We start from the raw sequence: 70,405 nt of genomic DNA, 5'->3' as shown, positions 1-70,405 counted from the left end.
CACTATAAAACCATATATACAGAGCTTCAGATACAGAAATACATCAATGCTTTACAACATCCACATCGCACCTTATGTCCTCTCCTCTAACACACCTGAGTGAGAATCCACCATTCACTGCCTCCACTGATCATGTGGACGCTGGTCATAAACCTTCCATCTGCATGAGGACAACGAGAAACCATGGCTTTGAAGAATGATGGTGACATGAAGTAAAAGTGACATCGCGGACTGTAAACCACTTTGTGTCTGGACTCGGCCTCACCTGTCCCTTTGCTCACCTGGCACAGCTCTTTTATTGAGTTCACCAAGGAATGAATCTGCCAGCTTAGATTTCAACAGATTTGAATAAAGCTTGCACTGAAATACAAGTGCAGCTCAATGGGTTTTTATGGGTGGACGGCTGACACCTTTCACCTAAATATTAGCCGCATTGTTTGGTGGAGCACGTCACAGTCGGCTGCTCGTCCATCCCTTTCAGGCTCGTAAAAAAAGCTCTGGTGTTTCTCAAGCTATCGCTGGCAGTGATGGGCAGCGGTCCCGCCTTTCGTTTGAAGGCAGGGAAACCTCAGCAAACACGATGCTGAGTGCTCCAACTTGATTGATGACTTGTTCTTATTGATACAATGCCTCACATGTGGTTTGGCCATTGTAGCACATGTGGTTAACCAATAAAGGACAGATAGAGCTTGGATGCGAAGAGGACATGCAGATTACAGGCTTTGGTTCCTGTTCTAATTCAGCTCACTACATTGTCATTGGCTGGTAAACTGACTCCAATGGGCATGTCATATTTTTCAACCTGTCATTATTCTACCTCAGAGGTTTTTAAATAGGATTTCAGTCACGCTTCTTGTTCTCAATAGCGGGAGCTAACTGTGTTTTCTCATGGAGTAATTCAAGTGCACAAAAGCAAGAACGTCTTATTTCTTCTGTACTTATGTACTTTGGTGGGTTATCCTCGCTGATGGTAATGACTGACAAAATGCTAAAATACGACTCAAGTTACTATAAATTGGCGAAAATTGAACTCATAGGAGACAGAAAAGCAAAAGTTAAACACAAACTGGATGCTGTTTTTGTCACTGGTAATTAAAACATTCAGGGTTTCTTACAGATGTGTACAAAATGGAATTCCACTAATTAGCGGCGGCTAATCTCGCTCTGTCACATCTGATGGCCAAACAGTTGTACTCAACTGACATCTTGACCACTTGTATGTGAATCCATCATCAATCTAACTGGAACTGAAAACTTAGAGTCTCCATTCATGTTTGGCTCCATCTACACGCTAAATCAGAAGCAGGAGGTTTCTCCACCTGTGACAGGAGGATTAATGATGACATAACAGCAGTTTTAGGGGAGGCTGAATCCAGAGATCTGTCCTTGTTTGAAGGATTCTGTTTTTCCAACTCTGCTACAGGACCTGACTCAAGACTGCTGCTGCTTGTCTAAAGGCAGTTAATTTAGTGGGTGCAGCCAAATAAAGATCTTTCATACATGTCTGTCCCTGTTATGATGAAACAATTACCTGCTGCTAAGTTCAGCAGGTGAAAACGCAGGACTTTTAGCCAGGAGGCTGCTGTTCATGTCCTTTGTGAAACCAAAAGACTTATTTTAATTTGCCTAACGAACTTGTTACATAAACCCAAACCGTGAGCAGCTTTTCTGCCGAAACCTAAACAAATTACAGCCTTTTAACAGCGTTAAGCACGTGACACACGAAGGTGCAGAATGATGAAAGTCTGTCTGTCAGTCATTTTCAGTCCATGCCAAAGCTGCAGCGTTATTCATTGAGAGCGGTTGATGTAACAGCAGAACTGGCTGCTGGCTGCCATTTCCAATGTTAAAAGCCATTAAATGCAAAAGGTCACATGTTTGGAATTTTCTATCTGCTGATGAAGAATGAGGGAAAAGTCTCTGAATCCACAAATCCTCTGCAGTCGTGACTAACCGCTGCAGCGCTGTTGCTTTGGTCTATCACTGACTCATCATTGATACAAGCTCTCTATTCTAAATAATTTGGAACGGTTGTCTGGATGAGTGATGATTTTAAACATGCTCAGTCACAGTTAGGAGACGAATAGGCAGACTTTTAAAGGCTGATGATACGTTACTGAATGGCAAAAAATTAAAATGGTTTGAAGAGATATTTGTTTAGCTCCCAGAAATCAGTGCAGCAACTAGTTTTTATTTCTTTGTAACTGAGCATCAACAGTATAAACTATGCATTTGCAAAGAAAAAGGTGGAAGGCACTCACTTATTTTTAACCCCCATTCTCCACTTCCTGTCCAGCCTCGACCTCTGGTAACAAACAACACAGAACAAAACAAAAACAAAATTAAAAAACACCAAAAAAACCTCGTCATCTGAATATCTGCAGCGTTCTACAAACGTTTGTGCAGGACCTCCTTCATCCTTCCCTCTGATTTACTGAACCAACGTTAAGTGTCTGATTGATTTATTGACGAAACGTTAAATGCAGGCCAATGTGTCAACAAGACGATGTTGTGGGTAACAACCCTGATAATTAACGTGCTCTGACTGGGAAACACCCTGAACGGAGGTGAGCGTGTTGTCATATCTGCTCTTCTTTTTGTTAACAATGTCTTGATTATCTGCCAAACGGTCCGGTCGGGAGCCAGGTGCTTGTTTCTTGCGGTTGTCAGGACAAGGATGGGTGGCAACCATGTCAGCTGTGTGTGTGTGTGTGTGTGTGTGTGTGTGTGTATGTGTGCATGTATGCATGTGTTTGAACCTGATGCATTACTGACAGGAGCGGGCCCTGGTGCAGCAGTGAGCCATTGTTTTCCTTGGCAGAGATTAGCGGCCCCCAGGGGCCCGTGCTACAAAGAGAGCTCTGTTACCCACTAGAGTGCTTTATTGTGCCCCGAATTACCCCCGTGGAGAGGGGAAAAAACAGCATGGCAAATATCGAGCATGCATAATGTCAATGAGCAAAATGACAGCTGCTCAGGCAGAACTTACGTGCTGCAGGCTTCTCAAACGCTCGTCTTCTCGCGGCAATCGGTGCCGGAGGAGATGCACGGACTCTCCATGGTGAAAACTACTCCAGGCTGTGTGCAAAAACTCATTAATCTAGAAAATGTAGTCCAAATGTGCTCACAGACTTTTTTCTTTTAGGTCTTCATCACACTTGTGAAAGAAGTGTGTGACATTTGTGCCGCGTTTCCGCTTTGATTCTCGTGTTTAGAGCCCCTCAGTTTATCACATCAGAAAAGAGAAACCACGTTGTTTTGTGCGGCTTTGCTCCCTCTTAAGAGCTTGTTCTTTTTCATCTGAAACATGGGTAGAACTTTATATCCCCAAATTCCTCTAAGACGGCTCAAACCTCTCGAAAAGACGAATGGGGTCATGTCTACAAAGAGCAATAATCTTCTTTTCTCCGCGGCCTACAAACAGGCCTGTCAATTGGCTTCATTGTCAACATCCTAGGGGACTGCTATTTAAAAGTGTCAAGATCAAAAGGCTTGACTGACAAAGCACGCTTTTTATTATTGCAGTGGCAACCCATAAGCTTTTAATGTTGGAAATTACAGTCATTAAGTACAAGCTGTACAAGCCTTGGATCTCGACGGAGGCTTTGAGGAGTTAACCACAAATCAAAAAAACAAGCCCATAGCTGAGATAAAGAGGCTTGTATGTAAATATGAGCCCTTTGTACTGGTGAGCAGTGCAAAGAGCTTGTCTGCGGTGTCTCTTATCGTTCCAAGCAGCATGGGATTGATGAAATTTAAAGAGATGGTGCCTTTGGTTTGGAGTGGGGGGGGGGGGGGGTCCTGAAGAGAAAGAAAATGATAATGAAGGAGGAAGTGGGAGAGAGATTTTAATAAACAATGACAGTGGGAAAATTAAAAGTAAGAGCAAAAAACACTTGAAAAAGCTGCGAACGAGGGCGTGATAGTGATCTTTTTGGAACAGCCTGAATGACTTCCATCCACGCTCTCATTTCAGTATAAATAAACAGTTTGAGACGTTCAGAGCGCTGATCTGCAATCATGTAAAGGCCACATGTACAACATGCAAGTTCTCCCAAAGTGTTTGCCCCCCCAGCTCACTCCTCTGAACGGCTTCCCTTTCAAAGAGCGGGCTGGGATTGGGTGGACTTTGAAGATGAAATTATGGATGTTTGACCACACAGAGCACAAAACATCTGACAATACACAGCAAATTCAGTTCAACTTGGCAACCTTTTGAGTCCCTTTAACAACTTTATTTAAACTATTGAACACTAATTCTCATTGTTTGCTCAGGAAACTCTTGTTTTTACCTTAAACTGTTAAACTTGATTATAAGATTAGTTGGTAAAAATGTTTCTGATCTGTTGAACAGATGCTGTTATTTGGTAGAAACACACTTTGTTTGTGTGACTCACATCCTTTGTAACACCGCGACCTTATGTTCTGTCAAACAATGTGACAGTAAATACTAAGATACTACGCAGCAAATAAGTCAGATTATGTCAGTGTTGTAATATCGAATTGCTTGAAATGTCTCAGTTTTGGTCTCCACCGGCTCCAGAGAAAAGCTGTCTTCACTAGCTAGCGGCTAGCTTTGTGCGCTGCTGCATGTCGGACTTGTTGGGCTGTAAAAGGCTCAGCTGTGCAGTAAGCTTTGAGTCATAAAACTACAACAATGAGCTAAAAGGTAATAAAACACCTTGTGCTGCTGAGGTGGTTGGTTGCTCACAGCTCAGACTCAGTTCAGTCTGTGTAAATGTCAAACATATAGATGAATTAATGCGGGTTTAGCAGGTTTCTTCCCAGTGTGACAAAGGTTGCAGCTTTCACTGAGGATATGCATTGTTGCTTGGAGTGAGAAAGACAGAGAGACAGCTCTGTCCCGGCTAACTTGCAGTGCAGTGTAGTGCTGGTAGTTGCCCTTTGAGTGGCCACTGCGGTGAAAGGCTGGTGGGCAGGGGTGACTCGGCCCTCTCCTCATTGTTCCCGGAGCTTGGTATTCCTCTCATAGCATGCCCCGGGCTCTAGAGGATATGCTTTTAAAGATCTCAGGCCCTCCTAATGGCCCCACTCACCTCCCCAACTCACACATTTTAACAAACACACCCCTCGAACTTCATTTCTTTAATTCTCCACCTCAGAGCAGAAGGTGAGTTCACTCACAGAAACAACGTGAGAGCAAAGATAAAAGTCCTGACAGATTATTTGTGCATTTGTTTTAATCACAACCCCACCTTCTCCATATATCCTCCCTTTCATCCCTCCTCTCTCAGGCCTCTCTCTGTCTGTTTTGCTGAGTGTCCCGCTCAGCTGGCCAGCACCTTTTCACTCTTTGCCTGGGGAATTTTCCCCTGCATGTCAAGTGTAGCCATTAGAAGGAAGGGTTTGGATGAGAGGTGCTTGTCACGTCCCCGTCCCCCTCACCTTTGAATGGAGACAATAGAGCTGTTCTTTATGTCCAGATGACCACACACAAATACACACACATAAACACGCTGCCAGGAAACTGAAGTGTCCTGCAGCAGTCAGGGCCCGTACGCTAAACTCACATTTCAAAGAAAGGGTATATTACATAACAAAGCCGTGATTGCTGCATTTACCACCGCTGTGGTCAGGACGACATTACTTGAGGACAAGTTAATTTCAAGACAAGGTCGACAGTGCAGAGTCAGGACAGAGCGGATATGTCGCCAAGCCACAGCCAAACCGAAGCAGAAAGGGCTATCTGTGGAGAGCCTCAGAGGACGGGGGACAGAAGAGTGGAAGAGTCGTGCAAGTAGTTTCTTTTAAAAACCCCAAACCACAGTCTTTCCCTGAAACCAAGATGATCCTCGCCGTAAAGCTGCATTGACTGAAGTCCATTTTGGCCTCCACCAGCTCCTGAGGGGAAAATCTGGCTCTTCAGCCACCAGCTAGCAGGCTAGTTAGCATGTGGTGCTGGTCAGGAAGTGTATAACAGGGCCATCAGACCTTTTTTCTGAAGCTGTTAAGAGTGGATATTAGCAGCCACAAAACCAAAACAATGAGCTAAAAGATGCTAAAACGCTCTGTAGGGCTGAGGGGAACTAATGCTCTATGAGCAACAGCAGTCGTGCCCCTACTGCTCGGGCATGGACAGTAATGGCTTTGAAGCAAGCTTACCAGTGAAGCTTGTAGCATGACCAGTGAGCTCACAGTGAAACTGAGGCGTTTGGTTTGATTCGGTTTGATTAGATCGGAGAGAAACCAGCAGATTTGTGGCATTTAAATGTCTGCCTCACAGGTTGTAAACCTCACCTGGTGGGCAAGAGATAAAAATAAAAAAGAGCTTACTCATTTCTGCATGGACCTGTGCCTATTAGGTATCTACTGGATGCTGTTTTTTCAGGTAGATTAAAAAAACTGCAGTGTCTTCATGTCTTTGTGCAGCAGTGTTTGTTTATTTGGCATCATGGCCTGAGGCTGGAGCTGCTTTGTGTCAGCAGGAGCCCAGCCTTGACACAACAGGTCCCAGTCCACCGACTTTCACTGGCTGGCTTCTCCTGATGACAGCAGCCACGCCAAAGATTACCAGAGATGACTTTAATTGTTTCACTTTCTTTGTGGCAGCCAGTCTTGCTCAGGCCACATGGCTTTGGATTTGTCTGTCTGGGCTTATTCCAGGAGAGTCACACGTTGAGCTTCAGGCCTTTCTCAGCTATATGAGGGAGCCATGAATCAAATTTGTTGATTGTCAGAGTCCAGGAGATCCAGTTGTAAGGAGAGCTGAGGTAAATTAGCCTGCTGGAAGTGATAAGTGCTGGGACGAATCATTTTAAGTTAGTTAAGTTGGTAAAAATCAGGTCCTTCTGTTCAAGGACTGAATTTCCTTTTGATGTCACTTCATTATTAACAAAAACAAAAACAACTCTGCACAAATGGCCATCAAATCCTTCAGTTCATGTTAAAAATCTTGCAGTTATATGGTTTTTAGGTGTTACAGCATAGCATCGTGTGTCACAGCCTCCATGACATGCCAGTATGAAAGGGCAACAGGATCCAGGCCAGACATTGTGCTTTGCAATCTTGAGGCCAGGAACTATGAGGAAGCTGCCAGGAAACGTAAAGCACACTCTCTGTAAGGGCGCAACGCAAACTTGGCATTCAGCACGCTCTCCGGCAGCTCCCTTAAGGCCACGGGTGTCAGGACATGTTACTCCCCCTGCTACCTTTTTACACGATGTGGCGCTGCACTTTTCCGAGGAGCGGACCCTGACAACCTTATCTAAAGGCCTCTTAAGTGGCTGGCTTTAGAGAGTGACTTACACAAAGTTTAGAAAACACACATTAAAACAAGCTGCAGAGGAATCAGAGAACGGAAAGGGGTCATTGTAAGCCTTACAGCGGCATTGCCATTCCCACCACCACGGGTTTGTCTAAGCCCCTTACCGATAATGCGCTGTACAGTCTGGCCCCCATACTTGCCTCCTTGACTGACAAAGTCAATCATAGCAGCGGATTAGCAGATTGCACGGGGGCCCTCCACCTCTACGTGGCAGAGGTTGTGTGTAATGTGCCCATGATGGACGTGCTGCGACATGTAGCAGCTGGTTCCAGCGCTCCGTCACCCTCCACCTCTCTGTCCCTTTCATGCCTGCTACCATCCCTCCCTCCATCCATTCTTTACCTCCTCCCTCCTCCCGACTGGGTTGCTACATCTGAGTTGAGACGCATGAATCAGGTGGGAGGCCTGTCCTTTGCCTGCAGCAACAAGAATGTCAAGATAATCTTCAGGTGGCTGGTACACACACCGGCTTAGTCCCAGGGCTGATTGCTGACCTCTCCTGCTAATACGTAGTAGGTTAGGAAAACACAGCTCCTGAGGAAACATAATGCTACCCTTCAAATACTCACAGGCTTTATAACGCACCCCACAGCGAAGGCACAAACAAGCCCTGCTGCTTACAGGCATTCCAGCTGCATATAAACACAGACCTTAGGCTTCGCCCAGCTAACCCTTCTCCTAGTTTTCCAGAGCCAGCTTGGGTTTGAGTGAACTGAAGCTAGCAGGGGTACGGGATTAATCGTTACGCACTTGTGAGCTGCGTAATGTGCCGTAAGAGGTCATCACCAGTAAACGCTCAGAGTGAGCAAAGCTAGCTTTTTTCATCATGTATTGGATCACTTTTGCTTTCATTTTGCATTGCTGCTCTGCTTTTTGTTCTTTCTCCTGAGCTGTCCATTGAGGGTTTTGTGCAGCCGTCGCTGCTTAGTTTTAGCTGAAAATGCCAAATTTGGAGGGAGGGGATACGAGGCTAGATTGTCACTTCAGGGGGCAAAGTTTTAAACTGAGCGATATTTACAAGATTACTTAGAGAGACTCGACAGTTTCCACCATGAGCCAGCCTGTGACAGCAGTGGCAAGGAAAGACCCCCCTTTAACAGGCAGATGCCTTGAGGAGAACCAGGTTCTGGACCGGTGGCCGTCTGCCTTGATCACACTGAGCAGTCAAACAGCCTGTTATGCTTTATTTGAGTTTGTAGACAGCAAATCAGAGCTAAAAAGAGTGCGAATATTAGCGTTATTCACCATGAAGACATCCCAAATAAATGCGTATGTTGCTACGCTGGATGTGAAAATAGGCTTGTTTGCTAACGCGTTAGTGATAGTCATGCTCGGTGCATCTTTATCTAAAAATATGAAAAATTAGGTTTCAAACCCATTAAAAGAAAACTGTAGATTGACTCTAATGGCACAAAATGCTGAGTGTACTGTATGAATGAAAGCTGTCCCATGCAGCTCTGAATAAGAACGTAAAGCTGAACATTTTTCTTCATCCTTTCCTCCCTCAGGTTGAAGCATCAGGAGATGGTGGGCGGTGAATCCTGGTCCCCGGGTGAAGACTGGTGCCTCTAACCTCACCTCGCCTCACCCTCTGCTTGTCAGTTCATAATTTATCTGTAAGGTAAGGATAATCATTTTATTGCAAAAGGGGTTTAAGTTCTCTGCTTTGCCCACAGTGGCAAGAGATGTGCTCACTCTGACCAATCAAAGTTTCCACCTCTCACGGAAAATTACATCAGTGTGTTATTACAGTTAGTGAAATCAACTCGCATGCAGGGGCAGCAGACAGTCACCTCAATGGAAATCCATTGATGAGGCTGTTACTGCGCTGCAGGTGTGATTTAGCCACAGCTGTCTGGGGTAAGAACAATGCTAATGTCAAGCGGGGCATACCTGCGTCTTGTGTCAGGCGTGTGTCAGTCCTGTTTGTGGTGCTTAGTATAACCTTATAAGGGCTGCTTCCCTCCAGGCCTCGGCATTATGAGCCACGAGGTCCAGCCGACCTCCTGCGCGTATGAGTTATGAAATGACTGTCTGTGAGTTGTCAGCATGGGTTTAATTGTTTCAAACCCCTCCCTTTCCCCTCTGCTTGCTTTTTGCTCAAGTAAGTAAGTAGTTTCCACATTGCAACCTCATCCGCTGTGTGTGTGGGTGTGTGTGTGCAGCCAGACAAACGTCTGGGGCCTTGCCTCAGCCAGCTGCTCCCAGAGTTGAGGTGGAGCACCTGTACGCTGACTTACTCATTCACAAACACAAGGCCTTACACATATATACACACATTCGAGATTGTCTGGCATTGGGATTACAACCGGCTGACTTCTTCCAAACATGTGAGTCACACCGTGTGTTCGAGACATTCATAATAATCCAAATAATTTAATCACTTTTGCATTCGGTTGGAGGCAAGCTGAAATTTACTGCACCCACTCTCTGTCAGCCTGCATTCTTTAGCTCACTTGTCACTTGTGAATTCATCCTGGTCAAATCTGGGAACAATGAAAAAGAACAAAACAATGACAGGCAGGCCTCCAATCTACCATTGTCTTAAAGGACTTGGCCTCAGCTTTATTCCAATCACTGTTAAACCAGCTCTGACACCCGGAAGACTTGCGTCACGACTTGAGACTTAGACTTAATTTTGCCCTCAGAGACTGAGTACTTGACATGATTGATGACTGGAGACTAGACTTGGATGACTCGTAACTCCAGCGACCACAGACTAGCACAACCTCTAGGCACAAACTCTAACGACTTGGATGAGTGGAGGTGACTTGGACTTGTCCTGAGGGACTTCAGATTTGTCCTGAGACATGGCCGGACAGGAATGACTTGAAATAGATTTGGTGACTTGTGACACAGATGACTTGAGACTTGGACGGAGGAGTGGGAGCGTTCCCCGGAGTCGGCAGCAGGACACTGGATCGACTACGGGTTGTAACTCCGGAGATGTTGGAGAATCTCCAAGCTTGTCTGTCAGACACAAGAGGATATTTATTTGATATTTGTTGGCAAACTGTTGTTCTGACTTCCACACTGAGTGTCTTCATTTGCTTCCTGATGGGACCTCTGTTGATCAGGACTCATTCATAGGTGGCTGAACTGAGGGTTTGTGTTGAGCTCTGGCTGCCTCCTTGGTGGAGGTCTAGCAGCACTAAATATCTACTCATCATTATGGATTTTCCATGTCTTTCCACACTAATATAGTCTCATAAAAATACAAATTTTATAAGACATTGAAAACAGGAAACAATAACAGGCTCAGAAAAAGTCTGGCTCTTGGACAAAAGTGGAGGAACAACATTGCAGCCGTAGGGAGAATGGGACACACCCAAAGTTTGGCGTCCACGTGTCGATTAAATGCCCATAATAACGCACAAGTAGGGGTTACAAGCAAACATTTAAGTGCTCGGGACTCACAGGAAACCTTCGGTACCAATGCGGCACACTCTGAGCAGGTCCACTGTGTGATTTGCAAGGCAGAGGGTGTTAACTTACTGCTGCTGCTTAATATGTTGATGATACCCCTTATGTGGATTTCTGTTAAATCCTCATGGCTTTACTACTGCTTGGTTAGACTTAAACACAACCCTTCCCTGTTATTGCAAGGGATTCTCCATAAAGCCAACCCAGATAGAGCTACAGTTACCACTGATCCCGCTGGTGTTGGGAAAGCATGCAAAGCATCTGGGTCTGTCCCGGCGAGAGCCCTATTACTCATGGTTGATAATCCTGCTGGTCCTATAAGGAACATTCAGATGAAACACACCCAGAAAACAGAAGGAAGGAAGTGAGACAAAAAAGAGGGGACAGGACAGGAAAGGACACTGGAGGACGTAAGGAGGGATGTGGAGAGGTAAGGGTGAAAGGTGAGGGAAAAGGGGATGACAGACAGAAGGGATGAGCAAAAGTAAAAGGAAAGGAGGCGAGCTCTGATAAGATGTGCTCGGCCTTCTGTGAGTTTCGTTCTGTGATTTCTGAGCCAACGCTCGAGGAGAAGGTTTGCTTTGTGTTATTTTAACTTTGAGAGGAACAAACCACGATGGGGTGAGGAGAAGACACACGCTGCTCAACAGAAAAATTAGACATGCAACATTAGCTGAAAGCAGTAACAGGACACTTCACGCTGCTTGTCTCAGCCTTTGCAGTCTTACAAAAGGCCTTCGAGATAACGGCCAAATGAGCGTATTCTTATTAAAATAGACTGTTGACTCTACATGTGATCCACTTTACGGCCTGTGCCACCTGACTCCAGGCCCAATCTAATCAGGTCACTACAGCCGGCTTGCTGCTCCAGGACCAGGCCACTCCATCCTTTACCTCAGCTGATATGCATGTGGTCAAGAGAAGGAAGTGGCTGAGATAACTGAGGCGTTTCTCAGTCAGACAGGCATGAGGTAAGGCATCAGGAATCTCACAAGGCATTACCTCAGTCTGCAAGCCTATGAGCGGCTGTTGCAGCGACTGCCTAAAAAAAAAAGAAAAAAATTAAAAAAACACACCCCGGAGGTGGTACCTATTTTAGGCAGCAGGCCCTGATTCATTGTCATTATGATTGTCTGCTGTGGTGGGAGAAAACACCGTGACTCATAATTTCACATTATGAGCTCGGCTAGGTGTGCGTGCAGTCAGAGCCCATGCCTGCTCTTGTTGCAGTGTGTCAATTTGTGAAGCGATTTCACACATTTTCCTAGAAGCTGAAGCAAGTAGCAGGTTTGTTTGGGGAGCCGTGTTGCAGGCTGAGATACTGTAACGTAGGCACAGTTGCTTTCTCTCTGAGCCCTTGTCTCGTCTTGTTATATCCTGAAAAGCAATAATCTTTTTCTTCTTTAGCAGCAACCTGTGCTGCTTCCTGGCACGGCCGCAAGGAATGTTCAGAATGCACCTGAAACAGTCAACAATAAAAGTATTTAGGAGACATTAAATTGGACACAATGACTGCAGAGTACAACAGATGCCTTTGTTGTGTGTACTCGCAGCTCACCGCAGAGGTACAGCACAGGCAGGGATCCTATTCCAGCGCTGTAATCTGAGATAAAAAAGAAGAAGGAGAAGTGTTCGGGGGGAAAGACTTTACAGGGTGGGTAGCTTCAGATGCTATCTGCTCCTCTGCATCTTCTGAGCCATCAAAGACTGTGTGTGGCACACTCGCTCACCGTGATCCTGAGCCAAGGCGCCGCAAAATTAATTTTGATCTGAGCGATATCCACGAGCAGAAGCCTTGTGCCCACGCCCAGAGAGGACCCGTCCAAGTCTCCCTGCCTCTGATGTTTTTGACTCTGTGCCCTCTGCAGAGGCTCCCTCGCAATGTGGCTAAATCTACAGGAATGTCAGCATAATGCGTCACGCCCGTGGAGCTACGCGAACATCTGATAGCTGCAAAAGTAAGCGTTTCTCTTTGGCTTCGCCGCACAGAGATATGAGGGGTTTGTTGTTTTGTTTTTGTTTCTTCCTCACCTCTCGGTTTTATCTCCCTTGGCAGCTGGCGCCAGGCATGTGTTTGGAAGAGTGGAGCATTGTTTTCCCTCACACTGTCAGGGAGGCTGTTTAAACCTGAAGTGTTTCAGCATTACGTATGTCGGTGGTGGACACACACACACACACACACACACACACACACACACACACACACACACACACACGCAAACATATTTGTTAAGCATACTTGTGGGAACTTCAGAGGACTGACTGGCATGAACACTGACTGAATGTCTTGTGTTCAACCCTCATATTTTACACCGATGCTAAAAGAAAACAGCTCGGCTTGTGATGAATACATGTGATTTTCTGCAAAAACAAAATGTGTTTTCAGTGTTTCTGTGTTTCTCTTGAACAATACAACTGATAACATGACAACACTCGCTCTGAAAATATATTCCCATTTCACTGGCATCGCCTCTGCTGGTGTGTATTCCAATATGGGCCACACACACACTGCGTCTATCTTTGAGATGCTGGCTCAGTAAGACTCACACTCACTGCCAGATGAAAACACAAGAGCATCACTTGTTCTTCTATTATTGAAACATCTGTCAGCAGCTCCTTTGTCGTATTTATTCCAGACCAAAAGGACTTTCCCATGAGGTCATGCAAAGACACGCACAGCCTCTCACACAGCGGGGGATGTTATCCGGACAACACAGTCATTTCTGTGACCGCAAGCCTGCGACGATAGAAGGTGAAATTCATCAGAAACGACCCGGAAAGAGAAGGAAATGGTCAAGTTGAGGCCAGCTGATGGGAGCTTGTGCAACATGAGCAGTTTGTCCCTTCATGTTTTCATTCACAGAACAAGTCACATCAGCGTCTGTGGATTTTCTCCTTTATCGTGGCCACGATCACCACATCCCACCGCTCTAACCGCCCAGCATCTAACCGGCTCCCATTCTTCTTCTCCAGTTATGCTGCCTCTCCGAACAAAGGTTCTTCTCTTCCTTTGATGCCACAGTTTTTCTGAGTCTTCTTCACTTTGACTCAGGCCACCGCCGCCCCCTCTCCTCCTCCTCCCTGCATATTTTGGTGTTGTGTTTTTGGTATGCTCATGAAAAGGCCCGCAAAGACGGGACAATAGGGCACCTGCCAGAATAATGAGCCCTCAGAGAGAAATGCAGCTGGGGCCGAGAGTCATACAGGAACGCTGATGATGGCCCCGCTTTAAAGTGGTCAGAGATGATCCTCAGCCACACCTTATATCCCCCTGGCTGGAATTTCCCCTCTGACACACACACACAAAGCACTCATGCTCACATACAAGCACACACACACACACAAGGTGCACACACTTATGCACAAGGAAACAACACAGGAGATAAACACCCAGAGCTGTTTTTCCTTGTTTGTCACAAAGGAGCATTAGTGTCCGTCTTCCCCTCAGAGTGCGTGAGCAGGTTCATCCACACACACCGCCGCCCTCGCTGCCAGCCTATCAGTCAGCTGGCTATCGCACGCACTACGTCACTTGAATGTGGACAGAAACTATGCTCCTCGGAAACAAAAGCCAGACTGTTTACATACTGGTTCTACATTTAACTCCCAAGAGCACGCAGGACATTAGTCACCAGGATTCCTTTCCCTTTTAAAGGTTGTAAAAAAAAAATCCCTCATTCATTCAAAACACCCTCAGTGAGCTAAATTTAGCTGGTCAACAGGTCCAAGGGGACAAACAACAGCAAGACGTCCAAAGGCATGAATAAGTGGACAGAAACTGGGGGGGGGGTTGCTGATTATGGAGCCACATGCTGCGTTCACACCGAGCACGTTCGGAGCAGCTTCTGGGACAGTTAGCTGGACTTCTGATGGGAACAAAGCTCGAGCTGCCCTGAATGACCCCAGCGAAGCAATGCGAACATATACAGCAGGCTGCGAGAGGCCGTGAGTTTAATTACAGCTATCATTCATTTAATGTACTACTGAACAATAATCATTCATAAAGAAATGACTAAATCCAAACAAAGAACAGTAAAAATAACCCTGCAGGAAACTTGAGGCCCAAATCAACTCACTTATTCGCTTTTTCTGGAGCGTACTGCGTCTCTGAATCTCCAGATTGCTCAGCTGTCATGAACAACAAGAACTCTGCATGGAAGAAGAGCATGAGATGTGGTTGAAAGCACCAGAAAAGGCTGTGAAGTGTGGACTAATGGTCATAGTTCTTCATGAGTTCAGGGGCGACCGTAACCAGGACCAGACCGGGTTCGATACTCAGGCTCGTCCACTGCTGGACAAACGGAGTTTTCTGTGCAGAGGCTGAACTGCGACCCGCAGTGTGAGGCTGTTTGTTTAGATCTGGTCTCTTTATTAGAAATTCATGTCTGTGTTGGGTTTGGAGAGGTTTTCCATGGCTTAAATAAGTTACTGAAGGATAGAATAAAAGCATATCTTTGCTTTTATTAGCTTTTATGACTCAAACCAAACACAAAACACATGCTGATGGTGAACTTGCACCCTTCCTCTCCATCCACGCCACCACCTTCGCTGCCTCCCTCCGTCCCTGGGATCACTGTCTGACTGGAGGTGAGCAGAGACGATCCTGAGGCCAGCACAGGCTGCCTTAGACAACACAAATGAGAGCATTGTGGCCCCTGAGTGTGCCTTCAGTACTCAGGAGTCAGGAGGTCAGGACGGTGGAAGGTGGAGTGAGGAGGTGAGAAGGTTTAGGGGCTGACGGAGAGGCACAGTTTGGAGGGGAAGAGGGTGGAGGGGGGAGGCTGAATTTGGTGACAAGGCTTCAGTTGTTTTGCTAAAACGGGTAGGAACAACCCTGACATTATGACATTGTGGACTCGCGAAAACACGCACACACACCGCGCAGTGTGGCATGTTGACCCCGTCACCTCCTCGGCTGCGACGTTCAGGGGAGAGAAAATAGAATTACTGATCTGGTAACAGCATTTAGACCAGTGTTAACACTATTTTCTCAATACTGGACATTTGTAGAAGCACAAGTCAGCGTCGGCGCTGGTGTCAGTCAACTTGAATGCGTCTTTCAACTCCCTGTAATAATTTGCAAAGCATGCTGGCTGCGGCCTCGTCTTTGGAGGGAAACTGTACATACTGAGAAGGATTATAGTCAATAAAAAGCCGCTGGTGCTCCATTATCTGGGAAAGTGATTATGGAAGTTGTGTCGCGGGTGAAATCCAACCAATAACTATGAGTTTTTCCACTCTTTTCCATCTTTTTCACATGAAACAGAAAGAGAGAAATGCAGAAAAAGAGTGAAAAAAATGCAGCGATAAAGAATGCAGCCATTAAGAATGATAGGATTAATGAAGTTTTTTGCTCATTAGTGCTCACAAATATGCTTTCAAGTTGCAAAGCCTTTTTACTCCAGTAATCCGGCCGTGAGAGAGAGCTCGCAGGGACCACAGTCCACGTTGCTCCAAAGGTCAAAATGTCACTTTGGGTTGTAGGGAGAAGTAAACAGGGGTGGAATAAGCCTCCTGTCTTAGGGGGCCCACACCATAAATCCTTAAAATAAGAGTGCCTCTACACGGTGTCTAGAAGCTGAAACAAAGGGTCAGGCTTTACCCGCCGGTAATAGAAATCCTGTTGTGTTGATGAAGTGAGTTAATAGGAACGAGGCGGGTTCATAGGTTGGGACAGAAAAACTCTTTAATGGGCTTCGGTAATATAAGGAAAATGAAAACAAAGGTAGGTGAAAACATCCTGAGCACATACGGCGTGTTCCTCCAGCCAAACTCAGGCGAGGTGAGGGCAGGAATGCCTGGCCCCGGGTGATGAATAGTCATAAATTCATTAGTGAATGTGGACCCGGCTGATTTGGAAGAATGAATGCTATTGCAATGATAAACCAGTTGACCCCGTCAGCTTGGCAGCTGTCATGACCTCAACCTGTGGCGGTATTAGACGAGGGAGGGCGGAGGGACAATATTTGTTTAAGCTGATAAGTAGGGGTTGTAGGGGTTGTGCGTGTCCATATATATTTGTGTTTAGTGTCTTGTTTATTGTGTATACGCGTGAATGTGACTTTGGGAAAGAAGACATGTGAGCGATTACGTACACAGGTCTGCACGAGGGCAATGCTAACGATGGATTTGGAACAATGCTCCACAGATTATTGATACGATCAGTTTGGATGCACGTGCATACACACACACTTACGGTGTGACTGCGTGAGCGGGTGTGTGGCCCTGAGTGCAGTCATGACCAGCAGCACGCTCGATGGCCTACAGCTCTCGCTCAGCGTCATTAACATTCCAGCTGTGGAGATTTTGGCATGCGTTGGGAAGCATGACGAGACAGTTACACATCTCTCTCCCTGCTCTCAGCACAGACTGCCATTTGTCTAGAGAGGTGCAGTCTCCACCAGGTAGATTAAAAACAACCTCAGTCTCTTCAGATCGCCTCTGACAGATGATTTATCTTCTTGTTTGCACGCTCGTCAGCCACACGCACCGTATTATTGATTTGTTTTTTCTCAGTTTTTCTTTTTTCTTAAAGAGAGAGATTTTCTGCTGCTGCTCCCGCTGCTCCTGACTCACCTATCCAGCTACAGGTAAAGAGTTAGTTACACTGATCCCTCCCTGACATGCTATTTGCCCCGCAGGCAAACAAATCTCATTGCACTCCTTGGCAGATCCTAATAGATACATTTAGAGCAATTATCTGACTGATATTTTACAGGGACACGTGATGTGTTTTGATGGAGCCTTGCAGAAACATTAGATGAAATCTAGCCGTTGGTAGGTGTTGGTACAGGCAGGCATTCAGTCGGGCAAGCCTTGTGCTGTTGCACAAAGTGTTGACACACTGCTGCTGACATTATGGCAACTGTAAACCTACCTTGAGAAACAGAAACATGAAGAAGTGTTGCAGGGGAAACCGCTCTGGTGTAAGAGACTGCGTGGCTGCAGGTTTCCTAACACTCACCCATGCCCAAATACAGATACTAATACACAATCATCTGCATGCACATGCAAACGCACAACAGGGGCTGCAACCAAAAAGCAGGTATGTGAAGGTCTGCGTGCTGGCAGCATTAATCATAGCCGTGAAGCTGTTAATCATAGTTGTAATTACTGTTCTACAGCTCCGGAGTATGAGGAACACTGAGTCCTGACAGACAGCGAGGCAGAGATGTTTTATGTTTCTACCAGAGCAGACAAAGACTCAAGTGTGCATGCGTGTTTCTGGAAGCGCCCCGACGTCTTGTTTTTAATGAGACGGCTCAGAGAGCACAGAGAGCCTGAGCAGCATGACGCGGGAAGAATTTAAAGTTCCAACATATTTAAGAAAACATTTTATTTTACATAAACTGTACAGGTGACATTTATTTGACTAAATGATTCTTAGACAGGAACTAAAAATAACTTTCTTATTAAATAGAAAACTGAAACAAAAATAGAATTAAAGATGAAAAATGAAGTGTTGCTTATTGTACAAAACAGAGAATGAAAATAGAGCTAAGAAATGAAATCATATATCGTACCCTGATACAGTGGTAGGCCTATTGCAAATGATCAAAAACAACATTGTACACAGTAACTCAATGGCCTTGCCATCTTAGTACAATAGCTAAAATCTTGGCCTCTTTGGTTCCATTAATTAGGTAAAATACATTTGAAACAAAATTCAGTTTACTTCTATAAAAATAACTTTTCAATGGCAGTTTTTGTCTCACTAATCCCGCAACTTTTCAGTGCAAACGTCACAACAATCATTCGCTTTGGAAAGGAGGCGAAAGATTACATTTCAAGTATTGATAAAGAGTCGAGGACTGAAGAGAGAAAGAAGGAGAGAAAGACAAAGACGGAAAGAGAGTTCAGTCTAATAGAGCGTGTTGAGTATGGGTATAGGTTACTATACATTGCATAGCTCATGTGGCACTTATTTCGCGATAGGACAGGACACTCAGTACCCCTTGGAAGGCATTTCTTTAGACAAGTGCTATTCAGGGTGTGCATTCAGTTTCTGCAAGTGCTGCACTGCACTGTGGCGACCCACTGGGCCAAAACTAGAGTCTCCACGTCCGCGGGCCCACTCCTGCTGGGCCACAGAGGGCAGGAGGAGGCAGTCCTCTTCTGGCGCTCCCGGTGCACGTGTGAAGTGCACTTATGAGATCTATCATCACCTGGTTGTCATGGTAGCAGGGCCTGCAGCACTCGTAGGCAGGAAGCTGAGGTCGAGGCCCGTAGTCAACAGCAAGAACGACAACAACGGCGGCGGCAGCTCTGCGGACGACTTTCTTTTGCCTTTCTGCGGAGGGTATAATCCTGCAAGGCATTAAGCGCTGCCGGTCTAATTCCACCAGAGAGGACGGTCAGACTGCGTCTGTCGGCATAGTAGGGAAGTGCTGGTGTTCTGAATTGTATAAGCTGATGAATTGTCAGTGCTTTATAAAAACAAAAGTCTGTCATGTGCTTAAAGTACTTAAGAGGGCTGGAGGAGCGGGGTCGGGAGCGTCGGGGTGAAGCCAATGTCATCGGCTGATCCTGTCACTTTCCTTAAGCGCTTGTTATCTTCATTCAAGAGGAGATGATGAGCCATTATTTTTGACTAGAAATGGCAAACTAGAGCAAAGTATCATTTGGTGAATATCATTCCCTTCTCGTCCCATCGCTGACCGGTTGTCGCCGAACGGACAAAAACTCGGACAGCAAGCATGTCACTCTGATAAATACACACACTCGCACGCACACGTGCAGACAAGCGCATGCACACGTGGACACAACACTGATACTCGCGTTTGCTAGATTGTACCAGCGTGCATGCCGCTTGCACATACAGTAGGTATAGATATATTGTATATGTGTACCGTACAATAACGTCCCGTTTGTACAAAAGGCCTTCTGACTGTTCCAAGTTCAAAGGTAATGAAGAGTCGCTGTGGACTCAAGCACAGCCACACTCCTCCACGATCATGTTGGGCACATCCCTCTTTACGATGTTGTATTCATCGTCAAAGTAGAGCATGGACATAGTACTGAGCTTGGTGGGGATGCAGCAGGAGTTGACCGAGCCCGGGCTCATCCCTCTCATGCGGTACTGGTTAACCACAGCGGTGTGGAAGGATGAAGCCGAGCCTGGCACGCCTGCCATGTAGGCTGGGCAGCTGCCCTCGCAGTAGTTGCCGTAATAACCGGCTGGCGCAATGATCCAGTCGTTCCAGCCAATGAGGCGGAAGTCTATGTAAAACTGCTGCCGGCAGCAAAGGCCCCCGCTCGTGCCGTCACACTCCAGCCCCCGCTTGCGAATGCGGTGCTTTCCATCCACCTGCCTGGCACGAACCACCAGGAAGGGCCGGTGGGACGGGTCGCCCGGGTCAACCAGCACCGGAACCACGCCGGCCGCGTCGCAGCCCTCGCAGTGGACCTCCAGGTCCTGCCGCCGGCTGCCTTTCCCGAACACGGCCCGCACTGCCTCCGAGAGGGGGAACGTATGCCAGCCACTGCGTTTCAGATCCACCCGCTTCTCCACCAGGGCCCAGCGGCCCGTTCCCCCTCCGCCGCCGCCGCCTCCCGGGCCTCCCTCCGCACCACTGGCGGCCCCTGACTCCTGGTAGTGGATCTTGACAGTCACCTTCCTCCGGAGACCCTTCTCAGGACCGGCCGGCAGCACACGGAAGTAGAGCCACAGGTTGGCCTGGGACACGTACAGGTTCTGGTTGCCCTCGGTGGAGATGAGGAAGTACAGACCAGACTTGGAGGTTGTGTGCTCATCTGTTGGAGACAACAAAAACGGGAAGGTTTATTCTCAATCTTCCATTTAAACAACATTTACCGTCCAAAACGTGAACACACGCACATGAAGTCTGCTCTGCTGTCTCTAAGGTGATAACGCACCTGACAGCAGAGATCGACCTCGCCCATCATTACCACCTGTAGTCACATGACCAAAATGACAACAGAACCGTTTCCAAGACAACCCAGAATTTGTTTGCATTGGCTGCTGAAGGCCAAGAAATGTGGCTGAAAGCTCTGGAACGTTTCCAGTGAGCAGACCTTGTTGGAGGAACGTTTTCATTGAAATACATTTGTTATTTCAAGAGAAAGGAATAAAGAGTACTTCCCTTCTTCACACACACACACACACACACACACACACACACACACACACACACACAGAAAGCCTCCCAAAAAGGGCACAGCTCTATCTTTTAAGGGCCTTGTTTTCTCTGTTCACCCTCAATCACTGTGTCAGCTGACCTCTGTGGCAGCTCCTGATAGGCCAGCTGTGACAAGCCAGTTCTGGGATCAGGCCCAGTTGGCCTCGGGTCCAGCTTTGTAAGTGACAGGCCCAAAAAGAGAGAGGGAGCGAGAGGGACAGGGAGGAGAACAGAGAAGAGGAAGACCGAGGGAAGGAGGAAGGACGCGAGCTGAAAAGGTGGGAGGGTGGCGGTCACCGCCAAGGCTCCCGGGGGGTTCACTGAGTTCGCAGTTAGAGCCCCCCTGAACCCCACCCCCACCCTACCCCACCCCTCCCCCCCTCCTTCCAGTGTGAGCACCCTGAGAGTGACAGCACAAAGCCCCCTGTGAGGCACCGGGAGACAGCCGCGCTGCAGCCCGTATTGAAACGCGTGGCTTTCCAGCAAAAAGCATGATGAGGCAAAAATAAAAGCCATTTACATGACACTGGCCACTTTCTGCAGCGGCACAATGAAGAGATCCCGCGAGTCTAAAGGTGGCGATGGGCTCTCCCTGGCACTATTTTTTCTTCTTTTTTCCTCCCAAGCCTAATGATGTCTTCCAAATTACCCTGAGGTAACTTGAAAGGTTTCTATTTCAGGAGATTTGGTACAATGTGCTCAAGCAGAGCAGCGCCTTTGAAAGCGGCTAAATTACTTTGTTTGCCGACTGATTAGTGTGTGTCAGTGTCAACAGGTGGCCACCAAAGACGGCCCCCTCTTTAAGGCGCCTCACGCCTCTTCCTCCTGTAAAGCACGGCTTTACATTCACACAGAAACCTGTTCAGACCAGCTCTCCACATGTCAGCTGGGAGCTCAAGCACTTCACACACACATTTCCATCCATCCATCCATGCACACACACACACACACACACACACACACACACACACACACACACACACACACACACACACACACACACACACACACACACACACCACAGCGGTAAGGAATCAGCCACAATACCAAAGCCTGTGGGTAGAGTAGCTATTGCACTCTGAGTACTGACTGAAGTGAGCGACATAAAGGAATCAGCTGAACAGCAGTTTCTCCTGCGACTGCCGTTAAAGGCCCCTCAGGGCTACGAGTAACTCCTCTCACCTCATTCAGCGCTCTGTGTTCTTACTTGCCTCGACAGCTCTGACCTCTGAAAATCGGGGATCGCACAGCAGCGTGCGCAGTGCGACAGTTCGATCAAAGGACGGGGAGTGACGCCTGAAAATAAACCGATCGTGACTCGAACAGCTCAGCTGCTGCTCGTTGATTGGTTTGATTGGTTTCCATTAAAGGTGTGTGTGTTATTGTACTTCAGGACGGGACACTGGGGGACGGAGCTGACTCAGGGTTGGACTTCACCTAACTTTCAGTTTCATTATCAATCAGTCTGACATTTATTATCTCTAATTAATTGCTTGGTCTATAAAATAGTGTAAAATGCCCATCACATGCTCCAAAAGGCCAACGTGCTTCTTCTGTCTAATACTGTTTTACAGCCCAAACAAATTCAGTTTATAACCACATGAGACAAAAAAAAAACAACAAATCTGCACAACTGGGAACTGGAACGCGTAAATGACTCATCGATTATTGAAATAATGATTAATCAGGTGTTTTTTTGGCTTTCATTCATAGCCCCATTAGACGGCTTTGAGGTGTTCAAAGGATTACGAGACGCTGTGGTTATTGTGGAACAGATGAAACTATGAATGAACCGCTGAAGGCGTCGCCGCCTCAGCGCTAAACGCAAACAGGAGAGTAGAAAACTACAGAAACTCAATTTAATCACCTGATGACGATGAAGCAGTCTCGCTTCCAGGTCACTTTAGCAGCTTCTGGAGCTTTCAGCTACATTGCATTGCTTTCATGGAGCTGAAGTCGTCCAGATCTCTTTTTTCTAAGCACATTGAGGACCTCTCGTCCATGTTGAAACTTTGCTCTGAAAAAACTGTAGAAAGTTGACGAGGCTCAGGTGACATGGTCGAAAGCTCCAGAGCAGCTGCTAAATGGACCTGGAGGGGACTGTTCTGTCAACGACAGCCGAGAGAGACTCATCCACAGCTTTAAGAAGCGCGTATTTTGAAGATTAAATCCATGTAAAACTCCTCGCTTTGCCCAGCGGTGCAGCACGTGAAGCATCGCTGAGCAGGATGTGTTTTCACCACCTTCAGCATCACTCGCGTACGAGTTTGATCGCACGGCTTCCTGAGGACTGACGGCACATACCACCCTGTCACGTGACTTATTTCTGCTCAGGCCCTTTCAGGAACAAATTGTTCTTTTCATCCAGCGTTAGAAACAATTTGGAGCTGGCCCCGACACGCCTCGCCTGACCCCACGGTGGAAAAGCTGCGACTGAGTGTCAGCAGGCAGGACACCTGGGTGGGCTTGTGTGGATAAAGAGCTACTTCAGCGTGTCCCCACCTGCGCCACCAAGCCGGGGAAGAGGCCATGGAGGCAGGCAGGCAGCTCCAGAGCTCATTACTCAAAGCTGCTGTCGACAAGACCACACGCCGCGGAGGGGCCGGGGCGCGGCACGGAGCGTTCGTGGCTCCGACATGAGCAGAGGCGTGCGTGCATACGCCAGCCATCCCTCAGGCCTGGGTCTCAGCACTCCAGGAATTCCACACAGGGTGAGGAGGTGAGGGAGGTGCTGAGGATGGAGAGGTAGGGCTGAGACTTTTGGCTGGGGGGTAAGGCTGCTGCTGCAGCAGCGGCTCTGCTGTCGTCAAAGCCTTACTACAGGGGCATTTTTAATAATGCTGCATAAATCATTTAGAGGATCAGAAGGTATACAGAGGCAGCCAGGCCCATTGAGGGCTGAAACACACACTTGTGAGTGAATGTGGAAAATGTCTGGAGCAGGTCCAGGATGGCCATGACTGACAGCTCCTCCTGAAAGACTTGTGTCCTGAAGTAAACCTACTAACCCGATCCTCTGGAGGAACCGGGCCGGAGTTAATGACCTCCCATAATGAAGTCTTAATTCCGTGTCTTGGACCACTCGCCGTGAGTTCACTGGGTCCGAACGGCTATAGCGAGCAATCAAGAAGCGCCGATCTAAACTTCTCCATCGACCCCTCTCTCTTTCGCCCTCCCTCCTTCCCTGCTTGTGTTCCCCGCTCCGCTCCTGTGGATACGGGACACCAAATCCCTCAGCGAGGACCCACGGGACCATGTCAGGGGAGAAGGGAGATTGGCATCGTCTCCCCCACCCGCCCAGGGCCGCTTGGCAGACCTCTTACCTCTGCGCTACCGCAACCGGAGATAAGAAGCCGGCGGCCTGGCTGACAAGCGCGCAGTTAACCCTGTGCTGAGGGGAGGCCGGGGACGCGAGCTGACCCCACGGCTGCACACACGCACAGAGCACATAAACACCTATCCCCATCCACTCGCTGGCTCGCTGTTGGCTAAACATATGCCAGCCTCACCCCCCCAGCCCGCCCTGTCCTAAACTGTGACAACAACAATTCAGGCTCCCTCATGCTTGGGGGACAAGCTCCCCTGGCTTCAGAGCTTTCTGGAGACCTTGCCTCTGAGCCATGCCCCCGCTGGCAGCATCCGATCTGGGGGGCGTGAGCCAGCTGGCCAGGAGGCAGACGGGGTCTAGGGAGCAGGGACCCAAGCCAGCTCCATGGTACAATGCCACACAAAGGCTCAAAGGTGTGAGGAAGAATAGAAGTCCGAAAAAAACAGAAGTAGAAGAAGAAGAAGAAGCAAAGGAGCCCAGCGAACCTTTAGAACGACAAAAACATTCTTTACAACACTGTAATATGGGCACACACACACAGTATCACCCCCCCCACCATCACCAACACCATACCCCTCCACCCACTCTCCCCCAATCTAACCCCGCACGAACTCAAATGTCTCATGCATTATTCTGATTTCTTTTGTTTTCTTTGCTTTTCCCTGCCTAACGTTGACATGCTGGCTTCAGCAGGAACACATAGTGCTCTTATAATAATTGCCCGGCTTTTGTTCCCTTGTCATGAGGGCGCTCAGATCATTCCCATTGGAAGGCGGGACCTCGCAGCCCATTCAGGCTAATTGTACCAGCAGGGCCAATGGGAAAATACAGGATGGTGTGTGTGTGTGTGTGTGTGTGTGTGTGTGTGTGTGTGTGTGTGTGTGTGTGTGTGTGTGTGTGTGTGTGTGTGTTGAGACATCCTATTTTAGTGTGTTTAATTATATGTTTTCTTTTTGTTAAACTAACAGTCTGTGTCAAAGACGCGGTTCTCACCGCTAACTGACAATTATTGGATTCTGTCAAGAGCAGATGAGTTTAGGTGATGTGTCTGAGTGTGTGTGTGCGTGCGTGTGTGTGTGTGTGTGTGTGTGTGTGTGTGTGTGTGTGTGTGTGTGTGTTGGACAGAGAGGCAGAGAAAGGAAAGGGTGTTCTCTTTGGACTTCTGAGAATTAGTTAGATACACATTCTTAGAGGAAGGGATAAATGGCCAATTGAGGGACTTTGTCCGTTTGTCCGTCTAAAAGAGGGCTTTATGCATTGGAGTATTGAATGTGAACACAGCTTTAGTGATGAAATTGGATTCAGAGGTGCTTTTTTATCCCCCAGACAATGCGTGAGGGTGATTTAAGGACTCTGCCTTTAGTTTCATTTCGTTTTAATTTTGCTGGGGCTGAAACGGGAGGGTTTAACACTAACCGCCGGCTTCAGGCAGGAATGATGAGTTATGATGTAATGAGATGATGAAGATGATGGCTGAACTGGATCCAGTTCGCCTGCTTTATCTCTGCTGCTTATTCAGATCAACGTGAAGCTTTACAGAGTGAAACTTCATCTCTGAATGAGACTATTTAAAGTTTTAGCTCGCCTGGTTTCCTGAGCTGCCCTTTACACAGAGTCAAAAGGTGCACGGGTTCATTGCGGGGTCGATCTGAATGTGCGTGATGAATTATTGATTATTACCTGATTCGGCGAAGCTGATAATCTCAGAGTTCTCCGCTTGAACCTCGTTGTTGAATGCAGCCTGTCCGTCAAAGTTCGGGATCTCCACCCGCCCATCGTCTCGCACTTTCCCGGCGTGCAGCCTCCTCAGCGCCGTCACCATCGCAGCCTTCGGGATGGGATGGGTGATGTTCGGCCTGTCTCTCATCTGCAGCCGGTTCAGTATGTGCCTCTTCACCGCCTCCAAGAAGTCTATTTTCACCCGCTCCGCCTGATCCGGCGCCCTGAGGCCGCAGGACGCGCACGACTCCTGCGGCGAGCTCTGAGTCTCTGTCCCGGTCACCGAGCTGCAGCGCACGGAGAGAACGCACGCAAGCAAACAGGACAAAGCCAGACAGTATATGCTCATTTTTCTAAAGTTGAGATTACAGTCCAAATGCTATGGAAGAGAATGTGGAAAACACACGCTGAAGTTAAAGCTACGTTCAATTTACAAATTTGCAAATTCCTGGAGAACATCCATCTGCGCTCCAACTGTGAGACGCGTCCAGAAATCCACACAAGCCAATGAAACCTTTGTATTCCCAATCGCAGGAGAGTGCTGCACAAATTGTAAGACTAATTAGCTCCAGTCATTACGCGCTCATCTTGTGATCCAGCGAGGCGTCTTTACCCTGCACAACATAAAAGTTCATCTCTGTGACTGCGAGGCGCACTCAGGAGTTCTGATTGTTGACGCGCTTCTGTCACACCGCGCTCAGTTCGGACGTGAAATCTACCAAAACAAACGAGGCTCTACGCGTCGCTTCGCCGTGACTCTAAATAAAAGGCCATTCGGTGTCCAAACGCGCTCAGTCGGCTTCTTCCCATTCAAACACGCACACAGTCCACTTCTCCAGCTGCGCTCCCAAACAGAATAACTCGTCTCGATGAGTCCCGCGTCTTTTGTGTGTGCGCCTGGGTACCGCGTCCGGTGCGCGCGGCTGTGGATGGCCAGTGCGTCCTGCGAGATGCTGCTCACTGAGACCCTTTTCTCCCTTTGCAATCACGACAACAGGGGCTCCGCACACCCAAAGTTTTTATACAGGAGTCGAAACCACGTGGGGATTTCCACCAACTGGGAGGCAAGGGATTATTGGACACTACTACCTCTCAGCGCCTGTGATGGAACAAGGTTTTTGTGGTAACGGCGGCCGCGGAGGGATTGCATAAGTTTTTCCTCACAGGTTTTATTTGACGTACAGACTGAAGCTCACTTTGATCATCCGACTCTCGGTGTCAGGTCCTGAGAGCGCAGGCTCAGTTTGGGCAGTTCAGCCTGGTCAAAGCAGGTGTCTGGTCAGTTGTTGAGCTGATCATGAAAAGTAAACTTATAATGTGTAAAAGACCAATTTTCAATCCCCCACGGGACCAGTTCAGTCTCTGTACATCAGCCATGCCTCCAGGTTATGAAAACTCTCTGATTATGAACAGAACAGTCTCACTTTGCACAAAATAAAATCAAAAATATTCACTGAAGATGAAAAAAATCTGAGTGAACGAATAAAATAAAAGTTGGAACCGAAGTCAAGTGAGTTCATAGCAATGCTCATTAACAGACAAATAGCGCCATCTACCGATATAAACCTCTCATTACGCCCTGAAGAAGCAGCAGTCCAGCAAACTTTGTGCTGTGCAGCCAAACATCGTTCAAACCCAGAGATGGATTTAAAGTTCTAGCTGAGACCCTGAACTTTACAAATGTCCCAAATATGTCCGGCTGACTTTTGGGTAAATGTGTCTAAAATGATTCAGGAGACGTGCAGAATATTCCCATTTGGCAAAGAGGCGAAGACGTCTTGGGTTTGGAGATTTTACTGAACTTAAATATCACGTCGATAACAGCAGACAGACGTGATGTCAGACAGGATGGAATAAGACGCATCTTAGGTATCGACTTTAAAGGATAAGGCTGATATTTATTCATCGTTTTCATTAACAACAGATGAAAAGACCAGATCCAACAATGTGTTAGCGGTGGGCTCTCCAAGACCTCAGTGCCTCCGACGACTGGCGCCATCGTGTGGAATTCATCTTGTATTACAGGCACTCTGATCTCCGTGCTGTCAGTTCGTAGGAAATGAAAGCAACTATGCAAAGACTTGGAAGCTTGTGGGGCTGAAATAAGTCAGACGGTTAGTGCAAATTAAGAGACAGTAGAGTTCATACAGTAAGCAGAGGAGGAGATCAGTGAGGAGATCAGTGAGGAGATCAGTGAGGAGATCCAGGGTCTGTGTTCATGCTCAGGTGTGAGCTGCATTGACCTCTTTAGGTAAGTGTAAACAACTGTAATAATTCTATAATATTTCTTAATGCCATGTTATTTCTGAAAAAAGAAAATGTGTAATAAACATCAAACAGTAAAAGTGTTATAAAAATATCTGAGGTTATTTTCTTGTAAACTCTTTAACATATAGTATTAACAAGGGTGACTGAAGACGTAACACTGAGTCGTGGAGGTTTGTTCTCGGCTGTTACGAGTCGCTCAGAGTCATTTGCCAAATGGAGATGGGACTGTGTCTGCTGCACGGCCGCCCCCCCAGCACCAGCAGCAGATCAGGCAGATGAAGGGCCGCATCTTCATCGTCCCCGTTGAGCAGGTCCTCGTCGGTGCACTGTGTCCTGAACGCCTTGTTTTCAAAGGTCAAGCAGTTCCCAATGCGCGGTGCGTCTCTCCCGATCAGGCCCTCCAGCTCTGACTGGCCGGGTGTCCTCTGGCTGCCGTAGCGTCTGTCCGGGCTGAACGTCTCCAGCTCGATGGCTCCCTCGGACCCCAGAAACGTGAGCGGGGCAGGGAAGCACTTGTTCTTGAAGGGCCTCAGCCTCCCGTCCAGCAGACCGGGCTGGAGTCCTGGGCTGGAGCAGGGGCTGCTGGTGCTGGACCGGTAGCTGGGCCCGAGCCCAGCGCAGCAGTGGTGGATCTTGTCCGGGGCGTCGGAGCCTGGGAGCGTGGCGGCCTGGCTCCAGGTCTGGGTGCTGAAGCTGTACCTCCACAGGCCGTTCTTAGGAGAGTTCTGGCTCTCGCCTCCCCCAAAGAGAAGCATGCTGTCCTTGTAGGCCACCGTGGAGTGGCCCACCAGCCTGGAGGGTCCGGACCTGAGGAAACAACAAAAGGTGGTGTCAGCAGGAAGGAACACACAGAACAGAGTCTATTGTGAGCACTGGCCTTCAGCCTCTTTCTGTATGGAGCCACCAGCTGTGACGGGGTGGGGAGGAAGTCCTCAGGTCACACTGAACTCATACAACCAACAGCTGGAGAGACCCGCAGAAGGACCGTGCACGCATCAGAAACGTGACGTGGAAGACGCTCTTTCCACGTCACAGCAGAGACGTTGGAGCGCCGCAGCGTTCCACTCGTTCACGTCTTTATTTCATGTCGTCGTGTTGGGTTTGGATGTGTGTGCGTGCTGCTCTCCTGTGTGTCGCCCTGCGTTAGCGCAGCTGAGCCGTCTGAAAGCCGATCCCTGGCTGTTCAGCAGGTGTTGAGGCATTCGGTATTGGCTTTTACCTGAACAGGATCAGGTTCCAGACGTGGCCGCGGCCCGATGAAGCGCTCTGACAAACTGCCTGTGAAGTCTGCTGGCGTGGACGGCTGATTCTGGACGGGGCGCATCTCACATTTACTTTGAGGCCGCCATCATCATGATACACCAGTATCATGGATGAATGTGTCTGATTATGTGAACTGACATGATTTTATTTCTTTAAGTGTCTGACGGGGGCTGCGCTCACGTCCAGGCAGAGCTCCTCGGACGGAGCTTTTCAGCCGACACCCACAGGGACACGCTGACACACGAGAGGACCACTCACTTGTTTCTGAGGGACGTCCATGTGTGGCTGCTGGAGTTCCACCTCCAGAAGTCTCTCTGCTCCCGCAAACCTTTCAAGCCCCCAAACAGGTACATGCAGCTCTGGTAGGTCATGGCTGAGTGACTGTGTCGGGGGCCCGGGCCCTGAGCTCCGGTCAGCAGGGACCACGCCATCGTGTCTGTCATGTACACAAAGACATCGGTGCATATTAAAGCCTGGAGCTGTGGGTGCTCGTCACAGAGACACAAAACAAATAAAAAAGGCTGTTTCTGACTCGCTTCCGTCCCCTCAGTTTATCTGACGACTCAGGTTAACGATGCTGCACACACGGCTGAGAACATGCAAAGTACAACACACGAGAACAACGCACCGCGACCGTCCACGAGTGGCTGCAACACGAATGAACACACTGGAAACAAGACAACACACACTCACCAAAATCCAAACTCCAGAACTCCTGCGAGGACCCCTTCATGTCCACAAACCCTCCGTACAGCAGCATGGCAGAGCCCAGCACCACGGCGCTGTGACCTTTCCTGTTGGTGGGGGTCTGGGTCTACGTGCACGCGCGCACACACACACACACACACACACACACACACACACACACACACACACACACGAGTTGGTTTTTTCCTTTGTTATGCAAAGTTTGCTCAGTTTTGAATGTTTCTGTGTTTGTGTTTTCGGTTCCACGGAGCCGACAGATCTGAGGTCTGCCTTGAGTTGGAGGTACACCTGCGCAGGTGCTGCTGCGTTCATGACGACCTGGAACTGAGACGTTTTTGACTCGTATGCTGAAAAAAAACACATGAATTGCTCCTAAACTTGTAAATATTTTCAGTAGTTTTTGTGTCTAAGAATAAAACATTCGGTGCCTGATTAGAAAGCTGTCATCCGTCAGTTTAACAAAACATCTGCAATGATTACATCTTTGTAAATGTTGTTAGCGATGTTTTGACCACACTTTATATTCATTGTTAGCTGCTTGCTCATTAGCATGTGCATTAGCAGGATACTGGCTCTGAGTTAGTCGTTATAAAACACTTATTAATTCCTGATTGTGAGTTAATAAGATCTTAATTCATGCACAACAACGTCCTCACAATCAATTCTTAGTTATTAGGAGGTTATTGAGGTTCAATACTTGTTAACGTGAGAGCAGATTCAACTCTTTAAACTCGTTAACGGCTGAGTAGGTGTAAAAATGGCCGTGCAGAATGAGGCTCGAATGAATGAAATGAAAGTGTTGTTTGTCATCAGTCTGAAGTGGACCAGAGCGTTTTCATGTGATCTGTTTCTGCTTCAGGTGACCTCGTGTGAGCGGCGCTCTGTACCTGCGGGGACGTCTTCCCCTGCCAGTGCACCCACTTCTGCTTCTCTGGAAAAGTCACAAAGAAAGAAACAAAGAGTATGAAAATTGAAGCTGGAGATAAATTACATATGAAATGAATGACGTTCACATCAGAGCGTCGTCAAATGAACGAGCGGTCTGTGAAGGCCACACAAAACCCAGAAAACGTGGGCACAAAGTTTGGACTTCAGACTCCACATGAGAGCATTTTCTAGTCTGAAACAGTCTCTTATAACATGAGCAGGTTCTGATTCATCAGCTCGCAGATGTTCTGCACCACAGCTGAAAAACAGCTCAAACACTGCGGCAGAGAAGCCGGACTGCACTGCAAACTGTACTCACAGACGAACTTCACGATTCAGAGGATTTAACTGCCGGTCTGTGTGGTGGATTGATCATTTTGGGCTCTTAGATCAGTGATTTTCTGTGTCCTCAGTTCAGATTTGAGTGGGATGGGGACATCAAGGCGCAGTCACTCAGACTGAGATTCCCTCCTTCAGTGGAAATATTAAAAGCACGAACCGATAACCAACAGACATGAAGAGGAGCTGGTGACTGAGGCACAATCAAAGCTGTGTTGAACCAGGCGGAGGCACAGGAACCAACAGGCAGTGGTATTTTTACTGCAGCAAACTCGTGCTCGACACAGCTTCGTTACATGAGTCGTATGAGTGATCCTCAAACAAACTTTCTCTTATTTGGGAGTTTTCCTTTTTGCTCAAGCTGTGAAAAATGTTGGGAAACACGTTTCTCAAAGCTCACGAGAGGTTTCACGGGTTTCACACGGCGCTTGAAGACGGCGCTGAATATTTTCACAGGGGCTCGGAGGCGTGAGGCTGGAACCGACATGCAACAACAGGCTTTGTCTGTCAAGTCTGAGCACTGGCAGAGAAAATCATAACGCCGCCTGCCAGCGTCAGTTGGACCAGTTGTCTCCACAGTGAAACTCACCGATGTCAAACACCCAGAGGGGACACCTCCGCCTGGTGTACGCAGAATCCAGCATGCCTCCAAACACATACAGGAAGCCCTGAAGAAGGTGGAAGCTGTGAAACATATTCTAACTGTGTGATATCAGCAGAGATCAAAGCGGCAGAAGATAACGAGGCTGTACCTCGTGGGCCACCATAGAGTGCTCCTCCAGCTCCTCTGGAGCAGCTTCACCGCTGCAGCTCAGCTCCGTCCACTCGTTACACACTGAAACACAGCACACGATTACCTGCATGGTTAGGATCAAACATGGCGCTCACCTTCCTTACTTACACACACACACACACACGTTAGCACTATAATAAACTGAATGCTAGCTGTGTGCAGCGCTTACCCACGCTGTACCTCCAGAAGTCCCTCAGACAGCTGTTGTGTCTTCCTCCCAGGACGTAGACATGTCCATCACAGCTGCAGCAGGCGTGCTTGTAGCGGTCACGTGGGGACCGGCTGCTCTGGGGGAGCCGAGTCCACAGGCAGGGGCTACTCTGACTCATAGCTGGCGTCATCGGCTCTCACTGGACCATTTCCTGGACGGAGTAACATCGAGGTGTTGAGAAATGTCGTATGAAATGTACTCATAGGCCTTTGGTTTCCTTTGATTGTGGCATATCACAATGCAAGCAAACGTCACTGCTAGTAAACTCTTAGTTATGACGTCCAAGCTGCTGTCCTTCTCTGCAACGAGGACTCAGCTGCCACCCGAGTGACACAAACGAGCGAATCAGCGTCGACTGAACGACCTCGTCTGAATGCTGCCGAGAGCAAAGACCAAAACCTGAGATTAAATCTTAAAACCTGGGAAAAGGTACACAGGCAGGGAAGCACAGACAGCGCAGGCATGCAGGCTGAAGTCGGTCTGATACTCACACCAGGACGAAAAGTCTGCCTCGAGTTAAAGTTAAAGTTAAAGTTAGCCACCGCCTGCGCTCCTCATGCAGCAGCAGTCCGTCTGTGTTTACGTTCATCGCCCTGATCACACAGCTATTTAAAGCCTCCTGAGCTCCACCACGTCCACCACCAAACAACCTCCAGGGGAAAACCTGCTTCAGCACATCATAAAGCTGAGATCACGACAGTCAGGTGCTTCCAGAAAATGGATCATCTATTATCCCTCCACACGAGACAAGCCTGGCCCGGCGTGTTAGCCAGCTGCTAAAGGTTCTTCTACAGGTGACACCCCTCGAACTTCAGCCATGGTGATCCCTTTCTTAGCTCCTATTTGACCACTCTGGGTGACGAAATCATTTTACAATACTTTTAGCAGCCATTTAGATCAACAGTGAGACTGATCTCGTGACAAAATTCGCTGTGGAGACTTGAAGAAATTTATGTTTTATAATTGTGCGGCAGTAATATCAACAGCAGCTTGTGTTTTTCACTGTAGCAGAGCTTTAATTAACAGCAATTTATGGAGAAAATACTAAAAATGTGGTTAGTAATAATAAAGATAATAATTTGAGAAGCTGGGACCGTCAAATCAAGATTAACTGGTGATCAAAACAGCTGCTAATCTGATGGATTAAAGTCCTGATGCTGCGACGGTAAAGCGCTTCATTACCCAACTTTAACTAAACCACAGCGATAAAACGCGACCCGGGCATTGACCTCCAACACAGAAGCCATAAGTGATTTATGAGGACTGACTCATCTGTCAGAAAACGACACGGAAACATTTACTGAGACTGGCTTCAACTGTCCTTTACCATGTTTGTGAGGACACGCTCCATGCTGGGTGGGGTTTAACACGTTATTCTTACAGATTACAGTGCAGTGATTTTCCACGCCGCGACATCTCAGACCTTTTGCACAGTGACACAGCGACCGCGAACCTGTCCTCTACCTTCACCTCGACGTCGCCGCGGCCGCCTGACCATCTTATCAAAGTGTCACATGAGCAAACAGCCCCGGGGTCACGACACTGTGGTGACACACCTCGCTCCGCCCTGTCCAAACACCTCATTGTTACCACAGGGGCACACCTGGTTTGTGTGTTGTTGGGGAAAAAATGTGAAAAATCTCACAGAAAATAAATATCAGACAGACAAGAAAAGCTCCAGTAATCAGAAAACTGTAATCCGATAATAATAATAATAAATACAACCTTTGTCAAACTGTTTAAGAATCAGTGGTTCTGATTTAATAGGACATTTTTGAGGATGATGTTTGTGCTGCTGTTTTATTTCATTTCTAATATTTTGTCTCCTGTGCATGAGGTGGATACAGCGTCAGAGCAAAGCTACTGTACTTTAAGACTACACTTTGCATTTTCAGCTTGAAATGAATGAGTGAACCAGGCTGCTTTGTCTAAACATCAGGTTAACTGAGTCCTCTGCAGCACGGCGTCGAGGACCACACGGGACCTCTGCGGCCCCTAACGTTCACTGCTGACCCCGCCGGCCCCACATCCGCTTTTCATTCGTGGTTTCCCAACAACTTCTCCTCACGGAAACTCCTGCAGAGGCTTCCACTCACCTGTGTTTTCACCTGTTTTTGGACCATGAAGAAAGCTTTTAAATGTCAGTGGCTGCAACACAATCTGTCATCATCTTAATCTGAGGTGATACACCTGGTGAGTCACAGGCAGGTGATGTTGATGTCAGTGTGGAGTCCATGTGATCACACAGTGTGAGAAATGACCCACACATGCCTTTTCTGTGATTCCTGACACAGTATTTTGGTGTTTGCTGGATCACTGGACACTCTCCTCTGTTGAAGTCATCTGAAAAACAACCCTAACCGTTTCCCGCTGCTGAACAGCTAATTTAGCAGGTTAACTTGTTAAGCTAGCTGACCTTCCTCAATTAACCCTTTCGTTACCGATACGTCTTACAGTGGTGACAAGTTGAGTTCACGTTAGCATGACTTTGTAAAGACAAGGTGAATGTTGGATTGGCTCAGTGACTCATTTCTGACATCTTTTCCAGCTGCTGAAGTTTAGCATCGGAGCTAGTAACGGTTAGCTAGCTCACGCTGCGTTAACTTTAACGTGCCGTTACTAACGGCGGCTCGTGAGTAACATGGCAACCCGTTAATTTGGGATCCAGTTTCCATCACCGCCCGACAGTTGGCTGTTTACGACACAAAATGACTGTAACTAACCAGGAATAAGTGATAACTTTACAGTCGCATCTTTCAGTGTCTCCGTTAATGACAGCGGAAACAAACCCGACGCGGCTAATAACGGTTAAGTTGAAGAAGAAGAGGAAACGAGGAGGGGAACTTTTTTTGGAGCTTCTTCGCCGGTTGTAACGTCTCTTGGCGGAAATAAAACAGCTTGTCCTTCAGTGCCAAAATGTCAGCATGCCGCTAAATAGCATGACAAGCACTTAATGAGAGAATAATCATGTTGTAAAGACTGATTTATTACTTACGACGGCGCTCCTCTTCCTCTGACTGTCTCTCCGTAAACGAGCTTGTGCCGCATTCACGGACGCTTCGTAAACTGCGCTTCTAAGTTGGAAAGCGGTGAAAATATCCGCGGGGCCTGGTTGGATGTAAAGCAGACGTGGAAAGTTACAAAACACTGACACTAAAATATATATTTTTTCCAATATCAGTGCTTAGAATGACATTAACATTGCAGACAACGATTAGGTTACTCTGCTTGGAATCTGGGACTTAAAAAACAATAACGCATGCAGTGAAAACAGGTCAGGACTGAAATGAGTGGTGGGCCTGCATCATTAGCAAGATGTGAAGCAGTGGCTGGGACTAAGTAGCCTAATTTAAATGGTAAGAAATAAATTAAGGGTATACATTACTAACACACACACACACACACACACACACACACACACACACACACACACACACACACACATATATATATAGGCGTTGTTGACATCACCCCTCAACCACCAGGGATTTTGCTTAAAATATTCAGCAAGCAAATTCACAATTTTAAAGCATTTACAGATAAAAAGCCAGCAATCACAGTCGACGGTCACTGAGTATGGTTGATAAGCATACCTGCTAACCTCCAGACATCATAGCCTAAACTGGGAGACCAAACCTAACCAAGTATCTGTGGGTCTTTGCACAGAAGATTATTCATTTCTGAGACTGTTTTCCTGCATTCTAGCGCAAGTAGCTAGAGGGTTGGCAAGTAACCACATCTACAAACAGTAAAGCATGAAAGGTTGTTTGGATTTATGGATGGATTTATTTTTGGAATGACACATATTTACTGATAAGAATGTGAAGGCAATTCATCTTCTGACACCATGACAGCTGAATAAGATCTCGTCAAAAACATGAGGTTGCCCCAGATAGTGCACCAAGTAACACAAAGTCAGTGGTCATGTCGCTAAGATATGACTGCACAAAGGTCGAACTGCAAGACCAGAAGGTGGCCGGACAGATGTCCACCACTGAGACACCCATGAAAAGCACCCACATGGACACAGCGCCCCTAGTGGAGAGTGGCCTCAGGTCTGCTGGAAGAGCTCCTGCAGATTGCATCACAAATCCAGTGAGTGAGACGTTCCACAGACAGAGGGACCCTGTGTCTGACTACCACGACAGACAAACAACTCTGAGGAAAGAGAGTCTTCAGGCAAGTGACCCTCAGCCTGAACAAGGAGGTGATCCTGAGGCAGAGAGGACGGATTGAGATGCAGTTCCATGTTCTCTCTTTAGTCACAGACAGGCACATGAGGAGTGCATGGACAGTGCACTCTACTGTTGGCACCACTCTATTGGTCAGCATCGGTGCACCTAAAGGAGAACCAGAGAGGACATTGGACGCTCTCCTTGCTCACAAACAGGTTAGCTACCGGTCATCCAAACTGCTTTAATTTTCATGTCAGGGCCAGGCGTGAGTCCTGCCTCTAGTCCAAGTCTGCTGTGGACACTTGTTGACACTCATCTACGGGTAGTTCCACCAGAAAACCTTGGCTCCCACCTCCAACATCACACGCTAACACATGTTGGCCGGTCCGACATGAGTGACATCTCAGCGAGGAGTTTAATCTAATCAGGCAAAATGAGTGAAAACACCTGTGTGGGTGTGCCACGGTGGCTGTGTACCTGTCAAACAAAACAACTAAAAGATAAATATTTTTGCAATCATGGTCATATGCAAGTGTGAAAATTCCCAGCATTCCCAGCAGTAAGTGAAGGCAACCTGTGCGCTCTCATCAGGAGGAGGGGCGAGTGTGTGGAAGGAAGTGTGTGTTTGCTTCAGCTTGAAGTTGTGTCACACACAGCTGAACATTGTGTTCATCCCGCGATGGCACAGAGGTTTCGTGCTTTTGCTGCTCCAGTCAGGACTTTAGACAACAGTAAGAGTGGAATGTGATTATTTTATGTTTCTCACCTTGACCTGCGACCAGGTGCTCTGTAAATGTTAACGTTTATTATACAGAAGACCAAATTCTACATGTGCTACTGTTTTACACTCACGGTCACTGTCATTTGAATAATTAAAATACTCTCAAAAGTCCTTGTAGTCTCCTAATAAATAAACATATACAACATAAAGGCATAGTTCACAAATATTAATATTTATTGAGTTGAATACTAGTACTCATATTCATATCAAAACATTAATTATTACAACAAAGCACACAACAAAAATGTACAAGTTTGTTTTTTTTTGGGAGAAAAATACATTTCTAAAACAGTGGTAAATAAGAAAGCACAGAGTTCAGTAAAATGTATTCTGCACATCCATGAAAAGTCCAGAAAACACAGTGAAAGGAAATTAATAGAACAGAAGCAGAATGTGCGTACATGTTTGTCATATTCCCATAATACAGAGCTGAAGTGTGAATGTGTGCTGATCACAAATACACGGCGATTACTGCTGAATATCCCAGTTTCTTCAGTTACAGATAAGTATTATATATGTAAATTAGTCCTGTTTATCCACTGACAGAGAACAGACACTCAACAGAGGTTTGCATCCAGGTGCCAAAGCTGGTCTGTAATAACCACTGATTTCATCTGCTACATCAGAATAGAGGATAAAAAAGTTTTAAACTTTGTCACTTCGTTTGATAAGTGTCAAACATTGGCTGATAAGACACAACTCTGTGTCTTTTCAGATGAATTGTGACAGTAAATACACGTAAATAGCATCAAATATTCAGATTGAATTACGCACAGAAGACGGAGGAAAATGTGTTGGTCCAGGAACACAAAGGAGCACAAAGAGCTTTCTGATGTAACGTACAGAGTAAAGATGTTTTACATAATTACATGTGAATAAATTAAGGAAAGCGGGCCTGATATCTGACTAATACAGTGCAATTCAGCATAGCTTTTGGCCATACGGGGGAAGACGTTCAGGTGCACACCTCCGGCCTGCAGAGTGCAGTGTGTGTTCACAGTCAGACTGTAGATGTTCATGCTGATGGTCCAAAGTCTGTGATGTGCAGCTCTGTCATCTCACAGCTGGGTGTTCTTGTAAGAGCTCTTATCCCTCTCGTTGCTGTTCCCATCCTCTTTAAACTCATAGGCGCTATTTTCCACAGCGTAGTCCTTCTCTTTTGTTATTTCACTGTCTCTGTCTTCGATAGCCTCACGGTCTGTATCAGCTGAATGACGGCCGTGGAACCGTTTGTACGCCTGGAAGCCTGTAGAGGACAAAAAATGAGGATTCAGAGACTGACACATAGCATTGAAATGAACTGGATGTCAGTGAATAAGCCTTTCTCCGTCACTTCTCATTCTGCGGGTTAACTGCAAACTGTAAAGTCTATAAAGAGATGATGAACAATGCGACAATTAAAGGGAGTTGTCCTCGTAAACGGGGCAGAGTCTTACTGCCACCCTCTCATCTTTACTACATCAAGGCCAAGCCTCGTTTACTTAAGTAATAAGGCAAAAAGCAGGAGGCACAGGAAATAGCATGGGCAGGGCTGCAACATAAGCAAGCAGCTACGACTATGGACTAAAGCACTCTGCACACTTAAATTATACTGCTTCTTATCATATATTTTATTATAATTTACTTTGGTCATTGTCCTTGAGTTCACTGACATCAAGCAGCATCCTTCCTCCTCTGCTTGTATAATTTTCCTTGCAGTTGTGTAAACACAGATTCAACCAATCAGATACGAACGGGTGTCACTTTAAGCAAAATCACCAACTTTGACTGTGCACGTATCTGCCTACTTAATTCTCACCTCCCACACTTATGATTGCCACCACCAGCTGGAAGATGCTGTAGATGAGGGGGAATGCAAACATGACCTCCAACTCAGCAGGGCTGAAGGACAGCTGGACGATGGTGCTGCACAGCTGGGCGTTCTGGAAACCAGTCTCCAGTGCAATGGTTCGGCATCTTAACAAAGCAGGGAGTGATGAAGAACCTTGTGAGGAAGTCAACTTATTCATGTGTGCAGTCGCAGTTTCATGGCAAACATCGTGACACCCTACCTGTACCAGGGTTGACCTGTAATGCGGGCCAGGATGAACCCCAAGCTGAAACCAATAAAGGGGTAGATAGTTCCAATAATCCAAAGGGAGGGCGCAATGGTCCAGGAGGACTGGTAGAGAACTCCTCCAACCACAGCGATGATGAGAATGAGGGCAAAGCCTGCAATGGATCCTACCTGTGCACAGCGGATACAGCCAAAACACAGCAATGACAACAAATCCCTTCATCAAGTATCAGGTTCACAAAAGTAATCTGAGTATTCCTACCCTGAGGATCTTTTTTGCCGCTCGGGACCATCTGTGTTTCACATAAATTCCAAAAGCGATTGGAATAAGAAGGGCTGCGAGAGTGATACCTGAGGATACAGAGGTGTCACATCATCAGACTGCTTCGGGAGCAAAAGCACCAAGTAATGATTCACATGACAACAAGAGGTTAGAAAGTCTCTCTACAAGTCTACTGCTATTGCTTCTACTCACCAATGCTGTCGAATGGGATCTGGATGGAGCCGCTGGACGTCCAGGTGGTGGTGTAAATGAGCAGACAGAGAGGCATCATCCCCAGGGCCATGATGGAGGAACAGGCTGTCATACTGATGCTGAGGACCAGGTGAATATGAACAGTGTTGGTCAAACAAGCTCCTGTGATGACATCTCATTTTTCAAGCAGCACCTGTTCCAGAAATAGGTGGTCTGTGATAGCTGGAAACTAGAGCTGGGGCCATGTCTGCTGATCAGCAGAGATCCCACATATGTACTCAGGGGGGCCCATTTTGGCCCGATCATTAGCCCACATAGTGTGGCACAAAAAGGGTTTCTCACTTTGGGAGCCACACGGTAGCTTCATTAGTAACCCACATGAGGACACACATTTGAGTGGCCATTTCTCAATGAAGGGGTCTCAGAAGTTGTCCTATCACTAACCCAAGTTGGACGTACGGTACTGTCTAAATGCTCTGTGCTAAAAACTTTTACTTTTAAACTGAGATCAAGAATCTGTTTCACCTGCTGGACAGTTAGTCCATCAACAAGACAACCCTCCAGTGTGTCAGGAGGACAGGTTTCTCAAATACCTACGCAGCTTTCACTCGTTCAGGCACCACATCACTGACTAACATTAGATTATCCAATGAGCCTGCTGGTTCCTTACCTTAGGTCCATGTCTCCATCCAGCCAGTAGCAGACAATGTTCGATCCGGTGCCTCCGGGACAGCAGCCCATGATGACAATGACAATAGCCTGCACAGGCATCACATTGAAGGCCATTGCCAAGGCAAAGGCTGTGAAAGGCATGATGCCGAACTGGCAGAGGAAGCCGATGATGATGCCCCATGGCCTCTTGATGTGGCCCCACAGCTTTCTGATCTCCACGGTGCAACCCATGGAGAACATGACCAAAGCCAGCATCACGGTGAGCACTGTGCTCAGCACCAGGCTCAGGATTTCATTGAAGTTGCTTGGAGGAACGAGGCAGTTTGTGCCTGAGCAGACCGTGGCGTGAGCTTCGCAGCCAATAGGTACCGCAGTTGTTGCCATTGTGGACAGTGTGATGGGAGAAGAGGAGGGTAATCAGCGGCTCCCAATTTGAGAGAAGACTTGAGTTTCCTCAGAGTTTTAAAGTCTTAGATTCCACGAGTCTACTCCAGTTTCTCCTCCCCCCGATATCCAACAAGATGATGGTGACAGTGAGAAGAACATCTAGCTCAGTGCCCTTTATGAGGTACACCGTGACAACCATTAACAACTGGGAGGGAAAATCAGGAGAAAAAAAAAATAAAAAATCAAAAATTAACCAATACCTAATGTTTTATGGGGTCAGTGTTCAAAAGCACATGCACATAAAAAAGTGTGTGATTGGACCATTGTTCCAATGTTTATTGGCCTTTAGCCTCTTAAAACTTTATTGGACAGCTATGGTATGCAGCATCATCACCCTTCAGTGCCAGTAAGGACGGAAGATGCTTGCAGTTCTCAAAGGTAGGGCGCACCCTGCATGCACACTGCCCACATTAATCCCCCCTTCGGCCTCTTTTTTATAATCTTTTGAAACATCAAATCACACAGGGGATTTAATAAGCATTTTGTGACACTGTTCAACACAAATTAAGTCTTAAATTTCAGTGTAAAAGCAAATCTGTACGATTAAAGTTATGAAACACACAATTAATGAGTGTTAAAGTGCTCTCTGACACAACAGCTGGTCGGTCCATTTCCTGACCAACTGAAAATAAAAGGCTCCAAGATATTTGCAACCTGGCTTCAGAAAATAAGCAACAATAGGAAGAAAACATGAATATACCCAAGACGCTGAATATCCTTAAGAGTACACAAAGGTCAGTCAGGGCACAGCTGTTAATCTGCAACAGACTGACTGAGTGTAGGCTTTAATGGCTGCTGCCTACAGCAGCTGCTCCCCAGGTGATTCCTGGGTTTGTTTTCTCTTTAAGATCCAAGTATTTGGGGATGAAACTGATTTAAAGACTCTCAAAAACAAACCTAATGTCCCACCAGAGCCCAGAGAGTCCAGTTTGTGGAAGAATTTGCTGACAACTTGATCAGTTTTGTGAAGAGGAACAGGTGAAAACTAGTGTCCACATGTGCACAATGGAACATAATCTAGACCTGACATGGCCTCACAGGTGTGATTCCTCATAAAGGTAAATCTGTTAAATATTGACTTGAAGGTGGTGAACACTTCTTCACTTATTTTGTATTTTATATTTACGTTAAATTTATATGTTAATAGATATTTGTTCCCAATGCAACATTTTAGCCTTAAAGTCTTTTGGTGTTTTGGTGTTTCGTGTCCAAAAAACCCTAAATGACATCCACCCCTCCTCAGTGTCGTAAAACAATAAAACATAAAAGTGGGAATGAATAATTTTACAGGCACTTTAGTTCAACGTGCTGCACATGCCAAGTGTGGAAACAATAAAAATGTTAAAGACGTTCTTCTTACCTTCCTACTGAAGAGCTGCGAGTGGAGAAGAGTTAATGCTTCACTGTAAAGTTAAAGGACAACCAGTCACCGCCGCAGAGCGAGCGTTATATATTCATTAAAAAAATAACAGCTGCAGCTGTTACAGCTCAATTTTGAGCCATTTCGAGGTTTAAATATATGCAGTAAACTGCAGCCATCACAATAAAGTGTCATCAGTACAATTTTATGTAGTTCAACATTACATCCTGCAATATAAACAACCTTTGTGATGCATAAAAAGCATTTTTTAGACTTTGTGCTGGACAAGTTTGCTTCAGTGAGGATTTTTAAACCGCAGTTCGCGGTGCTGTTAAACTGGATGTAGTTTGCTACTAACTAGGCCACGGTGGGCTGTGATTGTTGCTATGATCATTTAAAGTTTTAATATTTCTTTTTACTCAAATGTAAAAATGAATTTTGTCCAATAATCTGTTCAATTCAAAACTCACAGTATCAACGGGCAAAGGGCCGTATGCTCCAGGGTTATTTTCCCTCATCAGTAAACTAGGTCGGTGTTAACATGGACAAAACTAATGACACCAAACCTTCAGAAGAGAAATCTCAGGAAGCATTCAGGGTTTGACATTAAAGCCATAAGTCATGGATGAAGATTCGTTAAATCCACCGGCGGGTGGAGGTGGGAGGCGGGGGCTCATTTTTACTGACAAACACTGTTTTTCTAATCCTAATCACATCGTGACAAGTCAAAATATCTGCTGTGGAAAAGGTCGATGAGGCTGATTCATTTAGGAGAAATGGCTTATTACACTTATTTACAACAGTTATTGACTGTCCTGGGCTTTCAGGGTCCTCTTTGAGAACCACTAATCTATTTTTTTTTCAGTATTTATCTCAAATTTCGCAGGAAATTGTGCATTTATGTGTGCAAAAAACACATTTTTGCAGTGTGCAGGGGTGGGGTGGGGGCCTCAGGGATTTCTTGCTTGGAGCACCAAGAGACCCGAGCAACGCCGCTGGCATCGGGCAGAATGACGTTCAGTATTCAGTTCAGTACAGAAAAAACAAATTTCACATTGAGCGAACAGATCAGTCGAGTCGATCAAAGAGAGAGAGGTTTCAAAAGGATGCAGAGCAGGAAGAGGTGAGGAAGAGTGTCAGCGTGTGTTGACATTCATCACCCATAAAGATCTTCCCTCCAAGTTTTGATAAGACGTATAAAAACGTTCTCCTTGGAATAATATTTGTGGCCAAATGTGAATTACCCAGTAAAAGGTTTTACTGGGTCGTACTGAGTCCGTAGACACACCTGAGATTAAAGGAGACAAGAGTCTGAGCGACTTTTCCAAATATTTCCTCCACATTCCCACTCAAACAGTGTGTACTTTAGTGTACTTGATATACAACTGAAGTATAGAAAAGTGACTCCAAGAATACTTTTACTTTTTGTGCTTCATTTAAAGTCTGCTTGACAGAAACCTTTAAAATATGTCATTAATTTCTGTTTAAATCTGTTAAAAATGAATAAACTAATTCTGCAACACTTAAAGTGGTATTTCAAAGTACTTATAAAACATGTACTTTATTGTAAGTGTATTATAACGTGTACTTAAGTGTACTTTTAAAAAGTATGAAATTACAGATATTAGCACACTTCATGAAAGTGTACCTTAATTTACTTACTTTACTTAATTTCGATTATCAGGAAGCACTCAGTAAATTTTCATTGCTATGCAGATGATACCCAGCTATATTTATCAATGAAGCCGGAAGAAACCAGTCAGTTAACTAGACTACAAGCATGTCTTCATGACATAAAGACCTGGATGACCTGCAATTTTCTGATGCTAAACTCGGACAAAACTGAAGTTATAGTAGTAGGCCCTAAACATCTTAGAAAGTCACTTTCTGATGACATAGCAGCTATGGATGGCATTGCGCTGGCCTCCAGCACCACTGTAAAGAATCTGGGAGTCATCTTTGACCAAGACATGTCCTTTCACTCCCATGTAAAACAAATTTCAAGGACTGCCTTTTTTCACCTACGTAATATCGCAAAAATCAGGCATATTTTGTCTCAAAATGATGCAGAAAAACTAGTCCATGCATTCGTAACTTCCAGGCTGGATTATTGCAATTCTTTACTATCAGGCTGCCCAAATTCGCTGCTGAATATTCTCCAGTTGCTCCAGAACGCTGCAGCACGTGTTCTGACAAAAACCAGGAAGCGAGATCATATTTCTCCAATACTCGCCGCTTTGCACTGGCTCCCTGTAAAGTTTAGAATAGAGTTTAAAATTCTCCTCCTTACTTACAAAGCCATAAATGGCCAGGCACCTTCTTATCTTAAAGAGCTCATAGTACCTTATTGCCCTACTCGAACACTGCGTTCCCAGAATGCATTTCTACTTATGGTTCCTAAAGTCTCAAAAAGCAGAACAGGAGTCAGAGCATTTAGCTATCAAGCTCCTCTCCTGTGGAACCATCTTCAGTCTTTGTCCGGGAGGCAGACACTGTCTCTACATTTAAGAGTAGGCTTAAAACTGTCCTCTTTGATAAAGCTTATAGTTAGGGCTGGCTCAGGCTGGTCCTGGACCAGCCCCTAGTTATGCTGCTATAGGATTAGACTGTTGGGGGACATCCAAAGATACACCGAGCTCCTCTGTCCTTCTGTCCCTCTCCATCTGCATGCTTTCATGTCCTACCAGGGCGTCTTACTAACTTAGCTCCTTCCCCGGAGTCTCTGTGCTTTGTCGTCTTGCAGGTTCCCATGGACAGTGGCTGAATCTGGATTGTGGATTTCAGCTGCGTCTCCTGCCTTGGCCCTGCCTGACATCCACTGCAACTGCTACTGCTGTTATTACATCCACTGTCACTGTTACTGTGACTGCATGTCTGTCTCTCTGTCTCTGTCTGTCTGTCTGTCTCTCTCTCTCTCTCTCTCTGACTGCATTTCTGTCTGTCTGTCTGTCTGTCTGTCTGTCTGTCTGTCTGTCTGTCTGTCTGTCTGTCTGTCTCACTCTCTCTCTCTTGCTCTTCCTCTCTCACCCAACCGGTCGAGGCAGATGGCCGCCCACCCAGAGTCTGGTTCAGTCTGAGGTTTCTGCCTGTTAAAAGGAAGTTTTTCCTCGCCACTGTCGCCAAGTGCTGCTCATGGGGGAATTGTTGGTTTCTCTGTAGATAAAGAGCTTGGTCTGTACCAGCTCTATATGGAAAGTGTCCTGAGACAACTTCTGTTGTGATTTGGCGCTATACAAATAAATTGAATTAATTTTACTTCATTGTAAAGTATATTTGAGTATATTTCCAACACATTAGAGATATAATATATTACAGTTGTACTGCGAGTGTGTTTTGAATACTCGTGAATCCTGATTTTAAAGTTTGTCAAAACTGAATTTGCCAATGAGACATAAGATCATAAGAAAGTAATCAATGTTACATAAGCTGCGCCTCCTCCTGCACCTCCTGTGCCCTCCACCCTCCTGTTCTGCGCCTCCTCCTGCACCTCCTGTGCCCTCCACCCTCCTGTTCTGCGCCTCCTCCTGTGCCCTCCACCCTCCTGTTCTGCGCCTCCTCCTGTGCCCTCCACCCTCCTGTTCTGCGCCTCCTCCTGTGCCCTCCACCCTCCTGTTCTGCGCCTCCTCCTGTGCCCTCCACCCTCCTGTTCTGTGCCTCCTCCTGTGCCCTCCACCCTCCTGTTCTCACCTCATAAAGCGTGGAGGTGTGTGTGGCGTTGTGAGTGAATCAGCTGTGTGTTTGAGGAGAGGGACAGTGAGACGCTCTTAGTGGCTCTTCAGAGGACGTCTTATCGCTCTTTATCTGTCCCATCAGCTTTTATCTTTGTCTCTCTGTCTCTCTTGTCCTTCGCGCAGGCTGCAGTAAATTTTAAGTATCTTTCTGCTGTGGATGTGTGAATTAGTGAGAGGCTTTGTGTCACGTCACGCTCGTTATCTCAGCTGATCTGACGGCAGATAACAATCTAATCTGATCCATCTGTGTTTTATTTCGCCGTCGTAGCTGCAGTGAAAATAAGGAAATGATGATAAGACTCCTTTGAGAAACCTTCCCACGCGAACAAGAAGACTCCAAATGAAGAGGACTCAGTGAGGCTTTCTCTGACCTTGACCCCCCACAGCCAGCTTCTATAAAAAGCTTTATGACTGATCTGCTACGCATTTTCAGCCTTTATAAGAACTCTATCACCACTCCGTCAAACAAAGCCAAAAACAACAATTCAGAGGATTTTATGTCTGACAGCAGAGCTGCCTCTCATTTACCGGTGATTAAGACCTAGAGGAACATGGAGAGGCCTCGGCCGGCTGCTGTATTTACATTTACACCAACGATAGATAAAAACACACACACTAAGAATACACTAAACGGCAAATTAAAATTAGATATATATGTATGTATACGTATGTTAGTTTCATGTTTATGGCATATTCCAGCTCCTTTTAGCTGATATGTCAGAAAATAAATAAACGAATAATGATAATAATAATAATAATAATAATAATAATAATAATAATAATAATATTAATACACAGGCACAAACACACTGTGGTTCCACTAATATGAAAAACTGTTTTTTTATCATTACACAGTTTACAACAGATAAAAATATTCATTGGGTGATTATCATTGACCTGCAACTTCTTTTGATTAGTCATGTAAGTTTGACTATAAAATCAACTTTTAACAGGCCAGCGCTCTCCTTACAGCTCCTTAGATGAATGAATGAATGAATGAATGAATGAATGAATGAATGAATGAATGAATGAATGAATGAATGTATGTCAGACTTGTAGGACCTGGACACTGAGACAGTGTGTTTTTTGTTAATACAAACTGGTTTATTCTTTGGATTGCAGGAAGTGACTCCAAACAAGTTGAGCCGCTGTGTAAATAAAAAAACAGAATGTGATCACAATCAATTTTGACGTAAACTGACCTGAAATCAGCTCAAAGTCAATATCTTTAATGTTCTTCCTCATTAGCTTCATTGATTTTTGCAAATATCTGCTTATTCTGAATCTGATGCAGCGACACATTTCACAGACTGAAAGATGTGGAACGCTCCAGAAACACCTGTTTGGATCAGTGCACAGGTAAACAGGCTGATTGGGAACAGGTGAGAGGATCATGATTGGACATCCTGGGATGGCTCAGTCGTTCATAGAGGATGGAGCGAGTTCACCACTTTGTGAACACATGAAGCTGCTGTCAGTGAACACAGTTTGTGTTTATTTACATATGTGTGTGTATGTAATGTGCACTGTGCTCTATGTGTGAGGGTTCACAGCACTCATAATGACTACCTGTACTCACCTGTTCACACCTCAGTAAGCCATAGTAGAGAGTAGAGCAGAGAACTCCCCAAGGACATAACCCTAATGCACCATAATGCTTTATGAGCACACACACACTCACACACACCCTGAAGGCTTTCTGATTAACTGCATAAGCAGTCATAAAACACTGATCTGCCTCCTTACATACGCTTCTAATGTATGCACAGTGTTCAACAATGTGATGGATTTCATAATGCCACAATGAGCTGAGTGCACGGTTTCCACTATCAGCTTCATGGGATTATATAATAAACTTTTGTTCTGTAAGTGAGTGCGTATGCAGCGTAATAAAGCAGTAAGGCTGAAAGCCATTAAGATAAACCACGACGTGAGACTGAAACCAGACGTCAGAGAGGATACGAAGCCAAGACAAGAGGATTCAAAAGGACCTACTCTGTTCTCTGCAGCTGTTAACAGCCGTGCATCACCTGTGCTCACCTGTGCTGTCGTAGGGGATGTGGTTGGTGCTGTTCAGACGGAGGTGCCTGGAGAGCAGAGCCGGCTGTTGGCGTTTGCTCTCCTCTCATGTGTAATAACAATCATTCAGTGCGTTTGCTTCGAACGTAAAGTTTGATGGACTTCCAGGTTTTTAAAAGCTTGTCCTGCTCCGTCACAAACACCACAAACTGAATAAAGGACAGCAAATAACAGCACCAACTGTTCAGAAGTAAGAAACAAACACTGACGTCTCTGACCTTCAGTGGAAATCAAATGATCAAAGCACAAACCAGCTCGTGGCTGTAGAATCAGACAGGTGAGCCTGTGGGGGCCCTCAGTTTCTGACGAGCTGAGCTGACAGAGGAAGCCGATGCCCGCCGGCTCTTCATCGGCCTCATGTGTCCACAGTGGAACCTGTGGCGAGCAGGGCCTGATGGAGGAGGCTGAGGCCAACGCTCACACTCAACACAGTGAAAATAAAGACTGTGATCAATGTAAAGTCAGTGAAATCAACACCAGCACGAGAGAAGAGTGAGTGGTTAACGTGGTTCAATACCAAGAGGAAGACGGTATGAAGCCTCCCGCCCACTGCTCACATTAAAAATATATAACGAACAGATGAGCTGCGATGGCTGACATCCACCTTTAACTCATTATTTAACACGAGACTACAGCAGCATCGTCGCAGTAAGAGGACGAGCGCTTTCAGGAAACTTAGCTGTGAGTTAGCTGTGAATGCTAAGCTAAATGCTACACCCCTGCATACTTTACTGTAACACCTCTTCCTCTCCAGGCAGAGTTTCACTACACGCCGTCACGTATGAGGACGGTGTCATTGTCCACACACTTCAGTGGACTTTTGGTCTGGTGTGGTGCACTCATGTCAGCAATCTGAAGAGAGTAATATAATGTTTAACTATAAAGTAAAGAACAACCAGGCAACCATCAACACAGTGTTTCACATTTTATTAGAAAATAAAAGCGCGCAGCGACGTGGAGTCCATCGCTGACCTCCAGTCAGCTCTGAGACGTGTCCTTTAACTTGATGCTCCCTGTTACATGAGCGATGAAGCACCTCAGCAGGTAGATCCCCCAAAACTGGAGGGAGCTGAAGAGGAAGAGACAGAAAGAATGGATGCAAAATGTCCGTTTTGTTTAGCTGGTAAACATGAAGGTAAACAACACAGGACTTACGATTATTAACAAAGTCATTCAGTAAAGCTTTGCAAACGTTTGAGGAGGAAGAAATGCAGCGATTAGGAGGAATGTGTTCAGAAAAACAGTATTTCTGTGTAGCGAAACAGTGTAAAGGTGGAAAATGAATTTACAGGCGAGCCTGTCAGAAATGTCACTTTTAAAGGTTTTTATCACGGCCCACAAATCCCAGAAAAAGACTCAAACACACAGATTGATATGCAGGAGTGAAACTTTCAAACTTATTATGGGATTTGTTGATAAGTTAAATACATAAAGGTGTGACGCTCACCTGACCAGGAACGGCTGCGGGAAGCAGCTCGACGTCTGTGTTTTCACCACATCCTGCAGATCCAGAATGTTTGTCAGCAGCGTCCCGTGCCGACATCTGTCAATCTTCGTCACCACCACCTGCACAGTGAGAGGACACACACACACACACACACACAGCGTGAGCTTCTCTTCATCTACTTTTGCGTCCTATCCGACCTTTTTGAAGCCGGCTCCAGGTCTGAAAGCGACCCTTTCATCTCCCGGCTTCCTTCGCCGGCGAGACTTCATCTCCGTTAAAAGCTGTACTGTCACAGCCTTAATAATGATCAAAGTGTTTAATAACCTGAGAGCATGAATAATTGACTGCGGCGAGCGCGCAGAGTGGAGGCGCTTCATTATAATGTCTCAGCGGTGGCATTTCAGAGGGGACAGCAGTTTTTAAATAGCTGAGTGAGAGCGTTCAGCATTAATTCACTGTGGACATAATGAGGAGGATTTGTGAGAAGGATGAGGAGGGTGTGAGGAGGAGGAGGGGTAAGAGCTGGTTACCACCTCCTGCACGCTGCGCTGTCAGCATGTACGGTATGCAGACTGGCCGCTCACGGCTGCAGACGTTGTTGGATGTCTGCTTGTGTTTTAACTTGTGTGTCTGCAGCTTACAGGGCGGCTCAGGCAGGCGCTGTGCTGTAAGTCAGCACCACCGAGTGGGCTGCAGCTCCGTGTACAAGTCACAACATGTCACACACACACACACACACACACACACACACACACACACACACACACACACACACACACACACACACACACACACACACACACACACACACACACACACACACACACACACACACACACACACACACACACCAACCTGCTATTTGGAAAGAGTGTGTAAATCACAGCATGTCTGTCGCAATGATTCACCGCCCGTGCAAACGTTTTAGGGCAGCAGCACAGATTACCTTCACGCTCCATTCTTCTGTTAATGTCTTCTTCTACGCTGACTCACTGTTTGATCTACAAAATGTCAGAAAAAGGTGGAAAAAGCTCATCCAGTTTCCCAAAAGCCTCGGGTGGAGAGGACTCAGGAAACCAGCTCAGAGTTCAGAGGTCAGAGTCTGACACTGCCATTAATGGTCGAGGCTTTGAAATGCTTATAGAAATCAGACAGAACTCACAGGAGCTGAATAATTACTGCATGTAATTATATCAGTTTATAATTAGATGTATTTAGAATTACTGCATTTATTTGGATAACAGTTTTCTCCATCTATTCTGCTTTTTGACTGAGAAATAAAGTGAATAATTCTTGTAATTTGGAAATCGTCTCAAGATGATGTTATTATTTATGAAGAATGTGTGTGTGTGTGTGTGTGTGTGTGTGTGTGCACGTCGTACCACATATGGACATCTCATCTCCTCACACATCTCCAGTGCGATCATGTCAGCCTTCTGAAGACCGACGCTGCCGTCGACCAGCAGGAACGTCCTCACCAGACTGAAAGATCACGAAGAAACAAACAAAAAAAAGATGTTTTTCTTTTGCTGCGGCTCTTTGAGTGTTTTCTTCATCTCACATAAATTCAACAGTGCAGTGATCACACAGCACCACCTAGTGGATCACGACACAATCCACAGGTGGTGCAGCCCGGATGGAAGCCAGCCGTGCTAACGAGGCTGACGTGTAGCTTCAGCCTGGCGTTAGAGTCACAGCACGAACACAAGCAGACCTCATAACCACTGCGTGCACGCCGTCTCTCTAGATTCACCGTGACTCCTCTGAGTTCAGGGTCTCCTTTCTTAAAGGGTGACAGCAGCATCTGGAGGAGAGAAAACGCGTGTCTGTTCTCTCTGAAGGCTTTTCAGATGCTCCTACACTCACAGCTGTTTTCCTTTCATGCTACATCAACTTAACGTTCTGCTCCAGTGACGTGTTTTTGATGGTTTCTGCATCTTCAGTTTCATTTTATCCAAAGAATGTGGAGCTACAGTCGATGATGTGTTTAGAAATGTGTGTAGAAAATTCATTTAGAGTAAATTATAAATATTAATACACCACAGCTGGATAATCATGAAAGGATCTTCTGACAGAGAGCTCTTTGAATTAAATAAAGTTTTTGGCGTGGTGAATGAATTTTACCTCCCACAGTCTGACTGATATGGTGGAGGTTACCTCAAGACACAGATGGTTAATGAGAGTCTGACTTTGGCCCTCAGGACATCCATCATACGTGTGTGAGGGTCATTTATTCTCTCTGTTTGCGCTGAGACCACATGACCACGCGTCAGCACACAGGCTAGCTAACGAGGGCCTCACTTTTTCCTGGTGTAGAGGTACGGCTCCACCATGTCCACAAAGTCTCTGGGCGCTCTGTGTCCGTATCCCGGCATGTCGACGACGGTGAAAGCTTTGCCCACTCTGAAGAAGTTCATCTTCTTTGTGTGACCCTGAGGAGAAAAGCAGACTAACTTTAAGATGTTCAGTTAAACTCTGAACACAAGCCAGCGTCTCTAAAACACTCATTTACATACAGACTTCATTTAGAGACTGACTCGGTGTGAGGAAACGTCCTGCAGAGGCTGAACCCTCAGACTGTGACAGACACTGCCTGTCGGTTAAGACACTCACTGGAGTTTTGGACACTCGGACTTCGACCTCGGGACTCAGAGCGAAGAGACCTTTGATGAGAGACGACTTTCCCACGTTGCTCCTGCCGATGAAACACACCTGAGAACACACACAGGCAGCAGTGCTGAGATCCGCCGTGTTACTGCGTTAAAGCTGGAATATTTTCACTGAATTCACCGAGCGAACGTTTGAACCAGCAGACCTGCTCTGACCGTCACGGGCTGCTCCGATTGGCTTCTAACATTTTGCTACAGCAGCGCCAACGACCGCCAAGTCCCACAGGACGCGGCTCGGGCTCATCCATCTCTCCGACACAAGACAGATGGATGGAGGCCGATGCTGCCAGTAAGCCTCGAATACATCATCCCCTGACAGAGCGGAGAGGCAGAGTGGTAACGAACTCGGCATGCCAAAGAGACCCCGCCGTCCAATCAACACAGTGTTCCATTCTGAAGCCTCCGCTGAACACGACTGTCTATAAGGTTATAAATCTGCTCATTTATTAACAAGCGTCAACTCGTGCTTAATTATGTATGAGGCTGCAGGAGGGCGAAAAGACATTACGCTACATTTTTCATCTCAGTGTCCGTGTTTTGGGTCGAGGAAGGGCAAAGCGAACAACTTCACGTTCAGCATCCTCGCTCACTTAAACACACACCTTCTCCTTCTGTTACACTTGTTGTACATATTTTCAAGCACAGCTGAAGCCACTAATAATCCAGCCTGGTGAGTCAGGCGATGGGACAAGGCGGGCGAGGCTCGCTTACATTATTCTGTGAGCGGGTTTAAGGTTAGAGACCGCTGGCGTCTTCGTGACACTCCAGCATGAAATAATAAACTCTATCTTCTTTTGATTTGGTTGTCTCCAATCTGACGGGTCCACTGCAGTGAGAAAACACTCCCGACTGTCAGTCTGACAGTGACAAAACATCCAAAAGGAGTTCTGCTCGAGGCCGAACCGACAGAGAATAAGAAGTCACTTAAAAAAAAAGAAAGCTCCTCTCATGAATTTTACATTAGCAGAGTTTGTCAATTCTGTCTGCTTCACAAAGTTGCTGCACAATTTGTTTTGCAGGAAGAAAAAAAGTGGAAACGACTTTCAGTGAACTGCATCTCATAAACTGCAGCTTCCAAACTGCAGCGCCCATGACCGCCAAGTCCCACAGGACCACCTCATAAACTGCAGCTTCCACCAAAAGGTGCTCTCTCTGGTTACCTGTTCAGGAGGCACCTGCAGCCTTTAGCAGGCGTTCAGACTGAAAACAGCCCTGCATTAAAACACGACAGCGTGCTGCTTCATGTGAGCAAAGAGACGTGAAATGTGCCAAAACAACAGGAGATTACTCTGAAAAATGAATCTTTCACTGCGACACTTACAAGGTGCTGATCGTACAAAGTTATCTACCAGGAAGGTGCGCTTGCACGTGTGCGACTGGTCAATGCAGCATCTTGCAGGACGACGTCATGGTGCGCTGCAGCAAAAGTTAAGCTGGATTCAACCTTTATGACTGTGTGCTTCTCTGAATCGTGTTATTAAGGAGCCACGGGAGCAGTGCTCTTCAATTCTTCTTATGTGCAGAGTTCCAATGAAAAAAGTGTCGGGTGAAGGGTCCCATCCATGAGGTCAGTCTAGTTCTCTTTAGTTCAATCACAGTTAATGTGCAGATCGGATTAAACTTAACAACACGTGAAGAGTCTGTTTGGAGGGGCCTCAGCAGATATTTGGAGCTGTTACACCCTAAAGGAAACGCCAGATGTTTCAATTACATGATGTGAAGCTGACACTGAGGTGTCTTTAAGATGTTCTTCTACACTTTTCTGAATAAACAATTTTTCCAACTGCCCACCTCTGAGACACATGACACGGCTCAGTCTGACCGCCCACTAACCTCTGGCTGTTTCAGTGGAGGTATGTGCTCCATCCTCTCTGCAGAGATGTAGTAATCGATCTTATGAAACTGTGAAGAGCAGAAGAGCATCTCCGCTTTAACCATATCCTCCAAACTGGGATGAAAGAGCTGGAACTGTGTCGTGTCCACAGACCTGAAGATATCATTCAAATCAATTAAACCATCCAAGCCAGGACATGAAAAAAATATGTCTTATTCTTCATATCCTCAGACAGTACAAGCACATGTGCCCTTATACAATCTAATCAAATCTTACCAATGCACAAAAATACAGTACCTGTGCAGGTACGCCTGCAGATCGCTGAAGGGATACAGCAAGCTTTGGACTTTCTTTGGGGGAAGCAGAGTGGCTTTCTGAATGGAAGCAAGTTTATGGGCACTCTGCCGGGGAGCAGTGAAACCCTGAGTCCCAGGCCGAAGCAGGAGACACAGCCGGGGACAAAACATCTTCCTCTGCAGAGCTCAGATCTGCCCGCGGCTGAGAAAAGGACATCAGTCACAACAAGGGCAACCACATCAATTAAATTCAACGTTTTAACGTTATAACTGCGAATTCAGCTTCTTTAATCAATAAAATAACAGCTACAGGTATCTACCTGTGTCTACTTGCTTATAATGTGTGATATTTTCCTCTAAACTTGATTTGTCCCTAAACAGACAACGTTATGGTCAAGTGCACGGGTAACTGCTAAGTTAAGGCTAGCAAGCTAGCAGCAAAACATTAGCATTACATCAACAACACGTTTGAAATTAACGACAGAAATTTAAAAATGCGCGTTAATTTAACGACTTACCTGAATTTCAATAGTTTCACTGCTTACAAACAAATTATTACAGCATGTTTTGAAAACAACTGAGCGTTATCTGCTGTTATCATGACTGTTTTCTCAGTTTTCACTGTCCGCCATGTTGCGTGCAGCGCTTAAAGGAGTCCGACTGAAACAGTTCCGCGCTGCCAAGGGTTCCTCTTCACCAAGTTATTTCTCCTGTGTGTAATAAACCAATTGAAATAAAGTAACAGGATAAAAACGCATGTAGCAGTATATATTTTTGTGTTTGTTGTATTATTGTGTGTATAAGAAGATATGTATAACATCACACACACTTCCTGCTATGACTGCTTGGACATATAGCTGTAATATACTTTTAGTGGTAATTCACTTGCAGACAAATGGATTTGTACAGTAATTCCGGCTAATAATGCTATTACAGATTCTCCTGCTTTAATTTAAAACTAATTAATTCAAGAGAAAATGGTCTTTATTTATGCATGTTTGTAAATGTGGGACAGCTCAAAACATAAGCACAAACCATTATTTAAACCTTGTGTCACACTTTGCCCGATCCCAACATGCCATTTCTCTGAAGATAAGTCACATGAGTGTGAGACCTTGAGATTCAAGCAGAAGACAATGGGATGAGACCCTGAGGAGGCTAAATCAAGGGCGTTGCGATTACATCTCCACTGTGCTATTCTAATATTGCATAGGGTGCTGGAACATAATTAATGGGCATGAATCCTCTTTTAGATTCAGCCACATTCTTCACATTGATGCATGGCTGGTGAAACATACAGAAACACTCTTGTGTTCCTGCTCTTGGATGAAAAAGGTCTTGTATCCACTGGGGAAGGCGCAGCTCTAGCTGTCACATACATCCTCTATCACCCTCTTGGTGAGGATTATTGAGGATTATCATACTGACGTTTATGAAGCGTATGCCAAAGAAATGTCTTCATAAATTTGGTTATAGGAGGTGGCAGTGATAGGAGCGACTCCAGGCTTCTCTCCCACTCTGCATTCTTTTACACTGAGTCTCCCTCTAGGAAATGGAGTCTCATCAATAGACATGTTCGAGCGGTGGTCAGGTTTCACAGCTTCATGCACACAAAGCGGTTAGAGAGTATTCTCCACATTCCTCCCCACGGGGAGAAGATATCAGCCGTACTATTCATCCAGCTTTGATTAATCGCCTGAAAAGCAATTTTATTTCGAAAGGTAGAATATTTGGCTGGCTGTGGGAGTCTCACTTTAAACTTCACACTCCATCACTCTCTTGGTGGAGCCGTTTCCCTCCACATGGTGGCAGTGCAGACTGCTGGAAGCGTCACTCCGCGCTCAGGCTGACATGTTGAATGTCTGCCTGCACCACCTTGTGCCAATCCTCCCTCTGCTCCATCTGGGCTTTATGACCTGATGTGATTCATAGTATGTTCACTGAGCAAATTAATTCACAGATATCCAATTACAGCGCTCATATTCCCCCTGCCTTTTTGCAATGTGTCTTTTCATTCATCAACCATTTAAGAGAATATAGATTTCATATGCATGGAGAGCCTTATTAAAATAGAAAATTAAATATGGGATTGATTTGTTCTGTCAGTTCCTGTCTGCCTTTCATGCTCCTTTATTGTTTGTGTGTCTGGCACATCGTTGAACATGTGTTCAGCGGTTAATTAAATAGCTTCGACTGGGATATGAATAAGACGAAGAGTTGATTCATGCTCCCTGGATTACTTAGCAAATTAAAGGCTGGTACCTGCATTTCTTTAACGTTTCACTACTACTGAGGGAGATGAAACTAGAGGGAATCACCACCATGGACAGCTGATGCCATGCTTAATAGGTGGAGGTTTTTAACTGTTAGCATTTATATGGCTTTTAGCACAATAGATCCATTCAGACCTCACAAAAACACACTTCACCAGGGTTTTTAAGAGGCACTTGTGTGTGAAACAAGACAGTGAGGGATATATAGCAGCAGAAAGGATAGATAAATGATGGAGGGAGCAGAGAGGAGGGGACGAGCGGGATAGACGGGGGCGGGGAGCAGAGGGGAGGCGGCCATGGGTGCTCCCATGACTCCATCGCCCCATCCTTCACTGTGAGCCAGAGGATCAAATGCCAGACCAATCAATCGTCCACCAAGCAGACACCTACAGCACAGGCCATGATGGCATTTACCTCCCCAGGGTGCATATCAATAAAATAAAAAAAAAGATATCACACAGAATTGATTGTTCCCAAACAGCCTGCCCACCCACACCATCACGCCAGCCTCTCCCCGTCATCATCATTTGTTCTTTATTCGCTCTGCCTGTCTCTCTCCAATCCCTCGGCTTTTTGTTGCTTCTCTGTCTGTTGCAGCTCTTTTATTGCGCTTGATGGATGCGCAGCAGCAGACGAGGTTTGCAGGGTTTTCGAGGAACGGAGACCTCTGGGTCAGTGGCGGATGCAGAACGAGATAGATGGGTGGGCCTGATCAAGTATTTGACCAATCACGTGCAGCTTGAACGGAAAAAAGTCGAGAAAAAAACGAAAACAAAACAAAACAAACAAAAAGCCCAAAGCGGCTCGCGCTCTGGCTCCAATCGTTCACTTCAAACGGACACACGACCGACACATCAATACTGTGTTACGGTAGAAAGTGTTCAGCACCTATCTAATAAGGGGTTTGGGGATTAATCCCCGATTATTATTATTATTATTATTAAACTGGGCTGTTAAACATGCAATTTAAATGGAGTTTGAAGGAAGGATGGCTGGAGTGGAGGAAACACATGTGAACGCAGTTTATGCACCTTTACTATTCATGAATATCTATATTTTAAACTGCAAAAAGAGTTCATGCATGCACCTCCATGCCTTGAAAAATGAATTCAGTCCACGGTGCTCTTCTGTCGGCTGTGCTGTCGGCGATTTGTGCTCCTCTTTACAGCCAATAACAGAACAACGCCTGGACATGATTCATACTGTAACACAGTGCTTTCGATAACCTAACATCGGATCTGTGAGAAGGTGGCGCTGGGTGGAGAGACACCGAACGCCGAATTCAAACGGCTGGTGTGGAAGCTGGTGTGGAAGCTGGTGTGGAAGCTGGTGTGGAAGCTGCAGGCAGGGTGCTGACAGAGATCCGAAGTGTTTCACACTTTGTATGTGTGTGGCAGCACCAGAGACCCAAAGAAGTGAGTTTTCATAATATGGGACATAACTGTGAAAATCGTTTTATTTAATTTTTTTTCTATTTGAATTTCTGATTGGGTGGGTAAGCTGTCAATCTGGGGGGCCCGCCCATGCCCCCCCGTAGCTCTGCCCCTGCTCTGGGTGTTTTTTTTTGACAATGCAGCGTGAGGAAGAAGTCCAGCTGCAACGCTGACCAGCCACCCACCCACACCCACGCACACACACTGATGACGCCTTAACCTGACACTGAATTATCACACGGCTTGACCCGAGTGACCTTTTCAAACCCATTAAACCATTCATTTGCATGTTAACCACTGAGGCCCACCCCCGCCGCCCCCTGCTCGGCCTCTGATACCTCCCGCCGCGATGTGACGGGGGCACAATGGGACGTGCGCCGGCAGAATACCAAAGCCCCCTTTGTGCCTTGCTTTTGTTTGTCCAAGAGGATGAAGTGCAGAAGAGTTTATCAAGTCAGGAGGTCAAACCGTCCATACGCCTCGCGCAAACACACACGGCTGTCACATGCACTCGCCTCAAGGGCAAAAAGACAACTGGAGATTAACACGCTGCACTGCTCTGTCTGCCCATCTGGTCGCGCTGAAGGCTGTCAGGCCGAACACCTGTGGCAAACACCCTCCATCTACCACTGGTCAGCATGTGAGGAAGAGGAGCGGAGAACTCTGCTTCCACAAGCAAATGCCGTATCGCTTAATCATGCCTGAGCTTTCTCCCTCCAGCGTTTCCACTCTCATTACTCTCCCTGCCTCTGCTCGGTAAACAGAACAATCAGAGGAGTGGCCGCCCTCTCTTGTGGAAAAGGGAAAAAGGCGTTCCTCCACACGAGGTGATTCACCCAGCTGTAACCTGCACATCAATAACTCCTCACCAAACTTGAGCTGAAAAACTGACCCTGAAATATTTAATAAGAACTGCAATAAAGTATAAATCACAAGCTGTTGTGATATGAGCTGCACGGCGTCCTATTTAAGATCCGACGGGCCACAGCGCCTCTTCTCGTTCTCCTGTGTCTCTCTAAGCATCTCCCATGAATACAGCATAAATATTTTGGCAGGTGGTGTTTGGAGGATATTAGAGCAGAAGCGCCGAGCGCTGAGCGATATCGATTTTGCTTTAGCTGCCAAGAACCATGGCTCTACTGGCATCGATACGTCGAGGAGATGAGGTTGAATGAGGAGGAATGACCTTGAGCCAGGAAGCCATCTCGACAAAAAAAAGCCTCAGGAAGGAAATGCAGAGAAACAAAACACTGAAGATGTCAGAGCGCAGAGACTCAGGGTGACACTGTGAGGGATAATAAGGCCAACAGCAGAGATCAAGACTTTGGAGTGTCTGATGTTCAAAGCAATCCCTTTTCCGTCTGATTCCTATTGATTTAGGAGCAGTTTTCCACTTGGGGAAGACACCTGAACGTCTGCTCAGGCTGGAATTTCAGCACTGCGAAGGTACACATAGATGTTCCTGCGCGTCAGGGTGAAATGGGCATCCTCAGGTTGAAGGAGAATCCCAGAGCAGCCGGCATCTCAACAAATCTCAACAGGTTATCAGTCAGAAAAGGAAAAGTACACGCTCACGTTGCATGAGTACAGAAGAAACAGGCGCACAGACATCTCCCAATGACAGCGGCACATGTTCCAGCGCTCAGAGGAAGCTTTAGAGGAGGGCTAGAACACGTCTCTCCTGGAAGACGTTTATAGTGTGTTCACAGCCGCGGTGTTGTCAGTTGTTCACATGAAAAGTGACAGAAATAGTAGTGTAAAGGATGAAAATAGAGAGCTTGACAGAGAAGTTCAAACCCAGCGTACTTTCTCACCTGAAGTGAGCGCGAATGTCGGATTGTCTGTTTTAGAAGGTACACACTGTTTTTGGATGCAGCCACGTCGATTTTAGGTTAAGTGAAGCAGCAGCACCGCAGAGGAAAAATACTCTGTTACAGCTAAAAGTAGGCTGTAAAAGTATAGGCAACAAAAAGTACTTAAAGCATCAAAAGTAAAAGTACTTATTAGGCAGCAGAATGACTCCTGTTACTGCAACCGTGGAGCTAATTTTAACCGCCACACTTTGTATACGTTAGCATTTGGGTTCAACCCTTTATAAAATATCATTTTAGAAACACATTAAAGGTCCAGAAAAGCTCTTCACAAATGTTTAAAATTGCTTTTATTCTTATTAAAATGGAAATACTCAAGTAAAGCACATCACTCAAGTCGAGCACTTGAATAAATGTACTTGCTTTGCAGCAGTGGCTCTGTGTACTGGCTCCAGCTTCGGCTGAACGCTCACAACTGAATTCACACCGATCGCTTCACGCTGAACCGTAGGAGTGTTTACATCGGCCGACAACTCTTTCAGTCTGCAGACGGCACGTGAGCGTTGTGTTGAGTCAGAAATGGGGAGACAATTTTGGAAAAGCTAGAACTTCCTCTCTAAAAACCGCCGTCTGACCCCGTGTTTTGATTCCTGGAGCATTTTTGCAAATCTGTTTATTTCGAAGTTACAGTCTATTACAGGTCGAGGGGAGGTGGGGTCTGATTTTACATGCTCCAACAATAAATAACACTTGAAACAACAAGCGCAGACTTGACCTTTCTCTCACTGGGTCACATGAAAATGCATCCGAGACCAATTAAAAACCGCAGGGACGCCATTCTGTCAGAGGAAACGCCGCCGCTGCTGTACAAAAGGTAGAAAAGCGCGTGCTGAGGGGTATGGCAATTTGCCTGTGAGCTAGTAGGCCTGTATCCACGAAACCCTGAACTTGTTTATTCATCTGATGCCTTCATCCATGTGAAAATGAGGTGTGAAAGCACTGAGGTACTCCTACACGTCAACCCTGGGCTGGTTATCAGCGCTGTGCTGTATGGTGCAACTCTGTGAGGTAACCTCTTAGGTCATGTTTCAGGATTTAGACTGCTCCCTGCTTCAAGAAGACCATTACCACTGCCAGCACCTCACTTGCTCTGCTCTCTATCGCTTGTCTTTGTCTGTCTCACAGTCCTCCACCCTCCTCTTTGTGTCTTTGTGTCTTTCATTCCACAGAGATGATTTATTTTGCTTCTCCCCTCTCCTCCTCCAGTCCTCAGCCGCCCCCGGGGTCAGCGCCGAGCTCCATCACTCTGTCTGGATTCTTAATCCCCGCGCTGGAGACGCCCGTGCCAATACAGGAGAATAACAGATTAAGAAACACAGCCCGAGCCTCGGGTATCTCCCCTTTTTCTCCCTCTGCCTGCCCCGTCCTCACAGCAGATAAGTGGAAAAATAAACTTGGGGAAGCTAAGCTGGAGTTGAGAGGCGAGCCATCGAACCAGGGATGACAGAGAAGCTTCCAGCACGGTGGTTAATGAAGGTGATGCAGCAAAGCGAGGCCCTCTGCAGAGGCTCCCTGAGTTATAACGCTGGAGCCTTGGGAGGTGACACCACTGCAGACGGGAAGGTTTCCACTTGGCTGCAATTGTCTAAGGAAGATGCATGGTTGACCCCAGACAAAAATATAAGTACCAGAACATAAATATAATGAAACCCGAGGCTCAATTTTATATAACCAAAAATAATGGCTGTTTCACCTATAGGAGGTCACTGTCAGCCTGGCTCCGGGGCGAGTGGAGAGAGGATGGAGTGTTACGGTTAACGGAGACAGAAAATCCAAGAGATCTTATTAGAAAGAATCTAAAAATAAGAACAGGGAAGGAAGGGAAATAATCTGGCAAAAGGGCAAGAAAATTTGTAGACTCTGGAGGTTGTATTCACAAAGACTCCCACACCAGCGTGCCTAAGCGCTGATCCGAGACCAGTTCTGCTACGAACACATGCTGGTATTTGCATGACTTCACAACGCAACCGGTGACCTTAAACCAGAATCTTAACAAAGCGGCTGCAGCCCTTTCGTTCTGATAGGAGACTCCTGTCCTTGTTGGGTGAGAGATGGGCGGGGGAGGAAGGGGGAGGTGGCGCTGCTACAGGAGAGATAATGGCTGTGTCAGTTTCACACTGCTATCCTCATAAAAGCTGAGCCAGGAGGACGCTGAGAGGGAGGAGGTGCATGTGCACGAGGCTGTCCAGTCGAGTGTGTGTTCGCTTCACCCGTCCGATGCCGGCGTTGCTGACCGTGACACTCAGCAGCGTTGGGAAAGCTACATGGAAAATGAGCTAAGCTAGCTGGTTACTCTACACGAAGTGACGCTAACGTAGCAGGCTAAGCTACAGCAACATGGCACAAATAGTTTACTACATCGAAGCTGCTTATTTTACATTGATCCAGTGATCAATACCACTGTCAGTCAAACAGTGGAATTGCACCGTTTGCTTTTCTGACACAAACATAAATACAGGGAGGTTTGCTGTGATTTGACGTTGTCTGTAAAGAACAACTAGCATTAGCATTGTTAGCGAGGTGTGAAAAAGTGGGGTCTGGTTTAACGAATGGCTCACATATTTTTGTCAAGTTTCTTAACTCTAATAATCAGGCCAAATCTTGCATTTCTATAAGATGAAGACAATGATTTGATGTGTAGAGGCTGAAATTACACTTAACTGCTTCAGGTCATCCCCTGTTTGCATCTGACTCTAACAGATTCATCGTATAGTGGATTTATATAGAGAAGTGTGAACAAATACAACTTCACATCCAGCATTTCTGCTCCTCAGTTGTTGTCATCAGGCTTTAAAACTAATTCGTAGAAAAAAGTCATTATTCTGGGTTTTAATGAAGAGCTCTGGCGTCCCGGATGTCTTTCCCACCCTCAGGAGCAAACTGAAGCATTTCTCTGTGATTCTCCACTCATAAAATGAGAAATATAAGTACTGGTAGCATGCTTTGAAGAAAGAAAGACAGAAAAGAAAAAGTTTCTTTCAGTCTGTGTGTGCTTGTGCTTGCAGGCTTATTGTTCACTCCTCCACACCTCTGTGACTCTGAGAGGGGACGGTAGGGTGCAGGGTGGGGTGAGGAGGGACGCAGTGTCCTCCATATCACCGTCACCCTTCCTCCTCCCTCTCCGTTCCCTCCGGCACTAAAGAAAGTCTCAGGGCCATGACGACAGGACTTCCCTCTGCCGTGGCTTCCCTGCAGCTAGCGTGCTCATTGTGACTCGCTGGACTCTGACAGCACAGCCTGCGCTCACAATGTGTTTATTGGACACGGCTGCATGTGGCACTTCACCCCCCGCGAGTCCCCGGGCCCCTGAGCTCCGTCTGCGCGGTGCCGATGGGAGGCGGGGGCCCCGGCTGGACGGTGAGGTCATCTTTATGGAGATGATGTGGTGGCGCAGCGGGAGAATCCGAGCCAGGCGGAAGCGCTAGCTGCTGAACTTTCTCTGTCTTATATTTTTTGTGCTGCCCATGGCCAGTCTGGGTCTGACTTCGCATGCCACGTTTAAAATAGCTTTGGGTCTGAACGCCTTATCACAAAACGCAGCTCTGCATGCTGAATAAAGAAATAAATGGTGTTTCTCTGAACGTGTCACAATCGGCTCCTCTGTGCCGCATTCCCACCTCTCCAAACATGTTCAGTTCAGCATGCTAACGTAAACCAAGCTAAACCGAAGCAACGGGTAGATTCTGACCTGATGGTGGCGCAAGAGGGAGCGTTACAGTTCGCCCTGTAAGGAATGACTGTAAGAGCCATTTTCTTAAAGATTCAGGGTCATTACGATCAATCATTACGGTCACCTGGTGTATGTCCTGTTATGTGCCGTTGGGTGTCGCTGTCTGTCGCCGAGAGCGCAGGTGTTTAGGAAGGTCACCTCGCCTTGTTGGGTGTGTTGTTTTTGACCGCTGTGGCGGCAAGCGGGACAGAGGAATCGTACGATTTGCTGTTTGTTCACATGTATCCACTGTGCACATGGAAAATAAATGGATTGTAATATGCAGCACAGACGAAACAATACAGCAGACGGTAAAGTGTCAGCCAGGTCACTCCTGGGAGTGACACCGCGGTGGCTTGGTATCAGGCCAAGCTCCTACAATGACAATCAGTTCAAGAGTTATACGGACATTTCACTCTGAACCAGAAATGGCTGCTGCCGTTGCCAGATGAAAACTCGGGCCATCACCAAAGTCAGCAGCCGATAAACGCTGGCGCCGGTATGTTTCTGCTAACCACGGATTTATTGAAATTTCATCTCTCTTTATGTTCAAACCTTGTGTCTCTTAAGTTTCAGTTTTTAATTTTATGTTGTGACAGCGCTGTGGCTGAGGTCTGGTTAGGGTTTGGAAAAGATCATGTTTTGGCTGAAAATACTCAAATGTGGCTCGATCACCGGTCTGCTGCCTGGCGCTCGTCTCGCCTTCATCACTTACATACCTGTCATAGAAACGTATGAAATGCACACATTTAACATATCTGTGCTTTGCAGAAACACTTAAAACCAACACGTTATTCTGGCCACTGGGCTGCGTTGAAAGCACGGCCAGCCAGCACCATTGCCATCCCTCAGCAAGAACGGAGAAACAGGAAAAATAAATGGTTCGTAATGAGGCTGTAACCTGACAAAGCCTCACAGCAAACAGCCCACAGAGACGAGCTCCCACCCTCCATCCCACCCTGTGTTTGTGTGCCACTCTCCTCCGAGCGTGGAACTTGCCGCCTGCGACTCTTTCTCCTCGCAGTGACAACATGCTGCCCACTGTCTTGTTAGAGCGGTGATTGATTGAGCGGGTCTGGCAGTTCTGAGCCCCCTGCTCGGTTCATTTGTTATACATTTATAGTTCATAATCCATCTGCTCTCACCTCTTCACGTTCCATGTGATTTTTCATCCTCCTTTTGTATCAGGGGGGTCATTTTTCTATACAGCCGTGATAGATTGTTTAGTGTCTGCTGTCTATAATTGGCCCAGATAGTGGGAAGACTCACATGTGTTTATCATTAGAGCCTGTGTGGAGATCTCTTCATCATCGCTCACAACGGACGTCTGGACTTCAGTAGCTGAGCTGAATTGATTCATTAAGCCAGGTTGAGGGTAGAGGAATGCTTCTTAAGGTAGTTTGCATGAAGTATTTCACACGATGGCTAAAAAAAGGTGTTTAGGCAGCTTTCCTGATATCTTCATTTCAACGTGGCGTTTAGCCTTCCTGCCTGTGGCCAGCAGGTGGCAGTAGAGGACCATGCATGAACGCGCTGCGGCTGAGTCATTCAGAGTTTACCATCTGTTGCTCTGCAAGAGTTCCCAGGAGATGCCAGACACGGGAGGTAGACCTAATGCTTGTTACTCAGGCTCATCCCAGTTTTTATTATTATTGTTTTCATTATTTATCTCCATCGCTCTCAGCCCTGTTTTTCCCGGTCACTTTTAAAATTGGGGTTTGAATCACAGAGCCGGAGGCGCGCTGAGGTTTCTGCGCCTTTCCAACCTTTTGGCTGCGAGAACGCGGGATAGAATAAAATCCACTTGAAAAAAACCCTTCATCACGCATAATTGATTTTAATGATAGCTTAGCATTATTTTGAAATGAAAAACCCAAATCAACAGCTTATGAGCTGCACTCAAGCCAACGCAGAATCCCCCCGCCTGCCAGTGAGTTGTTTCTGGGAAGTTGTTGCAGCAAAAGCAGCTTCTCACCTTAGAGATGAAACGACATAAAAAATATTCCATGAGCTAACAGTAGCACAAACTGCAGGAAAGAGGTTAAACAACACTGTAAATGTATTTCAAATACAGCAGCCACAAGAATTTTCTGACCTCAATTTGTGGTTGCCTGCCAAAAACAGTTGTAGAGATCTGGGATTAATGTTGACCTATTTCCTGAGGAGGGATTTTTCAGATTTGTCAGCAGAACCTCTTCACCTATGCTCAACCGTGAGCGATAAAAACCCAAGTTAATGTTTTGAAAAAGTTCCCATTAAAAAAATAACTATCAGGTTTCACATGTGGCCTTGGATGTTGTATGAACGAGTCAACAAAGCTGCAGATGTTTTGGGGAAAAAACCAGAAAAGGTTTAGAAGGAAATTCATTGGCAAGCAAAAGATTTGTGTATTAAATTCTGGCTTTTCAAATCTCCTCTGTGCTTCTATTTATCACATTAAATGGTGAAAATGCTAAATAGCACCTGAGTTCAATGCAGCAAAAGTTAAGATATCACTGCAGAAAAGGACTCCAGGCTTTGTTGATCACAGAGATGAGAAACATATGTTGGCAAATTATAATAGCTCAGCAGCTATTCTGTGATGATCAGACAGAGGTGCTCCAAAAATAAGTGTCTTTTCAGTGTCAGGCAAGGACCCGTCCTCAGCCCCTCAGTGGGTGTTGTAATCTGTATGGATGACTGGCCTCTGTGTGTGTGTGTGTGTGTGTGTGTGTGTGTGTGTGTGTGTGTGTGTGTGTGTGTGTGTGTGAGGCAGGCGGGACAGAGGCAGAGACTCCTCAGACAAAGCGAGGGAGGTGTATAATGAGAAAGAAGGAGCTGGTGGAGGAGGTCTGATTTCTCTTGCCGTGCCACTGAGTGCACTCCTCGGTGCTGCTGAGGCCCCGGCGGCTCGCTCCTCCTCTTTGTCCTCATCGCTCCAGAGGACAGCGCTGCTCCGGGAGGTGCCGAGGATCCTTTTGGCTGCGTGCACAGCCAGCCGTGTTGGAATAAATCTGTCCTGTAGCTATAAGCATTATCTCCTGAGCCCCGCGCTGGCATACTGAGCTACAGCTCAGGCGGGGACGGTGCCATGCAGACAGGAGGAGGCGCTGAAAGGTGGAGGAACGGGTGGAGGAACGGGAGGGTAAACAGATGGAGCACTGAATTATAGTAAAGGAAACATTTTGCTTATTTGCAATGCTTCTGACAGCAAGTGAGAATTGACAGAAAGGAGGTGTTTAGCGTAGCTTAGCATAAAAACTAGAGGAAGTGAGGACACTTACAGAACACATGTTAGCATGATGAGCTAGGCTAACCACTTTGTGACACCAGCTTCCTTCTTACCTCACAGACTGATATTAATCTTTTCAACAAACTCCAGACAGTAAATCTATTCCTTTCACAAATGGAGTGATAGAAGGAGAGCAGGACTAAAACTTTGGACAATGGAAAATACCAGTTTATGATTGGCTGGTGGGCGTCCAGTTTATCAAAAGAAGATTTTCTCATGGTCCCCTCGAGGTATCGAGGACATGGCTCAGTCTTCTTGACATGACCTGAGTGTGCGACCTCGGTCAGGTCATAACAGGAAGTCATACACAGCAGATAATAACCTCGGGATCTGCTGAAGGATAGTTTATCTGCATTGGACGTGAATGATTATGATCGTTTTCCAGCCATGGACGAACTCATTCTGCAACAGAAACTTAGATCAGGACACTTCACACCAACACACTCAGGCACTGAGTTCCTGCTCAGCATCATTTTTCAACATGCAGGGCAACATCCACTTACCCTTTCAAAATAAAGCTTGCTGAGAGCATTAATAAACATGTGGCTAATATCGTGAAATGGTCACACTGTGGTTGGGTTTATCAAAAGATCTACTTATGTACATCAAGTTCAATACATTATTTCACTTACAAAATAATCAACCTTCACTTTTGGTGTCTCGCGGGACGTACTGTCCTGTGTCTGTCCCATCCAACCACCCCACCTCCCTCCAAATGTGTTTACTACATCAATTTGATGTGTCAGGCTGAGAACAGGCTGCTCGCAGAAGTCCACTGGACTCTCCTGCACATTGAAAAATGAAGCTAAATGGATACCCAGAGCCTTGGCCATAAGGAGAGGTTCTTCAAACGTACTATAAGCACTGCTCTTAACCGGTGTGTACAGATAACCATGGCAACAATACTTGTGCTTCATGCTGCAATTTCTTGCTCTGCCTTTCAACAATCTCCATGCCTGGCTTTGCTTTCAGGTGGAAAGAGCAGCAGCGACGGTGCTTGAGACAGAACAGCGGGAGCATTTCTTGTGGCTGCACTGCATATTTGTCCATCGACGGCATCCTGACGCTGGAGAAATGAGTGTTTGCCTCTGCTACGGACGTCTACAGTCCAACAATAAAACCTGTAATTTGCTGTTGATGCTATAGAAAGCTTTTGCTTTTAATCAAACTCCAGAGCAGCTCTGAAACATACGTCAGCTGTCCACATAAAATATAACTAAACATTGCCAAAATGTGGAAATCTGGAAAGGTGCTTTACATAGCTGCTGTCCTTTGCCGGGGATAAAGTCTTTGAAGGTGGATATTTTATTTAAGCTTGTACTTAGCAGCATTAATGTGTATAACTCTTAAACTGTAAACATTAAGTGTTGAAGAACAAGACCAGAAATTGTGACTGAAACTCTTGGACCCTGGATACATCATTTTAAAAACATCAGTGCCTCAGGCGCAGTCGGCAGAATCATTGCTAAGCTAAAGCCAAGCATGGCGTTCTTTGCTCATGAAGACCTCGGTTATGGGAGCAAAATGGATTTCCCCTCCAGCCTTATTGAACAGAGAAGTGCTGCTTTCTGGGGTCCTGTCACTACTCCATGGCAGACACAGTCCAGACGCACCCTCAAAGCTAGTTTATTTGTTCTGCACTCGTAAATAGACCAGTTTCATCTTCACCCACGACAGGGTGTTATTCCCTATGTTATTTCATTACGCCGCATTCTTGCCCTCTTAGTAATACTTAATAGGTTTAGCAGATTGACAAGTGCGGGAGCCAAAAAAAGCGCAAAGGAAAAAGACAGATAGAGAGGGAGCCAAAGGTGGAGGGAGAAGCTGACAGAGACAGATGTTTGGAGAGTGAAAGAGAGAGGCTGGAGCTGGAGAAATGAAAGAGCGATTGGTTAAATGAAAGGGACCGAGCAGCGGTCCTCTCCAAGCTCTGTGGTTGCGGGTGTCTGTCCAGGCTTAGCAGCCTGCGGATGAGAATGAGCCACAGCCGCTAAGATGTGCTGCTAGCTTTGGCTGGCTCGCTCTGCCTCTTTTGGCTCGGCGCTACCCTCCTCCTCTATAAAAGGAGAGCGCTGGCTAACGTCAGTGTGGCCACACTCCTTATAGCCCAGAACAACCCCTGGCTCTGGGGACTGCTTACTCATCCCCATTTGGCACCGTGCACCTCGCAAAAAAAAAAAAAAGCCTCAAACCCCTCCACCTCTCACAATCCCAACAAGCTCTGTTGGAAAAAGCGACACCCGCAACACTTTCCCATGGTTGAAAGTCTCCCCTCAAAGACATTGAACTCACATCCAAATCTATTTGTCATTTTTTCTTTTTCCTCCTGCATTCAGCCTCACAGAGGAGCCTCAGCCTGAGGGCCATTATGACATTAGTGTGGAAATTATGGTCATGAGAGATAAAACAGAATTAGAACGGTAATTAAGAAATAGGCTTTTTTTTCAGAGGACATGCACGGACATACAATGCAGGCTGTTGTGAATTTGGAGTCATGATACAGGAGCCATTATGTAACGTGGTGCTCATTCGACTGGTGCTGTGATACCCTTCACAGGTCCATGCATTTCAGAGGAACCAAGACTCTACCCAAGACCCAGCTGGGTCGACTCTGGTCGTGTTTGGGTGGACAGCATTTTGGATGGTTTGACTGTCCTCGCACCTCTTTCTCTTTTTGAAACTTAAGCATAAAGATTGAAGCTCTGCTGGAAAATGACCGTAATCCTCATGACATCACAGCGCATGTGCTTTAAAGAACACAGCGCTGAAGCAGTTTTATGTCTAATAAGCCCGTTTCTCACACCCTCCCCTCCTCTCCAGCTCCAGGTCGTCTTTGGTGAGTTACCTTTGGACGGAGGGAGGGACCACTCCGCCTTTAAAACAAAGGAGACTGGTGGTCGGTAAATGGGAGGGCGTGGATGCACAGAGCTGCACAAAGCCTCCGGCTCCGTCGTAGCCATGTGTGACACCATGTGAACAAGAATCAAAATCCCTTCTGTCATTCATCAACTTCTCAGCGGTCTGCTGTTGCCATGACTCCTTCGCCACCAACAGTAGGACTTTCTCCTTTGTTCTTCACAACTAGCATCTCACCCCGGTCCAAATCTTTATGGCATGCTGTGATTTGTCATTACTCTTTCAGTTAATACACCCTCAGAGCTGATTCTCCCAAGAAAGAGCACAAAAGCCTGTCTGTGGTCTTTCATTCAACCAGCTTGTATCATCATCGCAGGTAAAAGTCGCTCATAAGCGATGATGTCTGGCGAGTTGAAAGTCGTTTACGCAGCAGTTCTGGAACTTTGCGCCACAGCTCGAGGCTTAGCTGACTCCCTGTTGGCTAAATGTTAGCCATCGTGCTGTGCGGCACGGCCACTCATGAGTGAATGACAGCTTCTTGACAGCTTCATTAAGACCACAGATGGC

The 70,405-nt window shown here is 46.4% G+C and overlaps 4 protein-coding genes and 1 long non-coding RNA gene across 6 annotated transcripts; 1 reads left to right on the top strand and 4 right to left on the bottom strand.

Annotated features, from left to right (window-relative positions):
- Window positions 1–8,820: 8,820 nt before the first annotated feature.
- LOC139339919 (uncharacterized) lies at window positions 8,821–13,003 on the top strand. The gene is made up of 3 exons (XR_011602928.1): window positions 8,821–8,906; window positions 12,577–12,666; window positions 12,765–13,003. It is a non-coding gene; the product is annotated as an uncharacterized lncRNA (long non-coding RNA).
- A 5,099-nt stretch (window positions 13,004–18,102) lies between these two features.
- Window positions 18,103–26,870, bottom strand: inhbb (inhibin subunit beta B). The gene is made up of 2 exons (XM_070976711.1): window positions 25,856–26,870; window positions 18,103–20,461 (listed from the first exon to the last, which is right to left on the bottom strand). The coding sequence occupies exons 1-2, from the start codon at window positions 26,241–26,243 to the stop codon at window positions 19,635–19,637; spliced, it is 1,215 nt and encodes a 404-aa protein (XP_070832812.1). The 5' UTR covers window positions 26,244–26,870; the 3' UTR covers window positions 18,103–19,634.
- Window positions 26,871–27,766: 896 nt separating this feature from the next.
- klhdc3l (kelch domain containing 3-like) lies at window positions 27,767–35,453 on the bottom strand. Its single transcript, XM_070976275.1, has 8 exons — window positions 35,399–35,453; window positions 32,362–32,554; window positions 32,152–32,234; window positions 31,989–32,067; window positions 31,021–31,064; window positions 30,119–30,239; window positions 29,684–29,861; window positions 27,767–28,969 (listed from the first exon to the last, which is right to left on the bottom strand). Exons 2-8 carry the CDS (start codon window positions 32,531–32,533, stop codon window positions 28,348–28,350), a joined length of 1,299 nt encoding a protein of 432 aa, XP_070832376.1. The 5' UTR covers window positions 32,534–32,554; window positions 35,399–35,453; the 3' UTR covers window positions 27,767–28,347.
- Window positions 35,454–38,417: 2,964 nt separating this feature from the next.
- Window positions 38,418–41,000, bottom strand: slc10a2 (solute carrier family 10 member 2). Its single transcript, XM_070976629.1, has 6 exons — window positions 40,561–41,000; window positions 39,891–40,009; window positions 39,678–39,766; window positions 39,411–39,586; window positions 39,158–39,315; window positions 38,418–38,605 (listed from the first exon to the last, which is right to left on the bottom strand). Exons 1-6 carry the CDS (start codon window positions 40,944–40,946, stop codon window positions 38,418–38,420), a joined length of 1,116 nt encoding a protein of 371 aa, XP_070832730.1. The 5' UTR covers window positions 40,947–41,000.
- An 8,091-nt stretch (window positions 41,001–49,091) lies between these two features.
- Window positions 49,092–55,083, bottom strand: gtpbp8 (GTP binding protein 8). Of its 2 annotated transcripts, none has more exons than XM_070976181.1 (8): window positions 54,944–55,083; window positions 54,427–54,627; window positions 54,129–54,282; window positions 52,240–52,338; window positions 51,928–52,058; window positions 51,009–51,108; window positions 49,627–49,745; window positions 49,092–49,248 (listed from the first exon to the last, which is right to left on the bottom strand). In XM_070976181.1, exons 2-8 carry the CDS (start codon window positions 54,594–54,596, stop codon window positions 49,158–49,160), a joined length of 864 nt encoding a protein of 287 aa, XP_070832282.1. In that variant the 5' UTR covers window positions 54,597–54,627; window positions 54,944–55,083; the 3' UTR covers window positions 49,092–49,157. The 2 variants fall into 2 exon arrangements, with proteins under 2 accessions (XP_070832282.1, XP_070832283.1); XM_070976182.1 differs by having other exon boundaries at window positions 54,427–54,610; window positions 54,940–54,969.
- Between the last annotated feature and the right edge of the window lie 15,322 nt (window positions 55,084–70,405).

Source organism: Chaetodon trifascialis, chromosome 12 (genome assembly GCF_039877785.1).
Source record: "Chaetodon trifascialis isolate fChaTrf1 chromosome 12, fChaTrf1.hap1, whole genome shotgun sequence".
In the NCBI taxonomy this organism is placed as follows: domain Eukaryota; kingdom Metazoa; phylum Chordata; class Actinopteri; order Chaetodontiformes; family Chaetodontidae; genus Chaetodon; species Chaetodon trifascialis.
Note: the sequence above shows the minus strand (reverse complement) of the source record. Positions and strands in the feature narration are given on the sequence as shown.

Bases quoted from the DNA above. Each gene is read 5' to 3' on its own strand.
- inhbb (XM_070976711.1), bottom strand. From the start codon at position 26,243: ATGAGCATATACTGTCTGGCTTTGTCCTGTTTGCTTGCGTGCGTTCTC. The intron at 20,462-25,855 runs GTAATAATCAAT...TGTCTCCAACAG, and splicing joins TATCAGCTTCGCCGAATCAG to ATGAGCACACAACCTCCAAG.
- klhdc3l (XM_070976275.1), bottom strand. From the start codon at position 32,533: ATGACGCCAGCTATGAGTCAGAGTAGCCCCTGCCTGTGGACTCGGCTC. The intron at 29,862-30,118 runs GTGAGTGTGTGT...TGTACATGACAG, and splicing joins GTTCTGGAGTTTGGATTTTG to ACACGATGGCGTGGTCCCTG. The intron at 28,970-29,683 runs GTGAGTGGTCCT...TTGTTTCCTCAG, and splicing joins TGGACGTCCCTCAGAAACAA to GTCCGGACCCTCCAGGCTGG.
- gtpbp8 (XM_070976181.1), bottom strand. From the start codon at position 54,596: ATGTTTTGTCCCCGGCTGTGTCTCCTGCTTCGGCCTGGGACTCAGGGT. The intron at 54,283-54,426 runs GTACTGTATTTT...TGATATCTTCAG, and splicing joins CTGCAGGCGTACCTGCACAG to GTCTGTGGACACGACACAGT. The intron at 49,746-51,008 runs GTACGACGTGCA...CTCACTGTGCAG, and splicing joins AGATGAGATGTCCATATGTG to GTGGTGGTGACGAAGATTGA.
- slc10a2 (XM_070976629.1), bottom strand. From the start codon at position 40,946: ATGGCAACAACTGCGGTACCTATTGGCTGCGAAGCTCACGCCACGGTC. The intron at 39,587-39,677 runs GTAGGAATACTC...CGCTGTGCACAG, and splicing joins CGGCAAAAAAGATCCTCAGG to GTAGGATCCATTGCAGGCTT. The intron at 39,316-39,410 runs GTAGGGTGTCAC...TGCTTTGTTAAG, and splicing joins ACAGGTCAACCCTGGTACAG to ATGCCGAACCATTGCACTGG.